Source organism: Dermacentor albipictus, chromosome 10, assembly GCF_038994185.2.
Source record: "Dermacentor albipictus isolate Rhodes 1998 colony chromosome 10, USDA_Dalb.pri_finalv2, whole genome shotgun sequence".
NCBI lineage: Eukaryota > Metazoa > Arthropoda > Arachnida > Ixodida > Ixodidae > Dermacentor > Dermacentor albipictus.
The window spans coordinates 52,162,237-52,234,325 of NC_091830.1; the positions used below are offsets into that span (position 1 = coordinate 52,162,237).

The following is a 72,089-nucleotide window of genomic DNA, read 5'->3' on the forward strand; positions in this document are numbered from 1 at the left end:
CTCAAGGCGTGCACACGCATATACACATCCCTCTAATTCCCTGCGGCCTCATAAAAACATGCGGGCCCAAACAGACTGTACATTCGTTCTGCAATCACCATTCAAACTCCAGCTGCAGCATATGGCTTTACGGTTTACATTTGGCGCGTCTTCAAGTCAATGTGCCCTCTCTCATAGGGTACAAAACCATTTGCTGCTCTCGTGTGACATAACCGCCCATCCCCGACCGAAACACTGCTTTAACGCACCACCAATGTTCTAAGTGTCATTACTGCATGTGTCGTTACAAATGACAACTTATTGGCGGAGGCAGCTGAAGCTTGTTGATACTCGGCTATTATATAGAAATAAAATTATTTAAAATTTTTTCGATTCAGTTACGCATGTGCATTGCCGTGAAGTTCCACAGGATGGTGAAGGTGCAATGTCCAGTATTCCTGAGTATGGCCATGCTACAAGGCACGATAGTATTTTCTTAACGTAACACAAGGACATGCGCATGCTTGTTATTATGTTGTCCAAGGAATAAACTGAGATAATAAAAGCGATGACTTAACAAATAATGAACCCATTAGTACGTTTTCGGAAGCAAAAATAGACAATATAATATTTGAAAAGCACTCCCGAAGAAACCAATACTGACACCAAATCTTGAGTTTTGTGTTAGGGCTACCTTGTGGAAGACTGCTGAACTTAGTCCTACGTGTCGTTAAATAAAGGAGGTATCGCGCAGCACGGCATCGAACCACTGCCATCATGACGCGGAACGATAAGTGCGAGCGATTAAACTATAGCTGTGCACGGGCCGCTATTCTGAGCCCGCGCCCGGCCCGGGCCCTACACTACCACAGGTGGCCCGGTCCGGCCCGACGCTAAAGAAGCCTGAGTTCGCCCCGCCCGGCTCGGCCTTAGGCCGGGTTAAGGCCCGGCCCGGGCCCGGCCCGACCTGCAATAAAACGACGCCGACACAAAAAGAAATAATATCAGGAAAATCAGTTTATTTAAATGACCTTTTAATGTTGAACTCTTGCATTCCATATGACAAAATCGTGAATATATACAGATGCAGCGCGCGCACAGAGTTGTTATTCTAAGCTATTGTGCAAAAACAACAAGTTGTCCATTGATGAAGGGTTAAGGCTAGTGCGGCGCTCCTGCATTATGAATCCGGCAGCGCTGAAGTTTCCTTCACTGCTTGAACTGGTGGCCGGGATGGCTGATAGCCTCTTAGCAAGAAGAGCAAGTTTTGGGTACGTGGCTTCCTTGCTTTTCCAAAACTGCACTAGTTCAGATTCCGAGCACGGTGTCGATTCTGCGGCCAAGTAATCGGTCAGCTCGTCTGCCTCAACAGTCTGGTCGCTGGCTGCGTCGCTCCACTCGTACACCGACTTCGCTTCCCAAACGCTTCCCTTCTCAGCCTTTTTACTGTGAGGTGCCTGCAAGCGGCGGCTTTTCCATAGCGTCGGTACTTGGTAGAACCGAAAACGCATTCCGAACCTCCGCTAGCTTTCGTTTGCCTTTTGTTAGCGTTAGTACTTTTCTCCCGTCCCTGTAGATTCCATTTTTGATGAATAAATTCATTGCACTTCCTGCTGTACCTACATGCGAGACGACAAGCATACTTTCGCATAAGGTACGCATTCGAGATCGGGGAGCCCGACCGGTCCGTCCGAGACATAGAAAGCCTGGGCCGGCTCAAGCCCGAGTAAGAGAATCTCCAAATGGCCCAAGCCCGGCCCGCGGGCCGGGCGGGGTTCGGGATTTCGGGCCGGCCCGAGCCCGTGCACAGCTCTAGATTAAACGACTCGGCCACGGCTTCCAACGTTTCCGCGCGTGATATGCTTGGATATTTATAGATACCACGTGAATTTGCACGACTGTGTTTCAAAAATTGCTTTTGGGAACATTGTTACGCCATGTGTAGAGAGTCGAGGTAGACATCGATAGAAAGCTGAGGCTCCCGACTGTATACGCTGCAATGACTTTTACAATAGACGCCATAATTTTATCACAGGTGCCGTTGTTGTCTCGAAAGCTGAGCACACATTTTCGCCGTTTCCATAGGTTTCCCAATGCAGAATCATTAACCGCTATGGGAACAAAATTCTTGCTCGCCACAGTGTGATCACTGCATTTGGCTCGTGTGGATTGACTTCCAAAATATGTCTCTCACCTGCCTTTTTCAGTAATCGACCTGCAGCTTTTGTTATTCACGAAAAACCCGCTCGTTCCATTGAAAACACGCTAGCTTCATCCCGGGGCCGCTTGGGGCGCTAGTTGGTCCGCGTCCAGAAAAGCTGAATATGACCCCCCAAAAATCACTCGCTGCGTTGCTCTCAAGAACGTATAACACAGACATAGACCATTTCGAGGTAGACCTATTTGTATATTGGGGGTGGAGAGGAAGAATTCCTCAAGTGGTCGTGCCCTTTCATTGAACTCGCACATGGCACATGGCACTGAACTCGCACATTATATGCACTCCGATTGAAGGGCTGTGCATAACCTGACGTACACGTTGTTTGTGCTTAGAGATAATGGGGCCCCGGAACCTGCCACAGATCTCGAACGTGTGACTCCCATGTGAATTTGTTTGCTGCAATCAGGCGTACAGTATAGATAGAGCGCGCAAGAGCGAGTGGGTTCACCTTCGTGCTGCCGGTCGCTTCCACGCGAACGAAGCGGCGAGAACAGAGCGCTCAGAGATCTCTCTCTCTCTCAGCACACGCCGCACCTTGCCCATTTCGCCTATCGCTTTCAAGGTATGGGCCCGCGCGTCTCTCTGAAACGCGAAGTGGCGAGAACACAGCGCGCGAAGCTATCAGCAGTCGGCACTTTCCGTCTGCGTCGCATATCGCGTTCAAGATAAGGTCCGCGTGGCGCATAATGGTTGGACGCGGATGGATAAGGCACTAAAGAGCGATACGAGCTTATAATGATCGGAAGCTGATCAGCGCACCTGGTGCTACCGCCTGGAGTAGTTTACTTGCCTCATCAGTTCACCCTGCGCCGCCGTCCGCAGCAGTTCATGCTGCCGCAGCGCTGTCATTTATACCTGTCGCATCAAGTGTCATAACATTGACAATGACAACGGGCTGCGTGGAGGTGAGCAAGGGGTACAATGCTTACGCATACTAAGAGAACTCCCGGGGGAGATTGTGCGTGGATTTTTGCATACCTTGCTATTTTCGACAATGTTTTGTTAAAAATTTGATGTCTTAGATCAAAGTTATCTTTCCGATGGAGTTGCTAGAATTAAACTTTGCTTTTAAAATGCAACAAATTTCACTCGATTTGTCTCATAGAAGCGTATCTGCGTTTCACACGTATTAGAATAGGGAAATTTGGTGTTGGACTCGAGCTTGAGCTTCCTCTTAAGACGACCGTGACTTCGGGCAGTTACTTCCTGGGCACGTCCCGGTGTCTATGTCGCAGAGAGCTTTGCTGCGGTCGTTCAACCATTGGTGTAAGCTGCAATAAAGTTGATCGTGCCACTAGCGGATTCTGACCTGAGAAACACGCTGGCCTCAGACGTATGCGAAACAGTGGTAGTCAGCCACTAAAACGCCGTCTAATGCGGCGAATTTTCTGGCATGTTAATTTTACTAAGAGAACTTCGAGCAGATAAATTTTTTTAATCGAACCGAAAGCGAATACACGCAAGAAACGACCGCCGAATACGGGATCGAATATTTCTCTGATTTCTAATCAAAGTGAAAGGTAATTACATAGTAAAAAAAACAGTAAGAGACGCTTTTTCTACACTTTTTGATACGTGCACGTAATGTCGTCTACAACTGCATGTACTTCCGGATAACTGAGTACTTGGCGAATAAGAAACAACTGATTCTGTATTTAATGCACCAAGACAACGACAGTAATGAAACAATAAAACAGCAGGACGCCAGACTCACGTAGAGTGTTGTGTTCATCAAAAGAGCCAAGTTTAATACTACAGGATCGCACAGTGTATTCAAAGGATAGAAACGTGACGAGGCTGATCAAATAATAAATTACTCAGGCTAAATAGACACAGTAAATCTGCATATGAACTGACTACAAGTGAATTGTTTTCATGGAATGACTGAGAATTATTGAACGAAAGTTACGGGCTGCGCGCGTTTGCTCAGGTAACGACGCATCTACGCAACCATCGATGATTATCATGCAGCAGAATTATTCGAAACAATCCTTACTTGCATCGAGTGGTCTTTCTTCCTCAAGGCTCCAAAAGATGTCATCTCTCATACTCGAGCAAAGCGAATATTCTCCAAAGACGAATACATAATTTTTGTATCGGTAACGAATCGAATAGCAAATATTATTGGATTTGGATTTGAAATTTTGAATACTTGCGTCACCTTAGTGCTTACCTTGTAGCATTGCGGCATATTAGGGGCATACCACATTTGATAAGTACGAATAATTTGCACAGAATTGGCTCTCGCAATAGGGGACATGGTATAGCAATTCCACCCGTTCAATTTCAGGCTCAGTTTGCTGGTACGGTGCAATGTCCCCGTAATTTTTGATCGAAGCTCGTAAATCCTCAGTCGGAATCCTGACAGAGTCCATGTAGGCGAAGGTGCACAAGACCACAAGCGGTCGCCATGGCATACACCGAGACACTTCGCCCTGTTTACAGCACTTACACTTACTGTACAGAACTTTTATCACACTTCACACCGTTTGCGTGGCTATCTCGAAATCGACAGAATCAACATGCTTCAATATTGTGTGCATCAACAAGTAGCTCCACCCTCAAGTCCCGTAAGTTGGCATTTGTTTATCCCATTGAAGCTGAACGATTCGATATACCGAGAACAAATGCGCCGACAAAGCAACTCCGCCGTGGTCTGAAAAAAAAAAGTCAAAGAAAGAAATGTAATCAGAGCCACTCCAATCTGATATTGCTAGAGCGTCTAAATCATCTTCAATGAAATCTTCGGAGTATTTGTGTTTTTGTCCCGGCGTTCTAATAATATGCGCACGCATTCTTAGAATTTTGTAGACATGCATGCCTTGAGAGAAGCTTCAGGAGTACGTCGTATATCTTGCTATGATGGGCATTCCTCTACGCGGAAGTCGTCCCTGTGACTTACGGGCCCACTTCAATAAGAAAGGTGCTGCATTGATTTGTGCGATCGATTTCTAGCAGTTAGCTTTGGAATCGTTTTTTTTTATTGCTTTGGAATTAGCAAGAAATCTCACTCACAGATAGTACATTTCAAGATGATGTCTTTTGCACAAAACTTCGCATATATGATGGGGCATATTGTCAAAGTTCCATTGTCAACGCGCACAATAGGATCGATTGAGAGACGCGCACAGAAAGGCCACACGTTTCATGCACGCCATGCGGCATTCTCCGCCCACGCTCGGGACCCGATGCTCAGAACAAGTACCGTGTGTCACGCGAGAAACGTCCGCCGGCTAATAGCACGTTCGTTCTGCAGCACGACAAACTGAGAATATCGTTAGCGAGCAGTTCCACTTAAGCGTGAAGTGCAACTGCAGCTGCCTGACACACAGGATCCAGAAGGGCAGGTAAAGTTTATCTTTTTTTTTTGCTTAAGACTCATGTCCGTGTAACTGAATGGAAAGCTATAGAAATAAAGGCGGGAAATCGAGGAAGATTCATGGCGGCAAGTTCATTGTGCGAAACTTTCTAGCTTCATACATTTATCAGGCATTGGCAGTGTGCTTTCTACGTCTGCATTTTAGGTTCGCCTTACTAGTGTGTAGGCTGTAGTGACGACCCATAAGAAGCATTGAAAACTGCATGCTCGGCCGATGTGTCGTCCTGTTGGGACACATCCCGATTTCGTGATCTCTACAAGAGGGAAACGTCGAAGGCATGGCTTCCTTACGTAGCGACTACGTACCATGGTATACGCAACTGCATCTCACAAAGGTCGCTCTCGTGATTTTTGTCACGGCGCTCCCTGTAACTGCTAACGGCACGGCGCTCCCTGTAACTGCTAACGTCACGGCGCTCCCTGTAACTGCTAACGCCACGGCGCTCCCTGTAACTGCTAACGTAAGTTGTTTTACTCGTACATACTTGACTACAATAATGTATGCTTAACGTAGATTGCACGCACCATGATGACCAATCGGTGATGGTGCCGGGTACTCAATGACTGAACTGTTTTGTAGTTTCCGGAACTATGCGTTGATTGAAAGAAACGTTGTCATTTAGTTGATCTTGTGTTTGATAACCGGTATGATAATCACAATCATATGTCGGTGCGTTGTTTTTCCTACGCAGGGATGTTTAGTGCTTGAGAAGACATGACAGCTAGTGTTATCAATCATGCAGCTATTGAATCGTTTGTTTTATTTAAAATAGAAGAGAACTTAGTCCAGCTTATAAATTGAAACCTGCGCGCTTCCACATTTACGGTTGTCTTTAGCTTTGTCCGTGAAAGCTTATAGCCGAGATTAGAGCACTATATATTGTGAATACCTTTATATTGCAATTCAAATGACGAACTTCCTACCGGAAAGAATAACGCAACCGTAATGGTTATATTTAAAGGGGATGATAAAAATGATAAAGTGAACGATTAACCCATTCATGTTCTTCCTGCAATATTGAATAGATTCAAAATCACTACTATAGAGAATTGAAGGCTTACGAAAATATAATTTGTGGACGCAATCTGCCTAAACTTCCCAGAATATTTGCAGCATTACCCCAACAGGTAGAAAAATAGCCAGTCCTAAAATACTTTAAACACCAGAAATATCAATCGGATATTACTCGATATTACAGTCGGATATTAGTCGGAAAGATATCGTAATTATACTTTTTTCTAATCGACATTATAACATTTTATTTCGCGTTCACGGAGTTCACGGATGCTGAGAAGCACTGGATTAAGCTTAATAATTAACCACCAGACAAGAATTATGCAGATACAACGCACCCACTAGAAGTTATTTGAAGCAAAGCTTTAGCAAAGCGGTTAATTGCGCATATACGTGGTGAGCAGACAAGGACTGTTTAGGCCAGTTCGCTGGTACTTTTGTTCGGCACACATATAACCTTTGCGTGTATGTATGTCCACAAATACATCTACCGAGATAGTCACCGATGCAACACCCAGCAGCCAAGCAGTCGTGCCCAACCAACACCACCTAGGTAGCACAAGGCCTCTTCACTCGGATCCGTGACGCCATGTTACTTGGCCCGACTGCCATAGAATCTAATGGGGATGCTCCGGAGTAGGCAATTGATTTTGACGTCACCGCTTTCATCATGCCAGCCTTCTCAATGGAAATTTCGGGCCAGGTAGCGTGACGTCATGGATCGGAGTAAACAGGCCATGTGCTTGCTATCTGGGTGGTGTTGGCCCTACCCGGTAAACTAGGTAAAGAAAGCTTCGCTTTATTGAGAAGTCATTGAATACAATCACTCGTTCTTGTAAGAGGTCTGATGGTTAAGGCGTTCCTGTGAGCCAAAATTATACGCCCAGGTTTAACGTCGGGGTTCGTTTCTTTTAATTACTAGAACATAGGTTCCACATTGAAGCTAATTATGTAGAATGCTGCTATTCAATGGAACCGTTTTTTCTCTCTCCGCAGAAAATGGACACTAAATTGAACCAAGCCGGTGAGTGAGACCTTTATTGTTCAATAGTGATTTCACAACGCGATCGAAATAGGCGGTTTTGTTCAGCGACAAATACGATCAAGCAGAGAATGAATAATATTTCTGCGTCCGCTGCAGCGAGACGATAAAAATAATTATGATGATTTGAAATTTCTTTGAATGAAAGTAACGCATAGTAAATTTTCTGCAACTCCAGCGCCAGGAGAACCAGGCTTACGAGTTCGGGAGGGTGACGTAAGCCTTGCAAATACCACCGGCATAGCCTTCTCGTTTCAGGTGTTCTTTGTGTCATGCTCAGTGCAGAATTCCTACATTATGGGAACTCACATAAACATCATATAGATAAAAATAAAAGCGGGCTAGCAATTGTTTCTTGTAAAGATCACAATTCCCACCCACTTAAAAAGGAGGTAAAGAAAATCCCGGCAGGATCAAACTTGGTTGATGTCTTTGCAAGCAATATATGACGTATTGCGCATTACGATAAGAGATGCAATGCAGTCATTCATGACCGCAACCCTCGGCCACCTTGGTGGGCCTTGTCGAGATGGCGGTACCTTTAATCAGCGTTAAAACATTTTTAATGGCAAGACATGGCGTGCCTGACGTGGAACAAAAGAAGTGTCACATCCACAGCAGTAAGATGAGAGACGTGCCGCGAATTTCTCATCGTTGCCAACGAGGAAGCATCGTTCGAAATGAACCATCGGAAAATTTTGTTTATTTATTGAAGTCATTTTTAATGACAACTAGCGACATATAGTTTCCCAAGTTGGCTATAAATGGCCAGCGAGTGACAAACCATAAAGGGGGCAGAGGCAAAAGCCAAAGAAAGTTATCGCTCGAGAAAAACAGAATGTTACATCACAACAGGTCACATGCACAGCACCAGCACTATAGACCAGAGTGCAGTTCCGCGGTTGAGATAAATTCTAGTACAACTTTGTGAGCCCGACAACGAGTTAAAGCAGGACCTTACGCAAACAATAAACCATTGAGTGCAGTTCGAGCAATATTAAGCTGGTGGAAGATGCTCCGCCGCACTCGCCAACAACTGTTGAACGCTGAGCATTTCAACAGCAGGTGCTCAAGCGTTTCACTGCAGTGTCCACAAGTCGGGCACGAATGACTCGGGACACGTTCTTGACGGTGAAGGCCGTGTGCTACATCAACGCACCCAATGCGTAACATTCGGAGTACGGACCTGTTGCGGTGGGTTGAAAGCACGGAAACCGATTGGTGTAGAGTAGGATTCCTTGGCTACACGTTCATCAGGGTGCAAGCGTTGTAAGTTGTGACATATAAGGCAGTACAGTGTAGTCAAACTTGCATGAGATGTTATGGGTCAAGCCTCCAGAGCACCAGCTGCCTCGTTTCTTGAAATACCGATGTGCGACAGTGCTCATTGAAACATCAATGTTGTTCCCTCAGATGAGATTCGATGGGCGACCTTGAAAACTTAACGTAAAAAAAGGGAGTTGATCGCTGGACAAGCGGCTCAGAGCCCCGCAGGAATCACTTAGGATCCCAGCCTTTGGCAATTTAGGATTTGAGACAATACACTTCAGTGACATACTGAAGTGTATAAGTGCGCAAGACGTCTTGGGCATGCAGAGCGTATGATTGTTCGGAACGCGGGAGCATTGTTTGAACAGCCACTTGATGATCTTTCTGCAGATGAGACACCACTCGATATGGAACATTGATCAAACACAAATTAATTGAATGCAGGAATTGCCGTTGTCAGTGCTATCACATTAGTATCTAGAAGTTAGAATCTAGACACAGAAGTCGGCGGCTTTGTCTGTTTCATAAGTTCGACAACCGGTAGCTTGGCAACTCTATCATCGGTAGAGCTTACCGCGCGTAATATCACGCAAGTAATTTGAAAGCCATTACTTACCCGCTTCACGACCGCACTTCAGTCAACCTTAGTTAATTTTTTTTTTCGTATCTCGATGGGCTGGAATGACCTCCAACCCGTTGGCGTGTACACGGACTAATACCGCTCACTTCAGGCGCACAATTGAAGATCGTGTTTGGCTCAAACCTACGCTTGACGTAATACCTCTTCGATGCGGTATTTCAGGCGTTCAAACATACATAAATAAATAAATAAATATTTGTTGTTATGTTTTAAGCGCAGTTTTTTTGCCTCTTCCCACCCCTTTGCGGGTGCTGGCTGCTATAGCTGCTACCTACTTAGTGCGGGCTGCTGTATTTCGCGACTGGCCGGTCCTTGATAAGGTGCAGACCGGCACAGGATTCATTCATTCGTAGGGTTTAACATTCCAAAACAGCTCTGTCTGGAGCAGTGAGACGTCGTTTTGTAGTGCTCCGAAATAATTTTCAACCTGGGATTGTTTGGCGTATACCGAAATCCAAGTAAACAAAACGAATTACACGTGCGTTTCGGCATTTCACCTTACCTAATAGTGAAAAGTTAATTAGGCAATTTTCACTAACTAGTGCGTCAATTAGCATGTCTAGTGCGGCCTCTAGCGTTCGCCACCACTAACATACCGGTTCATGAGAAGCGATACTTCTATCCCCAAAGAGCTACTTTACATAGTCTTCGCATACGTTCTATGACTATTGCAGGTTGTGGCAAATTGGGGTCAAAGGGAAGGATATACAACGGCAAGCCTACCTTCATGGAGAACATGCCGTGGATAGTAAGTGAAACTTCTGTGCTTTATTATTGTTCCTATTCGGGAGATTTATTCCCAGCGCACGCACTTGCACTGAAGGTTAGGGCAGGTGAAGATGCTTTGAGGCAAAAAAAAAAAAGAGCAAAATAAGCTGGGAACGATGGTGCTCGTCGTGTTTGCTTTTGATGCAAATGACAAACACGGAAGAAAACAGTATACTAAGGAAAGGTGGTAATGTAGCTGGCAAATTAGTTATGCGTAATCCCGCAAGGTGGATGAAAGTTCATGAAAGGAAAAAAAAATGTTCTCCGTTCCACTGCGAGCCAGACCACGACTAAGGTCTGGCTCGCCTCACAGCTTCGAAAGGTAGCGCTGGAAACCGAGCATTTCAAGGTCTGCCCTTGTCTCACAGGTGTAACAAAAGTGCCAACCCCAATTCAAATTTATTCGAGTGTAGATGCGCATGCAGCACGGCCAGCCGCACCCGCTATATCGACATCGACATCACTCGCACTGCACGTGAGTGCCCCATCCGCACTAGGCAACAGCCGCGAAGTCATGTTTGAGCAGGGTGCGGGTGTGGTACGGAAAAGAAAGATTGAACGAGCGCTGAAAACGAATAACTGATTAAGTACCACTCGCGCAATGGGCGTTGATATCGCCTGCTTCTCACGACGCCGCCGGAGCCGTAGGTTCTGGCCTTTTGTGACCTTCATCCCAAAGCGGCAGGGAAAAGCGAAAGCTACGTTCTAATATGCATAATGGTTCTAATGGTTCATGGTTCTAATGGTTCATGGTTCTAATGGTTCATAATGGCATCGAATGCTTCACCCTCTCCTGCGAAGCTTCCCACATTTCCCTTCCAAACTGCTTGTATCGTGCAGCAGAGGCGCGAAGAGCGGACACAGCTTTAGGACGGAAATGGGAAGCACGGGACATAGAGGAGGTGCAAGTATGGCGCCGTACATGTAGACTGAACGGCGGTGGTGCTTGATTTGCCCGCGGTGCGACGGCTTCGGACTGGTACCATGCAGGGGCGTATGTGCCGAATGCGCGTGCGCGCGTGAGCGAAAGAGGAGGTGCGATTACCCTGAGGATGCAATGTAGATCCAAGTCTAGTGCTGTCAACAACGTAGCGCCCACGTGATTCCATGCGCACCGCTCTGCGAAAAATTTGAGGTAGCCATAGTCTCCACAATTCTGGCAATGCTTTTATTCTTTAGAAATTGATGTTACGTGGGAAAAATAATCAGAACTCACTCAGACTCACTCAAAACTTTAATTGTTGCTTAGTGCTCGTGTTCAGCCGGGTTCACTAGGGGTCACACTCACCAGAATTCTTCTCAGCGGGACTCACTAAGCACAGAACTCACGGGTTAGTTTGAGTCTGAGTGAGTCAACTCATGAGTGAGTTTTGTCGACCGACGCGCTAAACTAATAGACGATGCCTAAAAAGTCATGCCATGTGTCAGTATTTCTCAAACTAAGCCACATGTGCTTCTACAATTCTGAAAGTAGTTAGTCGCAGAAATGAGAGAATAACAAACACCGAACACCAAGAAGAAAAGGCAAGCAGGCGGTTAGCCGTGGTTGTGCTCGGTTGGCTACCTTGCTCGTGAGGAGATAACAAGATCAGGATAGTCGCTGTGCACATGCCCACACCGGAATGTTCACCCACGTACAGTCACACGCGGTCAACAACCCATTCGTATTCAGGACGCGCATTACTGCCGTGTTGGCCTCTTGAATGCGCACCGGATGGATTCGGCCAAGGTCACACGATACTTTGCTTCCGAGAAGGGTCAGTAGTCTGAATGGTTACACGTACGCAGAGCACGGCGTTTAGAGTGGAAGCGTGGTCCGTGGACACAGAATTTGCAGTATATTTGCGTCACGCCCGCAAGAATGGCATGCGGCGCTATTAGTCGCTAGCACATGGGCCCGAAACTGTATACTTAAGATTAGGAGAGAACAGTGATGGTGGGCAGGTCGTGTAAATGATCCTTGCTCAGTCACAAACAATTTCACTAACAAGCACATGTTCTAGATCATTAGAAGATATCATATAGCTACCCCATCATAATATTTCTAAGGAAACACGATTTCTTCTTTAGCAATAAGCATGGTTTTCTTCTTGATAGTTCCTGGGAAACTCATCTGTTCGAACCGGTAACTGATCTCCACGAGGCCGTTAATGACGCAGTAAATTAAAATAATGCTATGTTTTTTCATTTTCGAAAAGATTTGGGATTCCGCACATTCGAATAATAATGCAGGTGAGAAAACAGTACAATTAAAAACAGTACAAATATAAATGGATAGTTTATTTTTTAAACAACCGAGGCCAATCAGTCTATGTGAAATGGTACTCGTCTTACCTTTCGCATGTAAAATAGTAGCTTAGGGCTGGGGCTTGGGCCCAACCTTATTTTTAATCTATAATAACGACACAGGAAAGACTATCTTCTACTATCACGTTATTCGCAGGCCAGCGCATTATATGCAGGTGAATTATTAACACCGAAGATAATTCATTACATTTAGACCTCGATAAGCTAGCATTTTGGTGTCGCCAGTGGCCAATGGAAATTAACATTTCTTAAACTAAGGCCATGACGTTCACGAGAGCCCATTATCCAGGACAGAGCTACCAATTGAAGGAATCCATGTTTAAATGGACTACACACTTAAGTATCTCGGAGTTCATTTATCTTTTGAGTTTTCTTGGAACAAAGAAACTAATACCAAAACCAGTAAGGCATCTGACACATTCGGCGTCATGAAACGCAACTTGGCCAGCTCTACTACTTAACTATCAGCATAAACTACGCTTCTTCGATTTAAGCTAGAATACGCCTCCATCATTTCGAATCGGCATCAAACGTATCTGGTCGATAAACCAAAACTAATACACAATAAAGCAGCAACATTTATCCCGAAAAAATACTCCCGCCACTACAGCGTTACAGACATCGAGTCTCTTTCATTGGCCTACCTTGATAATCGCACATAGCAATGACGCTTTTGTACCATTTTCACGCGCTTTATTAAAGTGAATCCCTGTTCCCCGAATCTCACATCGATGCAGTTCATTGTATTTTTCAGCGTTTTGATCACGCGTTTAAAGCAAAACCAGTTTTTTTTTTCGCGCACTAATCTGTATCGTCTTTCCCAACTTCTTTTGGCAACTCAGCATTTCAATAAATTATCAAGGGGCATTGTATCTGTCACTAATCCCGATGCTTTGGTTAACGAGTCAAAGCTTTGCCTAAATCCTAAATGTGTGATTATGTTAGTGTTCATGCTTATTTGCATACTGTCTTATTTCCTGGGTACAATTATGCCACTTTACTTAACTAATGTTCGTTTTTTGCACGTTAGTTATTGTAACTGACTCGCCCCTCCAACATAATTCCCGAATAGGCCTTCAGGCTATATTAATAAATAAATGTGAATAAATAGAGATCATGATCGGTAGCTTATCAGGGTGACAAAACGGAGGTCGAGAGAATGAATGCGCTGCGTAAGGCAGTCGAGAATGAAGCGGCATGTTGAGAAGGCGAATTTTGCTGCAGCACGATGCCCTCCGCTGACCCAAGACCAGAGTAACCGGAAGTCGCTTGGGCAGGCCTTGGTAATGCCGTGGGGGCCCAAACAGTCTGAGCGTGAGGACGTCTGTAGAGCACAACGCACGCAGCACCGCTGACCGCGCTGACCGCGCAGACTTCCAGATTTTCTTCGATTCGGACGGAGCCCGTTACACGGAACCTCTAGTCGTCAGGCGCGCAAGATACCGCAGAACATGCCACAGATGTTCGGTGGCCAGTTTCATGTTCAATCGCTGTTTTACGGTCGCGCGCCCTACCTTAAAGCTAAAGCATGCTCGAAAAATGATTGGCCTTTATGTGGTATTACGCGAAAAAAATAATGCATGCCGCCTTTTTTCTTCCGTAGGTTCAAATTACGAGCATATTTTATGTTGCGCCGGGTGGTCAATTCTCATGTGGTGGGAGCATCATTACAAGGAACCTTATTCTGACTGCGGCGCACTGCTTGTTTCATAAGTGAGTCCTCTAATATGCTTCTGCACTTGATAGAAACAGCAACCGGGCCGAGTTAGTAGGTTAACGTCTTCGAAAACGAAGTACAAACAGACTATGTGAACAAAGAATATGAGAACACGAGCGCTGATTCATGAATAAATATTCAAATGAGGAGGCGCGATAATACGGAACACAAATAAATCACGTAGCACATGCCAGATTTGCAAGGTGCATCAGCAAATTATGCCACCTATAAATTTTACTTCTTTGTTATGCAAGCTGATAAATGTCTCGACTGTATCGCGGTTTATTTATTTCTTCTTCTTTCTTTAAATTTCGGAACAAAATTTTAGTTTGATCAAACACGGTCCGGTTCCGAAATAAAAAGGCAAATAGACTGTCAGGTAGCTGAGGCATACAATATGTACAAACATTCTACCTCACGTGTAAGTTAGGCTTCTAAACTACGCGCTTGTGCTTTATTTTCTCGCACTGAAAATATTTTTTTTCACGGGAATCCTTGGCCGTCTTTGGTTAGTTTTGCGATATGGACAGCCCACTGAGCCTCTTGACTGGTCACTTTCTTCGCCTAGCAATCAAGAAAATCCTAGAAAAGCGACCCTATGAAAGAAAGCAAGTACAGAGAACAGTCATAGGAAAGCACGCATAGAAGCGTTTGCTTGCTCTCCTGATCTCGTATACCTTGTGGCAATGACAATGTTATCGAGATCAGCTTTCTTTGCCTTCTTGAGGCGTTTTGAGCGTGCGTCCATCCGACTGCAGATTTTGAATAAACGTGACCTCAGCAACACAGCGAGCGGCTCCATTGCTTCAATGCTAATCGCATTACCGTCGACAGTTATCGTGCGGTGGTTCTGCCGTGTCTTTTTTAGGTATAGTTTATCATTGCGCAATCCCGTTGAAAACAAGGCCAGCAGCCAGGGCATGGCATATTTAAGGACAGCAAAGATGGTAGAGCTGTTCTGCATGTCACCTATTTGGCAAGACCAACGCCATGGTCAAGAAAGACCGAGAGAGTTCGCAAAAAACAAAAGAGCGTTGTTTCAAAACCGCGGTGTCCGTCTAACACACTGGTGGACACCTTAACCGCGGTTTTGGGGCAAATTAAAGAAAAGAAAATAGACGCAACTGCGGCACGTGGCCAGTTCAACAAGAGGTAATGTAACGGGTGGAAAGCGTTATACATTTTTCCCAGCAGCGAGATTTACGGTGTGTCTGCCGGTCATGTGGACGTCGACGCGGGCGGTAAGGTCGATGCCCCGCAAGAAGTCTAGTAGACCTTGGGTGGGGCTGCTACGTCTTGAGCGCGTGGCACCGGAGGTAACAAGAGGTCCTGAAGGTTCGCCGTACGGAAATACAAGTGTCGGTATGCAGACACCATGCGGCTACTTTCGGGGTTGTGAGCTGAACATTACACAAAAAATCTGAGCCAGGGTCTCATTATCCTGAAAAACGAAGGAATTAGAGGGAGGCCGTTCGACCCTGCTGGGAGAGTCTTTCTGCGGTATGTACACATCCGATCCCCAGCACGAGTATGAAGGAGGGGTCTTTGCGCAAAAGTAATGTCTGACACTGGTCGCTCTTCCCCTCCAGCGCACGCTCGGTCATGTGACCTACAACACTGGGGACGCGAGAGGGCCATGAAGCCACAAGTCCTTTCGGCGCACCCTCTCAATCTTTCTGTTCACCCTTAGCCTAGGGCGTTGAGGAGTATCGTAATCGTCGGCGAAAATTTCTTTGTGCGTTTGTGAGAGACTTCAACGTCAGCGTAATTTTAAAAGGCCTTTGGTAACGCGCGCGTGTATCACTTAACCTTTTTTATAGGTTTGAATTTTTCACTTTTAAGGTTAAGACCGATGGTTTTCAGTGAGCGCATATTATGCAGTGAGACGCGTTGGTAGTGTTCCGTTAGCGCACGTCCTGTGTAGACGGGAGGAATGTTAGCGATTGGATCGCACGTGTGTTCTGAAGCTGGCAGCGTTCTGAGGTTTCTCTGAAGCATGCGTGGAACTAGTTCACACTTGACCCGTTTTTTGAAAAGTCCTTCTGAGTGCGCAAGTTATGCAAGTTTAGTTTAGCGCTTCCCTTAAAGCCTGTTCTGCCTGGAGGAAACGTCTGCGTGAGATGCAATCATGCGTTGTGAAATGTGACCGTAATATTGACGGTACTTTGACCATGCAGCCGCAGAGTCGACAAGGCTGTTCAGTGGCACCAGTACGTGAGATAAGTAGTCCAATGTTATAGAGTACAAAGAGGCTCTTCATAAAGTTACGCCGTCTAAGTGTTTTGAAGCGTTAGTTACTTAGAGCCTTTGGTTTAATTCATATACAATTGCTGTAATGTAGCGCGACAGTCGGGCTTCGTCGGGGTCAGAGCAACGTGACCGCTCTCCCTAGTGGCAGAAAATTTTGAGGTCGAAAGTTTCAGTTCCTACCTGAGCAGCTCATATTAAAATTGTAGTGTGATGCCCAGTGGTTCAACAGTTGATTCCGGTCGTCTGAGCGCTGTGTGGTACTGCGTTGCCGGAATCGACTCTTCCGTGCCGGTTATTGCGAGATGGTTGGAAGCATTCTGAGTTTGCAGTTGTTGCAGGAGACCGAGCGTTCTTCTTGGTCACGAGCGATTCTCATCCTGCCCGCGCTGGCCAGTCGACATTTTCCGGGCTGCGGAGGATATATTAAGTTTGGCGTACTCGTTGAAGAGCGGAGGCTGGGATCAGTGTGTTACCGACGTCAAACATCATATCACGGAGTCGACGTGGACACTGAGGTGCTGAAAGATTTGGCTTTCTTACCAGAAGGTGCGTCTTTCAGTGACGGCAAATCGGAAGACTTCGGCCTCGGAACGAGACGTCGGAGACGGTAGGACTTGGGGTGACTTTGCCTTCTCGCGATCTTAGGCCATGGACCTCTCCCCGGTCGTCATTGAAACACTGGGTCTGGTATGCTGACTTCCCCCCTTCCAGGATCAGCTTGGAGCCGGCGCATGTGCTTTGTGTCATCCTTCTCCTCTTCGGAGGCGGTGTCCTGTGTCATTACGAGCCACCGGACTTGTTGAGTGAGACACGATCAGGTTAGCCAGCGAGTGATCAAGTGGAGCGTGCTTTCCCAGAACGACGTAGTAGCTATGACGCGTAGCTTCTGCGTGCTACGATGTACGGCGCTCCGTGCTCCTCTGAGTGCGACTATGACTTTTCTCTGTAAATAAATTTGCCTCACCTGTGTAAACAACCCGCCCTCTCCCTGTGCCGTTTCTCCATCCTCTCGCCCTCGTACTCAACACTAAAAAGCAACCATCGTTAGGAAGGCTCGGACGACGGCTTGGGCCTGCTAAGCCTAACTGTGGATCCCGGTAGCGTAGGCCATGGCAAGCCGCTTAGATCGATGCACGGACGGCGCAGGCCAGAGAGCGACCCCCTGCGTAACGCCAGACATGGAAGTCTGCGACCCCAAATCCTACAGACCACAACCCAGTCACGCCATCTATGTTTACATTAGCAGGAAAACCAGATGTGGACAACAGAAAGCCACAAAACGAGAAGCAGGAGGAAACGGTAATCTTTCAGCCGCAAGTTCATTACTGCAAAAAAAGAGGTAAATATTTAGGAAGAAAAGAAGGAATAAATTGTATGTTTCGTTTTACACTGCGTAGTCTACAGATGTTCACACTGGTCGACTACATCTTGGCGCACAGGAAAAGAAGTGCGCTTCAGTTCCGTAGCTCTAGCTGCGCTGCCACAGGAAGCTGTAGCCGGCTGTAGGTAGCGTCCTGTTCCGCCACGCTTTTAATAAAAAAGATGAAGATGCCTGACCGACGATGGAATCGAGCCTCTGCCGTCGAGCACAGCAGCCAAACCCCCTAACCACAACATGGCTCGCTTTTTCTTGCTAGTACGTCACTGATATTTGTAAGCTGTCCCGAAACCAGTAAGAGGTCCCGATCGGGCGCATACCTGTGGAATTACAAAGCCAGCCAGCTTTTTGAAAGGCTCGGTCAGCGATTTTCGCGTCTTTTTCGTTTGACTGCTGGCGCTCTGAGATTTCGCTCTCTCCGGGACCGATACACTTTTCTCGGTATTTTCCGCGTGGTGCCCTAAAAATAATTGTGCGACATTGCACTGGCTTCACGAACGCCCATCTTGTTCCTGCTCTAACATTTCTTAGCCGTAGCACAAATGGCGTCGTTTATTTAATTTACACCACATCACACAGTCGTAGGTACGTACGAGCGGTACGATTGCATAGCAGATTGCCGCCGATGACGTCACAATCCGCGTTTCTCTCTGAGTACGCTCGTCCGCTACCGACATAGAGAGCAACAATTAGCATGTCGTGGGTCCACGTCGAACGGCTGGCGTAGATATGGTACCATCGCCGTCATACAAACACCTTCAACCTGGTCGTCATCCTGCTTATGACGTCACAGACACGTACGGCCACGCCCCCTCTCCCTCCAACTCTACACAGCTACTCAATTTTCGCAAACACGTTGGCCCATTTCGTATCGCATTGCGGAACCCCGAACTATCCCAGCTAACCAGGTGCCTGCAAAATGGTTCGCATCACATCTATTCCTGCAGTGCGTATGACCTGCATAACTAGTTCGTATTCTTTCCTAAAAACCTCTACACGTATATATTAAGTTAGTATTACCTGTAACCATGTTGGCTGCAGTTGTGTTCTACTTGTTTTACCCCACAATACTCTAAACACATTTTGCTTATCTTGAGTGCTAACCACGGTATAGAGAATAAACATCTACCGGCGGAAAAAACACTTATTGTATATACGCTGTTCTTATTACAGTTGTTAACACACGTTTCTTTATTTCAGAGGCGTCTTTGCGCAAATGGTCATGGTGTTCTACAGCTCCGACCTGTTTATGACCGGTAAAACACTTCTAGCTGAAAAGATGATACTGCACCCAAAATTTGTAAACAAGTTTGTGCTCCAGCATGACGTCGCACTTCTTAAAGTAAGTTTGAAAATTCTGAAGCAGGCTTCAGCGATCACAAAAGCGTTTTGGCCTTATGCAATTCACAAAAAGTGCACGCAAAAAAAAGAGTTACAGCACTTTCGTATTGCTATTTTAGGCAAGATTTTAATACATACTCTCAATGAAGATAACGAAGATATACAGGAATTCATGTCCTAGAGGGGCACACACACGAATGAGGGACGCCACATTGGAAAGCACCACTTTATCATGCACCAAGCCGCCATTTCGTAGCATGTGCCTACCTCGGTAGTGTTTTGCATACCGTCCTCAACAGAATTTAGTAGCAGCAGAAGCAAAAAAAGAAGAGAAATTACATTCCTGAAAAAGAGAATTTGACTCTTCCGATGCCAGTCATTTCATATAAAATGACATGACATAACTGCCAACAAAAATGTCTCAATTCAGCTTTTTCGGAACTAAACTTTTGCAAAGAGGAATATGAGTTTTCGATTTCGATATGCTGACAACGTTGCTTACAGCAGTCAGGTAGGCGACGTCATATGTGTAACGCCACAGAAGCTTCGCCTTCGGGGGACTGCGCGAATGCAAGTGTCACCTCGTGCTGTTTAGAAATGCAATTTACGCAAACACACAAAGAAAAAAACATTTTTCTTGCCCGTATATAGGCACTGTAGGTTCGGAGGGACCGTAAACATTTTTTCGATTGATCAGAAGTTCGCTTTCGCTGAAGTGATCCACAGAACCTATTAAATGCTATGGCCACGACACAAAATAATAATTGAACGAGCGCCTAACCTAAAGGAAGAATAATTATTGGACTTGCATATTAGAAAGTTTTATTTTATGTACCATTTTAATATTTAAGCTATTGAGCAATTATTGATTACCGGCGCTGCGCAAGTGTTTGCGCTGTCACAAAAGGCGATAGTTTACCTTGATTGGTGGAGAGTTATTGGGTGCATTGACATCGCATAAGTGTAAATGGTGTGAAACACACAGCACGTCGAATACCGAAGAAAGGAAGAGAAAAAAAAACTTTAAAACACCCAAGGCGTCGTCAGCTGCGCCTTGTATGAAACTGATAGATGTAGCTCCTGGGAAGTGGACTCACCCAGTTGCCAGCCTCCGGGACCGGAAGTACACCGAAGGCCCCCTAAATCGCTCTTTCCGTATTGCCAACCCTGCAGCTTTCCACGTCGTCATCGGCGCTGGCCTATCAGATGATATTAACGCAGATACAGGGCCGCTGCAATTTTCAGTGTTCTGACAGCCAGAAGGCAGTGAGATAGTTCCTGCAGCGCACACAGATGACGTCATGGCCACGTCGGTAGGGACTGACGTCATAGTTGTGACTAATGCTACATTTGACGTTATGTGAAAAGACCGGTTTGAATTAATTATTAGGCACACGTTGTTATGACGACACGCAGCAGGGAGTGATACACAGGTTTTCATAGGCCTATATTTACAAAGTAATACTGTATAGTACTAAAACAACGCGTTAAAGTTGATGTGAGATTACCTCCAAAATTTCTGATTGTTTAAATCAGTCTGATGGATCATGCGGGTGTCATCTATTGAAACATTTTCTCTTTATCTGGAAATGACCAGTTACATAACGTTTCATTGAACAGCTGGCAGTGGACCTGCAATTCAGCAGACAGGCTAAACCAGTGTGCCTACCTACAGCAAAAATGGACCTTGCAGGCAAGACTCTTGTAGTTGCCGGCTGGGGAGCAACAGAATGTAAGTAGCAAGGTTTTCATTGTGCACAGTTGAAACTATATTTGTTATAAATGAGGAAAGCCATAAGCGCTGAGGCAAGATGGCAAGGTGACGGCGTTTGGCATCTGCAGAAGCAAGCACATTTAGGGGGCGACAGACATGCACCATTACTGTTTCACGTACTGTCGTCATAATAGCGGATAACTGCATGTTGACCCATTGCTAATTGTTTGCTGACGGTACAAATGCATTCCCAACAGATATTGCTTGCCTAGCTCCGCGCCATGAAAAACCAGAATGCAGACGTTGTCGTCTCTGTAACCATTTTTCGGATTAAAGTGAAGTTTTATGGTCACCAGCTTCGGAATACACCATTTTAGGAACATTCTTAGCTCACACCTTTTTTTTTTCTAAATCTCAGTTGCGACAGGGTAGAAAGTGCCGCGCACAATGCGAAGCCCGTAGTGCTTCCCGCATACGTTTCCTGGTAAAGATTACTGCTGCTTAAGCTGCCGCACCGACGCCAGCTTGCGACGTAGGGAGTTACGTCACTAACCTTTCGTATATGCAAGAAGCAGCCTAGCAACTTATTTCAATGTTGCTGCAGCAGCGCTATGGGCGATGGCGTGCTGTCAAATTTATCATCACTGCCATTGCTACCATTACTCTAAATTACTATTATTACCATTAGCTTAAAGCAATAAAGCATTTCGTATCACCCTCAGTAGTTGTAGCGGTGGTTTTCAACAGCTTCGTTGGACCACTTTCACGGAGCCTGGATGGCGGGTCAATTTATATATGCACACATGAGCTTGGTAACGAAAGTAAAATGCGCGCGCGTACACACACGCACACACGCACACACACACGCACACGCACACGCACACACACGCACACGCACGCACATGCACGCAGACGCACGCACAGGTACACGCACGCATGCACGCGCACACACTCACACCACACACAGCAAGCTTCGCCTTTGAACAAGAAAACTTTGGCTAAAAATGGATTTTCGGACCAATCTTAGCGCGTGTTTTTACCGCCAGTATTTTTCAAGATTTGTTTATTCGTTAGAAAAACGGAAGATACAGGTAGCATATTATACAGGGGAGGGTCCCAAAATCAAAGATTGCAACGGCACCCTCAGGACGCTTGCATAAGGAGAATGATGCGCTCTGCGTCCTCTTGGCTGTTTAATTTTTTTTTTCACATCCATGGTCGCCCTTAGGCCAGACTTCGACTGTCTCCCACCGAATAAACACATGTAATTCCAACCCATCAATCATCGGCCTTACGATGTGTCCACGTCAGAGCGTGAAAAGAAAATGAAGATGCTCGCTAAGGACATAACCGAATCATCATATATTCCTTGACCATCCCTCACCATATCACCGAAAATAGATGACAATACTAGGCGATTCTGTATCGATTACTGCCACTAGCAAAATTTTCGAGAAGAACGCGTAACCTTTTTTTCCCTATTCACGACGCCCAGTGATAATAATTGATGATGAATTTGATTGGAATCCCTTTCGAAACAGGGCGGTGACAAATAGTCATATGCACTGCTTGATCCCTACTCGGGCATTGCGTGCATCTATTGCAGTTTACCCTTTTTCCTATCGCTCTTCGGTCTTTCCTATTTTCATCGAAACTACTAAATTTATGCTGTACAGTTAACTATGCCTGCAATGACTCCGGCCCTATCCTTCTGTTCCCTGCTTCTTTTCTCGCCAACACTCTGATGTCCTCTTGCTTACTCTATCCAATTCAATTCGCCTTATTTAACATCAAAACGTTGAGGAAGGCGAAAGTGGTCCACTGGCCTTTCTAACACGCAGTGGCAGAGCGTAAGGTGAGGAGTTACATATTCAGTAGAATCATCGTAGTCCCAGTAAGATGACGATTGACTAACATAATGCACATAAAGAACACACATATGCAATGCTACAATTGAAAGTGAAAAAAATGCAAACGCGAATAGCGAGTGCACATTATACATAAATGTAATCAAAATACACACTGCAATGCACAATTTGTTAAATACTCAATAAGAAAAATGCAATTTATCCATTTTTGCGCAAACACAGAAAAAAAGCACAATAGCGAGCGTTAAACAATGCAGATATCGTTTCGACAAAAAGGTAAACTAAATCACTAAATTTGGTAAATGTACTTAGCCTAGCGCGTGGCGCACCCCTGTATATACAACAGCATGTATTTAGTGTCCTGTCTCTGCGTTTTAACTTCGACAAGGTGTTTAGAGTGTTCTTATTTCTGTTAATGCACATCTTATAGCGTTGAGTTAGTGTTTACTCATCAATACCAGGCATTGGAAAGAGGAAGAGTAATAAGCGCCCCCGCTTGCAGGAATAGTGAAGTCTTTATTTTCACCCTTTCCACCCAACGTGGGAGCTGTCGAAAGCGGTAGTCGTATGCTGCTACTCACTTAAGTACATCTTTACTATCTCCAAAAAGATAAGCATCGGCAACAGTTAACTACGTATACTATAGACGATCGTCGACGGGCCACAACTTGCATCTCAAGCACAAATATATCTACAAATGACTATGCGTATCCTGTGTGCAATCGTGGTGTATTGGTTTAGTGTCTGGAGTGCTTGATTCTTACGGGCCGTACCCGGGTTCGATTTCTAGTGTATGATGCGGTTCAATGCTGCTTGTAATAAACTGCGTGCAAAATGAAACTACGTGCAAAATGAGGCAGACGGCACTCGCAGAACTCGCAGCTGACCCCCGCAGCGCGCCCCCTTGGTGTCCATTGTCTTGCGTTTGAACGACGCGTGGGTAGTGGTCTCCCTAGACGTTCCCGCGGCAGCTCCCCCGCTCATAGCAGATCAGGTCCGCGGTGGCGTGTGCAGGCACAAAGCTTGCTTCGTCGAACTCGGCTCCAGCTACGGAGAGTTTAGGACGCGCGTATTGTTCCCCACACACAGTCTACTTAGTCACGCCGTGGCTAGAGGTTTGCGGCGACGCTCCAGGAAAAGCTGACGCCCGCTGTCGCAACTGGTTGGGAAAACGTGCACATCAGCGGGCCGTTCTTAACAGCGCCTCCATGGTCCAGAAAATCTCGACTGTCCAGCGCTGAAAACCGCTGGGCAGGAAGAGAACATCTGGTGGCCAGGGGGTGATGCCCTGGCTCGCAGCGACCACTTGTGTAATGATGTCACCGCCCCAAACATCCAACAAGGACAGGCAACTGCGAAACGAACCCTACAACACGGCTCTACGCCGAGATGACGTACCTTGGCTCTCACTTTAGACCCGCTAGGCTTCAAAGAAAACATCAGTGTAGAAACAAAAAATGGTGCATTTCGGTATGCCAATTCTTGAAGCAATTTCATCCTGACGAATTCCGCAATCATGGAGGGAATCCTGCTAAGTGAGAAGGGATCTTCTTGGCCTAACAAAATTAACACTAGTACCCCTAAAATTTAGGCGGGACCCTTAAACGCAGAATTCAAATTAGCCTGCTCAAACGATCCGCATTGGTATGCAACTTTCCCTTCTTATATCTAATGGAGAAGCTGTACTCTTGGAGAGTGAGACTCCATCGGAGCAAGCTGCCATTTTTGTGTGACATTTGATTGAGCCACGTGAGAGGAGAGCGGTCGCTCTCGAAGATGAACTTCGCTCCGTACAAGTAACACGACAACTTCTGGGCGGCGCAAACTAAACAAGCGCATTCTTTCTCTGAAGCGCTGTAGGCTTCCTCTATTATATGTAGTTTACGGCTGGCATAGAGGATAGGATGCTCCTCGTTATCGTCACTGAACTGACTAAGTACCACGTCCATACCCCTGTCGCTTGCGTCGCATTGAACTATGAACTCCTCTGTGTAGTCTGGCGCGCGAAGCACAGGACAAGAAACCAATAGCGTTTTCAAACTTTGGAAAGCGTTCTCTTTGTCCTTATCCTAGTGTACGGTACTTGGTGCTCCCTTTCGGAGGGCGTCGGTTAATGGACTTGCCATTTGCTAGTAATTCGCAATGTACCGTTGATTGTACCCCACAAGTCCCAAAAATGAACGAAGGTCTGTTTTCGTGTGCGGCTGAGAAAATGCTCCCATTGCAGCTATTTTCAGCTCGGCCGGCCGTCTCGTGCCCTGGCCAACAACATGGCCCAGATAAGTAACCTGCGAACAGCCAAATCTACACTTTTCCGCTTTCATCGTTATTCCGGCTTCCCTGCACCGTGAGAACACCTGTTTGAGGTGCGATACGTGTTGCTCCCAGCTGTCCGAAAAAAATTGCTACAGTATCAAGATATGGCAAGGCGAACTCCTGCAAGTCTTTTAGGACAATATCCATTACCTTGGAGAAGCTTAACGGCGCGTTCTTCCGCCCGAAGCTGAGTGCGAGAGGGCGAAAAGTGCCTACAGGTGAGATGAATACGGCATAGCGGCTGGCACTTTGTGAAAGGAGAACTTGCCAGTACCCCCGCACGAGATCTATAGTTGAAAAGTATTTAGCAGTGCTAACTCTTTCAATTCGTCCCTCAATGTTCGGTATTGGGTACAGCTGATCTCTAGTGATGGCATATAACTTCTTGTAGTCAACACACGGACGAGGGTCCTTGTTAGGGGTTTTTACCAGTGTTAGCGATGACGTGTAGTCACTCTCAGGGGGCTCAATTATTCCCAACTCTAGCATGTGCTGTATCTCCGCCTCCATAATTTCTCTCTGTCTTGGAGACACCCTGTAAGGCTTTGATCTTACGGGTTCGGTTGATGTCAGCTCTATTTCATGCGTTATTAGTTCGGTTCTACCTGGCCGATCGCTGAATCTGTCGAGATATTCCCCTAACGCCCCTTTTAGGTCATCTAGCTGCTCGGGTCTAAGAGCGTGCCAGCTTACCGAATGTTTTACTACTTCTTCTAGGCCGATTTCAGAGTTGGAGGCCGCCCTATACTCCTTAAACTTGGTACTAGTGCCATCCTGCTCCTCGATGGTATAGTTAACGACTCCGCTCCGCTCTATATAGGGTTTCATCAAATGCAGTAATATATCCTCACCTCCTTCCTGCGACCGGGCATTTTCAGAGCGTAGTTAGTATCTGAAAGTTGGTGCAACACTTTAACGGGCCCGTCCCAATGAACTTCAAGCTTGTTCTTTCTTGAAGGTTTGAGGATCATTACCTGTTCTCCGGCGTTAAATGTACGAAGCCTCGCACTCTTGTCGTAATAGATTTTGGCGTTCTTTTGCGCCACTCTCATGTTCGACTAGTTCTTGGGTTGCGCTTAGCCGTTCCAGCAGATCTAGCACGTATTCGATCACCGTTGAACTCTCTCCTCTTTCCTCCCACATCTCTCCTAACATTCTTAGTGGAGAACGGAGTGTCCTCCCATACACTAGTTCTGCTGGCGAGAACCGTGTAACTTCACGTGGAACCGTTCGCAAAGCAAAGTTGCCGGCAGATAGTTCTCCCAGTGCTCCTTGTGCTCGTAACAGAACGCACGGAAAACTCGCTTAAGCACTGAATGCCACCTCTCTGCACTGTTTGACTGAGGGTGATAGACGGAACTGTGTATTAACTTTACCCCGCACTTTTGGAAGAATGTGGAAGTCACTGCGCTCGTGAATACTCACCTGAATTCCGGCTGGAAACCCAACTCGTGCAAACACTGTCAAAAGCGGTGGAGCTTAGCTCTTTCAGAGGGATTGCTTCTGGAAACTTTGTAGCCGGACAGAGCATGGTACACAAGTACCTGTAACCCGATTTTGTTTTTGGTAGAAGCCCTACCGTGCCTATCACAAGTCGTCTGAAAGGTTCTGTTTAGTGGAGCTTTCCATGTCTCTCCTGGTTTACCCGAGCGCTGGCAGGCGTCGCATGAGCTTACAAAGTTTTCTACGTCTTTGAAACAGCCAGAACAGTAGTATTCCATAAGCATTCTTTCCTTTGATTTATTTATGCCTAGGTAGCCGGACCACCCATTTCCATGACATAGACTCAAAAGGGCCTCCCTCTGCTTAGTAGGTACGACTAACTTGTCTAAAATCCTACCTTTTCGATCTCTGTAGTGCCGATACAACAATCCTCCTCTCTCATGTATCGTCACGTTGTGCCTAGCAATGCCTTCTTTAGCTGTGTGATGTAATTTAGCTAAGCTCTCATCATTCTTTTGCTCGTCTGCCAGTGACTCTCTATCTACACGTAAGAGCTGATCAAAGTTCTTTGAGGCTGGTGATAATAACGACCCTGTCTGGCTTGCGATTACGTCAGCTTACTCTTCCTGAGGCTTGAACTTTGACACTCTAGTGATACGCTCTCATTGTACTGGTCAGCTTGCAGGCTCTCAACTGTTTTTTTTTTGTCCCTCGGGGGTAGCTCGGATGCGGGTATTGAAGTTATTCCTTTTCCTGCTTCCGCTGTAGCAGCTTGTGCATTTTCAGCCGATAGAAACGCGATTTTACGAGCTTGGCCTCGGGTCAATGCCTGTACTATGCTCTCTCCCAGTTTGAGCCCTTTGTCACGCAGTAACTGATTCGAACGATTCGAAAAGATGTAAGGGTACTGCAGTGAAAAAAAATTGGAAACTGCAGCCTCGGTCACTGCCTCCCCGAATGGTCCACTGATTTTGACTTTGACCCTGGGCATCTGTGTTCTTCTACAACTTGTTTGAGCCATGCTACTTCTCCGGTGAAGTCATCTACCGTCACGTAAGACGGATGGACAATGTCCATCGTGGCGGCACTGTCTCTTAGCACCCGGCAAGGCTTGCCATTAACTTGCAGGTCGTGAAGATATGGGCTTAAAAGTTCCATATTCTCGTCCTTTTCCTCCACGTAGGAGAAAACTACGCTATGCTTCCCGCAGTTTACAGCTATATGTCCCAGTTTGTGGCATCTATAACAGCGGATTGGTCTGAATGATTCGAATTTTCTTTTCTGCTCTTTTGGTAGTGCTTCTCCGTTTGATTTCTTCTCGCTCTTTTCTGCAGGCTTTTCCTCCCCGTCTACAGGCTCCGATCGCTTAGTCTGCGAACCCATTTTGAACGGAAATTGTTTCCGCGGTCCATTTCGACTGTGCCATTTACCGTCCTCGGCGTTCAGCTTTCTACGCGTGGCCTACTCTTCGGCTAATTCCGCCGGCCTTTTCACAGTGTTTACCTCTCCTCTGTCTTGCACCCATAGCTTCACAGATGGTGGGATGCTTTTGTAAAACTTCTCTAGACACATGCATTCAACGATCCTGTCTCTGCTCTCGTACGCTTCCGCGCTTTTCAGCCACTCGACTAGGTTTGCCTTTAAGCTATATGCAAACTCCGGATACCCCTCGCTATCTTTCTTGCCTGTGCTCCTAAACCTTTTAAGAAAAGCTTCGGTGGAAAGGCGGTATTCTTTCAGAAGACTAGCCTTAACTTTCGCATAATCATATGCATCTTCAGCACTGAGTCTGTCGATCACTTACGCCGCCTCACACGGCAACATAGACAGCAACCACTGTGGCCATGTACTCGGACAGAAGTTCATCTTCTCGCATGTCCTTTCAAGACTGCTTAGGAACAAGCCTATGTTGGTCCCGACCTCAAATTATTTTAATAGCCTGTCCAAGCGGTATGATTCTGCCTCACTTGATCGTCCCAAAGTCCCTTCACTTCCTTGAGAAAACTCCAAACGCTTTCTTTCAAGTTGCAGTTGCATTTTTCTTAACTCGCCATCTTTATCGCTTTCCTCTCTCTCTCTCTGTCCCGTTCTTCTCTGTCGCGTTCTTCTCTCCCTCTGTCCTTTTTCTCTCTTTTTTTCAGAAGTTCCAACCCCATTTCAATTTCTTCCTCACTGTCCTGTTCGGAAATTAGCTGCAATAATATCAATTTCGGCATTTCCTTCCGTACATCTAGGCCCAGCTTTTCACCAACAATCAACAATTCCTCTCTCAGCAGTCTCATTAACTCCATGATTGCTGCTTTACTTCCTTGGTCCTGCTCGCTAAAATTAGCTAGGAAAACACAACCTAGCGAACAATCAACAATCTAGCTTCCCTACAGTTCTAAACAGAACAACCACAATATGAAGCCTAGAGAGTCAAAGCAAGAACCAAGCACTCACTGCTAACACAGCACCACGTCGCAAAGTCCATCTCAGCGCTGTCAGCCAGTTGTAAGGATTGGGGACTCAATCGCATCGCTCGTAATCAGTTGTCAAGATTGGAGTTGAGCATGAATTAGATAGTAGCTGGCCCACGCCATCGTCCAACTTATCCACGCTAAGGACGTTGTTGAAGGAAAGGACAGCTTCTCATCTAGAACGAGGAATATGGGTTTCTTTACAGTATCGACGTGAGGATGTTGCAGTTCATCAGTCTAGCATGACTTCGAGAGAAAGTACGTCAGTCTAACATGACTGCGAGAGAAAAAGTACTGAGCAGCCGCACAACAGCGGTTTATAAACACTCGGTCCTCCCTCGATCCATGGTGAGGGAAAACGTTCGACCCGGAGACGAGCCGCCTGTTCACGAGGAATCACGCACACGCACACACACAAACACACACACACACACACACACACGCACACACGCACACACACACGCACACACACACACACGCACGCACGCACACATACGCACGCACACCCACACGCACACACACACAAACACACACACACACGCACGCACGCACGCACACGCACACACACAGGTTCACGGTCTCCCCCCCCCCCCCCGAGGCAGAGGGCATTCGCAGAACTCGCAGCTGACCCCCGCAGCGCGCCCCCGTGGTGTCCATTGGCTTGAGTTTGAACGGCGCGTGGGATGTGGTCTCCCTAGACGTTCCTGCGGCAACTCCCCCGCTCATAGCAGATCAGGTCTGCGGTGGCGAGTGCAGGCACAAAGCCTGCTTCGTGGAACTCGGCTCCAGCGACGGAGAGTTGAGGACGCGCGTATTGTTCCCCACTTAGTCACGCCGTGGCCAGAGGTTTGCGGCGACGCTCCAGGAAAAGTGGGCGCCCGCTGTCGCAACAGGCTGGCAAAACGTGCACGTCAGCGGGCCGTTCTTAAGAGCCCAAGCATAAGCGAAGGTGTAGTGCGCGCCGTCCAGTCTTCACCAAAGACAGGCACGCACATCCGGTTTGGCCGCTCGGCGGTCGTTTTCGAGTCAAACAAACGGCCAAACGCACTCAGCCCACCAATAGACAGTTTTAGTATAGCGTACGCTATTCCATTGCGGACGCTAAAAAATAGCGGGTCGTCACTGCGCATGCGCCGTACGCTATACGAAATAGCGGGCATAGCGGGCGTACGCAACGCAAACGAGATAGCGTTTCGCCCGCTTCGAATCGAATTTGGCGTTGCTTTTGTAAAATGCACTTCGTTCGTAGCAAATGACTGTGTAAGCGGCTTTCGCTTAGTCTCAGGCCGCTTCGACACCAGAGTATTATGGATAACTTCGTGGTGTTTTCGAGATCGCTTCTCATTTCCAACGAGCCGAAGCCTAACGAAAGAAACGTTTGAGATGGTAGCGCCACCTATCGCTACAGGCGCGAAATAGCCGCAACGACGGAATATAGCCTCAGAGATCCGAAGATATGGTCGGCCAACTAAAATTGTGGAAAACGTGCGCCGCTTAGCGTACGCTATTTTATAGCGTATAGCGTACGCTATAGTTGCGTACGCTAAACTAAAACTGTCTAATGCCGGATACCGTCGCGGCCGACCTTACTAGACTCCCGTGACTGCGTGGACCCATCACCGATACTCGCAACTCGTGGCGCTGCTGTCGCCCTTTGCTCGGTCAGCATGGTGCGGACGGCGCGACGAAGCACCGTCCATTGTTTATCTGTTTTGGCGCGTTGTATACATGAGTGTTTTGCAGCAGCCTCGGTGCACTTTTGCCACAATCTTGTGAGTTTTAAATGCCGTGTGCCTTTTGAAGAGTTTAGGGCCATATCATCCAATTTTATTTGGTAACGCGAATTCATACTTATGCTCCGCTCCTGCAGCGATAACCTGCTTTGAATGTGCAAGTCTCCTCTCAAGGGAGCGAAGCTCATGAAGGTTTCAACATTGCAATTGTGAATGCGGTTCTCTGATGATGGAAATGGTGCTAGCTTCATTTTTTTTTTTCATACCGGAATGAAGTGCTGATGGTGTGTATATACCGTGTGTCCCAGCTAGCTTCAGCCAGAGCTTTAAAATATGCGAATGCCACGTATCTGGACACAACTAAGGTGAATTACTTAATTCAAAAATAAATTACTAATTATTTCACCTAGTTAGGTAATTCATTGCCACCACCAAAGGTCGAGGATTCAACTCTCACCAACGACCGTGGCTCCGAGTACCTTAATTAACTATATATAAATTATCTTCTCCTTAATTACCACCAAAGGTCGACGATTCAACTCTCACCAACGACCGTGGGTTCAAGTACCTTAATTAACTATATATTAATTAACTTCTCCTTAATTACAACGAAAGTAAGTGGGTTCGACTCCTACTAATGCTCGTTGGTTCGAGCGCCTTAACTATATTTTACGAGCTGCGCCTTAATTAGCATCGCCTTAATTGACACCAACAGACGCGGGTTCGAAATATTCCCCCTATGGTCGTGGGTTCGAGTACCTTAACTCTATTTTAATTAAGTATGCCCTAATTAACTTCGCCTTATTCACTCTGCCTTAATCCACGCTGCTTTAACTGGCGGCGTGAACTGCCTCGATTGGTTCGCTTGGGCTCCCGTGAATTTTTTGGACCATCGTGTGGTCGCGCTAACATCGCCTCATCAGTCGTACCATGCGTTCGGATTAATAATTAATTAACAAATAGACGGCAAATTCAGGTGTCAGTCAGTGCTCCTGTAGTGTCTTTCTTGCATATTTATGTTGCTACTTGCTTCTATTGTTCGCGATTGGCTTTTAATTTACGTAGCGAAGATATTATAGGAAAATGTTTATTGTCCTGATTCTATTTTCTTCTTTCTATATAGCTGCAAACAATAGCAAGATTCTTCTGCGCGCAGAAGTTGTTGCTCTCACAGATGATGAGTGCCAAGCATCATTACGAAGATTGATAAATCCCCTCACGCGACGCCCCATGCGTCCTGGTCCCGCAGTTTGTGCTTCTGGCTTAAACCAGCGCGCCTGTAAGGTAAGCACAGTTTGCCGTTGCTTTAGGAAATCAAGGTCATGTACAGAGCGTTTATGCAATGGATTACCCTTTTAGTTAGCTGCCTTGAGCGTAGGCCACTTTATCACTGATAGTTGATTTCTTCTGTGGTTGGGCGCTTGACGCTTATTTTGCCCACGAGAAAATGCATATATCCTCACGGGAGAGCTGTCTATCCTGAAGCCGCTTCGCACACACTTCGACGGACCGCAAAAGCGGGCGATGAGCATGCGGATGTAGAGGCTTTAATCTAACCGAGTGGCGGACGAGCGTTCGTCGTCCAACGCCAGTCATTGGCCCCGAGGACACATCTTGGCCCCGTCTGCCACCGGCCAGCCGAGTTAAGTACGAAACTGGGCCAGGTACCGAGCTGCCTGCTACTAACCAAGTGGTGGCGCGCGTTAGTTGTCCAACTCCAATCATTGGCCGCGAAGGCACATCCTGGCGCCCTCTGCCGCCAGCCACCCGAGTTACGTGCCAAACTGGGCCACGTACCAAGCTGCCTGCTACTAGCCGAGTAGCGGCGGCTCAGTCGTTGTCCAGCAGCAATCATCGGCTCCGAGGACACATCTTGGCGCCGTCTGCAGCCAGCCACCCGAGTTACGTGCGAAAGAGAGAGAGAGAGAAAGGCAAAGGAAAGACAGGGAGGTTAACCAGAGATTATCTCTGGTTGGCTACCCTGTACTGGGGGAGGGGCAAGGGGATGCGATAGGTGTGAGAGAGAAGGATTTAAAAAAAGAACTACAAACACACGCACGTACAGACAAACTGTTTCTGTGGGCACTGTCACGCAGCCCGCAAAGGCGTTCCTAGTTTTATGTAGTGACACCGTACAATCTTGCGTTACACAGTGAAGTCACAATCTGTCAGAAAGTCCAGTGTCTTTTAAATACCGCAGCAGCGCCTTCATAGCCGATCGCGCTGATGTTCGCGTAGGCCAGTATCCAAGGATCTTGTTTTCTGTCAGTGGGCGCTTGTCCAGTTTGTCAAGGGTGGCTAAGAGGACTGCTTTTTGCGGGTTGAAGCGAGAGCACTCACAAAGAAGGTGCGCGATTGTTTCATTGCACCCGCAGAAGTCGCAAAGTGGGCTGTTGGACATTCCCATAAGAAAGGAGTACGCATTTGAAAATGCTACTCCAAGCCACAGACGAACTAGAAGGGTGCAGTCGCGTCGTGGAAGCTCCGGCCACGTACCAAGGTGCCTGCTAAGGAGAGGTCGGGCGCTACGTTTTCCGTAATAATAGACACGCAATTTCGGCTGTTCGTCGAGAATAGTCTTACGCCATGTGGTATTTTGTTTCGATACAACTATTTTGAACGCTATGGGGGAAAGACGCTGTGACTTCCGGCCCATTTATGAAACTTTGCTTTGTATGCTGCCTGCACGGCAAATCTATCACGAGGAACTGGACAGACAGTTTTTTCCGGCACCTCACCTCTCGCTAAAATCCAGCAGATCTCCTTTAAAGCAAGAAAGTACCTGGACAATGTCACTGGTCTTGGGCCTCAATAATGGTGTATTTAGGAAGCACGAACCTGGTCGCCGAATAAAGGCTCCTGGTGACTAACGACGTGAAAGCTTAATTGAAGTTACAGAAAAAATGTGGTTTCCTTGGTCACACTGTTACTCCTAAACGTCAGTGAACCTTTAATCGAGTCAGCAGCGATAAGCTTTGCGTTCTTTTTAACAGGCTTCCTGACTTGGCGAGTTTTTGATAATCGGTTCACTATTACTGATGACTTAATTTGTGTTAATTGTCCACGGTGTTTCATGAGCGAGTTTATCGTAGTAGAGAACGAGTAGAAGTAGCGCTTGTTGTTGTGTGCAGTCGGGTCGCTATCGGGTCGCTGTCGACTCCTGGTGGCACAACGAATTAAAGCACTCTACGGACGATTTATTTTTCTGGCTGGGGCCTATCCGAGCTTGCAAATGACATGCGCAGGCCCACCCAAACCCTGCGCGGTGGTTTCAAACCTAGCTCGTACGCGACCTGGCCTGGCATGATTCGGCCTGTTAGCCCTTGAGAAGAAACGAATCATTGTTCCCTTTTTGGGTTATGGTGAAGGTACCAGCTGCAGACAGAGCATTTTTCTCGAGAGTCTTGACTGTGTCAGGACTTCCAGTGGCGCTGTTGTGGACAAATGAAGAGGTCAAACAAAAAGACAAGTTGTATCTTCGGTTCGTCTTGATCGTGAATTAAAACGTGCCACGAACATACATACTATATTTGCGAAGTAGTAGCACAGTAACATATAGCGAAAGGATAAGTGACCACTCATACACACCGCTATAACCACTTAATCTCAATACTCCCCTTCAAAGAATCATAGCAACATACAAAGCCAGGACTCGAGCCAGTTATCTTGGCGGGAAATTTATAGCTTTGTAAAACATAAATTGGTAACGCTTGTGTGCAGCCGCATGCATTTCACGTGCAACAAGCCTTTCCTATTGCTTCATTCGGCTCCATTCTAATGGCGTCTGCATTTCAGTCAGCAAATTAGGTGCTGTGTTTTGTAATATGAGTGAACTTCGACTGTAGATGATTTTGTTGCAACATGTAGGGTGTTAAGCACAATGCAGTTACAGCACAGTCTCTCCGAAAAGGCAGCGTGGAGCCGGACGTCGTGATGCCGCCAACACGAATGGCGGCAACACAATCACGTGCTCGGTCACTTCTTTATTATTATTTTTACCGCGTGAAAAAATTCAATTATGGGGTTTTTCGTGCCAAAACCACTTTCAGATTATGAGGCACGCCGTTGTGGAGGACTACGGAAATTTCGACCACCTGGGGTTCTTTAAGGTGCACCTAAATCTAAGCACACAGGTGTTTTCGCATTTCGCCCCCATCGAAATGCGGCCGCCGTGGCCGGGATTCGATTCCGCGACCTCGTGCTCAGCAGCCCTATACCATAGCCAATGAGCAACCGCGGCGGGTTTTGAAAATTATGAAAATTATGAAACCTGAAAATGATGTGATCTTTCTTCTTTGGCGGGGCCGTGCATAACCTCGGGCATAGGCCCACGCAAGAGGCCGCGTTTCTGCCTGAAAACTTGCCTTCGTGCATGGCGGTCGCCGTCACCGTTTCCTAGTAAACAATACGGTTACATAAGCTGCAGTTGCCAGGAAGCGGGATAAGAAGTCAGGGATCTTTGGAAAATATTGCGTTCTAATTTTAAAGACGAATAAGGAATTTTATCCATGACACCGGTACACCAGATAGGTTCAAGACAGGTTACAGCAAATTCACATGGTAGGCTTAAGTGTCCTCAAATTTTTTTATCGTGGTTCCGGTTCGGTTCGGGCTGAGGCGCGTTTAGAAATGTCAGTTTGAGTTCAGTTCCAGCCAAAGTTCCGTTTCAATTATGGTTTTCGGTTCGAGTTCAGTTTGACATACCAGTAATTATGCTCTGAACTACGGCAGATTATTCTAATAGCTTGAACTAAAAATGAAGAAATCAAACGGCAACCAGTAGCAAGTTGCATTATGACCTAGCACGTGTACCTGTATTAGTGCATGATTATTAAAAAGAATATCTGCGGCAAAAAAGGACGTGTACCCACTCCCACGTATTGATGACGCAATAGACTGCCTTCATTCCGACTCTTACTTTTCCTCAGTAGATTTACGATCCGGCTATTGGCAAATTCCGATGCATCCTGACGACAAGGAGAAGACTGCCTTTGTAACCCCTGACGGGCTCTTCGAATTTGATGTGATGCCATTTGGATTGTGCAACGCTCCGGCATCTTTTGAGAGATTTATGGACACTGTAATGCGCTGCTTGAAGTGGAACATCTGCATGTGCTACCTCGACGACGTCGTCATCTTTGGCCGCAGCTTCAGCGAACACAACTCGCGTCTGGATAATGTCCTGAACTGCATCAGGAACGCTGGTCTAGTTTTAAACTCTAAGAAATGCCACTTCGGAGATCGCCAAACCCTTGTGCTTGGGCACCTCATCGACAAGCATTGCATCCGCCCTGATCCCCAGAAAACAGCAGCCGTTAAAGCGTTGAGTGCACCGCGCTCTGTCTAGGAGCACCGTAGTTTTCTGGGGCTTTGTTCCTCTTTCCGCCGATTTATTCCTAAATTCGCCGACGTCGCCTATCCACTGACATGCCTGCTACGAAAGGGCACCCCCTTTGAGTGGACTCCGGAGTGCGACTCTTCTTTTCGTCAGTTGAAGTTTCTGCTGACGTCCCGACCGGTTCTTCAGCACTTCAGTCCGTCAGCTCCGACGGAACTCCATACGGATGCCAGTGGCATAGGTATTGGTGCCGTCCTAGTTCAACGCTACGGTGACCGCGAACACGTGATCGCATATGCAAGCCGCTCATTAAGTAGGCCCGATCAGAATTACACTGTCACGGAACAAGAATGCCTCGCGGTAATATTTGCGGTTCAGCGGTTTCGTTCTTACCTGTATGGACGCCCATTTACAGTGGTCACCGACCACCACTCATTGTGTTGGCTTGTCAATCTTCGTGACCCTTGTGGCCGCTTGGCGCGCTGGGTGCTCCTACTGCAAGAATACAGCTTCACCGTCTCTTATAAGAGCGGTCGACGACACGCTGAGATGTGTGGACTGCCTCTTGCGTATGCCCCTTAGCACTACGGAGTGTGACGCCGACGACTTCGATCACCTCTTGGCTTCTGTGTCGCCGCGTTCTCCAGACTTCGTCTGCTTCAAAACCGAACAGCGAAAAGACGATAAATTAACACCACTCTTCACCGCTACGACCGCCTAGACGACAGCAAACCATTTGTGTGTACGTGATGGACTCCTGTATAAGAAGAACTTTTCCAGCACTGGCGCACGTTTTCTCCTAGTGGTACCGGAGAGCCTTCGCACAGCGATTCTGAGTGCTATGCACGACGACCTTGCGTCTGGCCATCTAAGTTCAGCGAGGACGCTCTACCGGATTCAGCAACGCTTTTATTGGCCTGGAATGCGACAGTCTGTTGAGACGTATGTGGTCAGCTGCATGCAGTGTCAGCGCCACAAACGGCCATCTACTGCTCCAGCAGGTCTTCTGCAGCCGATCCCGCCTCCAAGCGCGCCTTTCCAACAAGTGGGCATTGACTGCGTAGGCCCATTTCCGAAATCAGCCAAGGGAGACCGTTGGATAGTTTGCGTCGACTACCTCACACACTCCTGCGAGACGGCGGCCATGCCCTCTGCAACTGCCACTGACGTTTCAATATTCCTGCTGCAATATGTTATCCTGCGACATGATCCGCCCCGCGTGATCATCAGCGACCGTGGACGACAATTCACAGCGGACATCGTAGAGGAGCTGCTTCGTTTGTGTGATTTCCACTTGCGTCACTCGACACCATACCATCCACAAACGAATGGGCTTACGGAGCGTACCAACCGAACAATTGTAAACATGCTATCTATGTATGTTTCATCCGACCACAAGAACTGGGATAACGTACTGCCTTTTATCACGTACGCGTTCAACACCGCCAAGCACGAGACTACCGGCTATAGCCCTTTCTTCCTGCTGTGCGCACGGCCACCCCGGTACGCAATCGACACTGTTTTCCCTTTCTGCAGTCATGAAAATCCCACTGTCGCCGAGACTCTCTGCCTTGCTGAAGAAGCTCGTCGTATTGCTCGTTTGCGCACTTTGGCATCGCAGGATAGATCAAAAGCACGCTACGACGTTCGGCACCGTCCGGTAACCTATCGCCCTGGTGACTTAGTCTGGCTGTGGACTCCAGTACGGAAACGCGGATTATGCCAAAAGCTTTTGGCCACCTACGAGGGACCGTATGTTATTATTAACAGACTCACGGAAGTCACGTATAACATAGCTCGCCTTACCGCGAGTGGTAGAAGAGCTGCCAAGACACAAGTGGTCCATTTCGCCCGCTTGAAATTGTTCACATCACGACAAATGGATTGACTCGCCAGGTGGCCTTCGTCTGCGACGAGGGGAATGTTACGCATGAAGAACACGAAGACCGTTGAACGTGCCTGTGGACCCGAGTGGGGGAAGGAAGAAGAGAACGACGCTGAGTTGATCAACCAGCTGACCGCTCTAGCGCCCACCTTCGCGACTTAAAGTAAACGGTCCCCTTCATCCGTAAGGGTCATTAATGGTCTCCTTCGTCCTTCGCGCGTAACAATATATATATATATATATATATATATATATATACATATATATATATATATATATATATATATATATATATATATATATATATATATATATATATATATATATATATATATATATATATATATATATATATATATATATATATAAATACAGTCTTCTAAACTCTCGCATCCTCTCTCTACCTCTACTATGCGACTGCCCTTCGCACACTTCACACACGCACACTCTTTTTTCCACTTTCACACTCCTAATGCCAAGGCATTAAAAAAAAAGGAGTCATAGGACCATAAGTGATTTCACGCATTTCGAATGTGCTTGTCAGGCTGCTGACCTTCTACATTTTTTCTTCTTTGCTCCGATAGGGGGATTCAGGCGGACCGTTAACGCTCACGAACGACGATGGAAGAACACTACAAGTCGGAATTGTTTCGGCTGGTGTGCCGTGCCCATCCAAGATAGCGTCAGTGTACGCGAGTGTTGCCAGCCACATCAGATGGATTCGAAGAGCCCTCAACCGCCCGAGAAAGTGGATAAAGCTCCGGCATACCCGGAAGGTAGTGAACATGGGCTAGGCAAACTGAGGTCCTCCGATTGTAACAGTGTTGAAAAGTCTACTCGGAATCGTCGGCTAATTGGTCCGTTATGTTGAAAAAAAAAGCGCTAGGACGCCGATAATACAACCCTTCTCGCCCTCCCTACTCCTTGAAAAAAGAAAAAGAGAGGCAATGCTGAAACCCAGTATATCAATAAAGTTGCTTATTCCATGCAATACAAGAGCTCGCAGTGCCAAGCGGTGTAGTTTTTTACTGTTCTAATTTTGGAAACGGTCGACGACCCTCTAGGACGATACATTGGAGAGCTATGGGGCATCTCGGAGTGGATGGAGTTCAACGCCGATAATTTTAATATTAAGCTTCACAAAGTGGTTCCTTGGGTGAGTTGTAATATTTCAGCCACGATGGCGATCTTCGCGCTACGTAAAACAAGCGACAAGAAACCAAGGAGGTAACCTGGATGCAGCGCTGTCTTCCAACAAAATTTTTTTTCGGACGACCATAGGCTTATATGCGGGAAAACCAGAACAGGAAACAAACGACAAAAAACCGACAAAGCTCTTAAAATGTGACACAGGCGCTAAGAAACGCGCGGGGGATGGAATCCGCGAATGGTGACGGCACCCGGGCACGCCGTGAACGGTCGCCCGTCTACAGCGTGCCAGATACGAAAGTTGCCGCGTTCAAACGTTTCCGTGCAAGGTGCGCTGCATCGTTCACGTGGTATGTCGTCGCTTTCGCGGCATCTGTCGCTGCCACCTCCCCGGCGTCCATGCGAGTGTTCTGGCACTTATTCGAGTGCTGATCTTAGGCACTACGCTGAAGCGTGCATGCAGCTACTAATAGAATATCTGGAGTGCAGTTGACCTTGAAAAGCTAGAAACTCCCTGTGGGCAATATATACACACACACATATATATATATATATATATATATATATATATGAAGAAAGGAAACACGCCGTACTAGTTGGGCTCAGACCATTGTATGCACGGTGGTGTATGCGCGCAGCTACACTGCACGAACCTTGTAGCGTTTTCGGTCACAGCGCCCACACCAGCAGCGAAATGCCGAACGCTGTCGTGGCTCGATCCGCCGCAGAGCAAATTGTGCAGGTAGGTGCACGGTGCATCAACTTTGTTGCTTCATTTTTGCAGCCAGATGCACTGAGCATCTGTGCGTTTCTTTAGAGACCTATAATCAGGCACGCACAGCTTAAACGAATTGTACCCTGACACCGCAGCGGTTAGAACGGCGGCCGTATATAATTGCTATTGAAGTAACATAAAGTGAAAGAAGAAAGTTCGCGGACAGCGCCACTAAGCGCGGCCAAAGCTAGGCTGGAATAGAAGAGCAGCCGCCGCCCTCTCTCGCTCCACAAATCATCTGCCGAGGCCTGTGTAGCTTCACTGGCCGAGCTGAACAGCTATGTGATGGTGATGGGCCACACAGATACCTTAACCAACGACTTTTTATTAAGCATTATCGTACAATTAGATTGAATTTGAGGTGTTCTGTCCCTGGGAATTCCGTTTCCTAAATTATATTACCGCAAAGCTGTGAAGGGGAAGTTTACTCAGTATCGTGTCCACATGTAAAAAAAAACTATCGTCATCAGCGATGGCTCCAGCATCATCGTCATCCATAGCAGACTTGTTGGCGCCCCTGGGCGCTACCGCGTGAACGCACTCGTGCCACTGCTCCCGTGTACGTTGACATCATTAATTACTTGATGAATTAGTTAAGAGACACAAGGACAACCAATAATTCAGAAAGGTTTTAATGAACTGTCAGGATTTACGCAGGAATAAACTCCGGGGCCGCACGTTACAGATTCGTTGGTTAACTATCTGTATGGAGTGCTTGGGCTGATAGTTTTCTCTAAGCAGTACACTGCCAGCATTGTTTGCTTCTGAAGCTGTTGATTATTCTTGATATTTGACAACTTGAAGTGCCATGCCCGAGTAATGCTTGTCTGGGTTTCAATACACACCCATGGCCATGCCTAAAATATTTCGTCAACGTGAAACATCCGGAGATTGGTGATACCATTATTAGAGTTCCCGGACGATCCCACCGCTGTTACCAGTTGTAGGAGTTGTCGGACGATCTCGCCGCTGCCACCATTTGTAAGATTTGGAGGTCGTAGAGAGGAACTTGGGAGGAACTCGGTGAACAGGGTTTATTTACCATATTTACATTTGGACATGGGATACATTTTCACAGTCTAGCGTGACTCCCAAATGGAGCCGGCAAGACGAAGCATACTGCAAACGAGCACACAGCTCACGAGTACATTGACGAGCGCAGAGCACGGTGACGAGCACACTCTAGCCGCCGACAAGAGCTCGTTATATCCACTTCGTGTTCCCTAGATCCCTAGGTGAGGCAAAACGTTCGGCGACATCGTAAACCAGCCGCCTTCTCGCGGGACGTTTTCGCGGGATGCGGGACACGCACAAACAGGTTTCAGTACCCCCTCCGCGGGCAGACGACCTTTTCAGTGCAGTCGTCGCGGTGTCCATTGTCCTGCGTCCCCGTAGCCAGGTGGTCACGCCCGAACCCAGCCTCTAAATTCCAGAGCTGCCGTAGTCCACAGTTCTCCGAAGGAAGTTCACGGTTGGTTAGCGCTGTCGTCGCTGGTTATCTGAAGGGCGCCCCCACCGCGGGTGGATGGAAACACGTGCAGAGGGCTGAAATAACTTGCACGTTGACGCCTCGGCAGGCAATTCCTAACACCATCTGCTCAAAAGTTTGTCAAGCTAAAATTTTATGGGAAGCTTGTTTTTATGTGGCAGATGGCATGACAAAGCTCATCGACTGTCAGTGTCCCATGAGTCTCTCGTTTTCCGGCGGGACAAATCAGCGTAAGAAGCCTGCGCATTTTTTTAACCTTTACGTTCTCTTGTTCAGAGTACTTTGATGTCGGTCTTGAAAGGACAGTGACGATCATGCCTGAGAAACAATTGTAATTGTAATTAAAATTGTAAATAACAACATTTCCCAATATTTTTCTTGAAGTTTCAGTTTTTGAAATTGGTAAAATGTTCGGCTTCGTGTCACCACTAAATGGGGCCTGGATTTAATGCTTACTAATGTTCTGCTTAGATTGTTCTTTAACTTATTTCACATAAGAAAAACACCTGGCACCCATGAACGCACATCTTACCGCAGGTGGTGGTGCTCACCGACACTCCCTTCGAGGAGCAGTCCATCTCTGCCTTCAGGCACGCCAGCAACATCGCACTCACTTACAGTGCAATAGGCCAAAGGTATCTGGCTGCAAAAGGCAGCCACAGTCAATTGCATAGAGTTTCTCACTACATTACCTAGAGGGAAATCTGGCGCTGCTGCGCTGTGGTATGCATGGGAATGCCGGTATATTGTGACTTCGGATTGGCATCGTTCTCGTAGAGACAGGACACCTTGAAGACGCGCTTGGCACGTACCGTTCTGTCTGTCACAATGATTCATTTTCTACTAAAACAGCACGTCAAAAGCTGTTATAGCTTTATTATTACGCGAAAACATGTTTTATTTAACTACGAGAACTAGTTACTGTGCGTACGACTACACGTTACGTAAAAGGTATCAGCGGGCCGCTAAAGTTGGAGGACAGACGACAAGGTTCGCGCTCGCTTTGAAACAGTTGGTCGTCTGTTCTTGCTTTTCTTCGCTTGGTTATGCATTGTGGGTGAGTAAAGAGGAAATATGCGTGAATGGAAATATTTTATGAAGATTCTACTTTGAGAACGCGTTATTTGTGTAGCCATATCCACGTTTTAGACGAAGCCTCTTACAACACCAGCCAACACAAGCCTCGTAGACACATACACCGTCATTCCCATGAAGGCACGGTGCCCCCTTAAGAAACTCGTATAGACGGTGGCGCCAGCTTACCCTCTAGGTGTTGTAGTGAGAAACTCTATGGTCAATTGCACGAGCTTCCTCCAGCATTGCACATAATATGGCATAAGTGAGAGGGCACCCAAACCTGCGAAGCCAGGTCAGTCAAGGTGCAGTCTCCCCGGTTGTAGATGGTGACCGATTTGACTCCGCTGAGTATGATATTCTTGGCAATCTCAATGCCAAGGCCTCGCATCCCACAGATCAGCACATCAGATCAGGTCATCCACTGGATGGCCTCATGTCCCAACACATAGCTGCGAGGAAAGGTTGTTGAGACGTTTTCCAGTTACAGCAACCATCGGGAAACCATTAAGGCTTCCACGCGATGTTGCGTTAAGCTCACCATCCGTGCATACCATCTGCACCTCAAAGTACACAATATACCATAAGCAATACCGCTTTGTACATGCTCTGTCCACTCCCTTGATTTGTGGAAATACGTAAGGAACACTGCCACTATCATTGTTGATATGACAATTGCACGAACATTGTAACCATTTGCACGAGCAAAATTAGAAATTTAGATTTCATGTGCAATTCTTCAATGAAGATTTTTTGTGGTGCAAATGTCGAAATAACTTTAATAGTGTAATTGGAAACGCACGGTAGTGATCATTTTCCGATCCTGGTGAAACATCGCCTCATACGGAGTGAGGGGATCCGGCATTACTCGAAATATACTATTTGTCATAGTTTTCGGCACAATTTAAGTAAACTCATTGGGCGAAAATCCGAACTTTCAAAGTTTTGCAAATATATTGTGTGAGTGTTACAAGATCTGCACAAAGCAAGTCATTGCTCCAAATGAATACGCTGCAATCGACGGGGAATATGAATGTCTAAGAGCAATTAGAAGACGCGCAGAATGTGCTTCCCGCCGCAGTGGAAAGCTGGATGACTACAAAATGGCACAGAAAGTTCGGTCAACTTCGCGCAGACGCTTACAAAAATTACGTACGAGAAGTTGGTGAGAACACTGCGCGTCGTTGTCTCCGTTTACTCGAGCTCCCAGAATACGGTCAGTTGTGCGAACTTTTAGTGGTCCTGTTACCCAGAGCCATCCCATCCAAGCCCTTGCCGTAGCTCGAAGCACTCTGGGAACATCTGTTGCTGATGAATTCTGTCAACTTATATCCAGACCAGGAATTTCGTTTACTTGCCTACAATTCACAAGTTAAAAACACTATGAGAACAGAAGGTTCGTGCGTGCTTTATGTCAAACATCCTCAACTTGACTGAGAGTATAGTTTAAATGAATTGAAATGTGCTCTTTCGTCATGCCGTACAACGACAACCGCAGGCCCAGATGGTGTTACGTATGTGATGCTAAAAAACCTAGGTCCAGTAGGAAGAATGACTCTTTTGGAGATATTTAATGATATCTGGATAAGAGAGAATCTTCCAGATTCATGGAAATTAGCTCGGGTAATTCCAGTACTAAAACCAGGAAAGACTCCCCTTTATCTTGACTCCTACCGAACCGTCAGTCTCACAAGCTGGTTTTCCAAACTAATGGCGAAGATAACAGACCGTCCACTGCAATGGTGCTGTGAACACACAAATGTGTTTTCCAACTACATGACCGGTTTTCGACAAAATCAGTGTACAATGGATTCAGTATTAGACATTGCCACATGCATCGAACATGAACGAAATTCCGGAAATGTGACAGTAGCAGTATTCTTAGACATTCAAAGAGCATTCGACACTGTAAGTCACATACACATCCTTGCTGGTATGTTTGAGCTTGGCCTACACGGTCAAACGATTGGTATCAAATTTATCGAAAGATAGAAAAACATTTATGGAAACAATTGAGGGAGAAAGTAATTATCCCAGCATGACGCAGGGCGTTCCGCAGGGCAATGTTCTCAGTCCGTTTTTATTCAACTGTGTCATGGCAGCCTTACCACAAATACTCTCGTCTGGTTTACGGTATTCTCTGTACGCAGCTGACATCTGCATATGGGCCTCTGGATCTCATATACAAGACCTTCAAACAACGATGAAGAGGGTCTTGATAGTATCGACACTTTTTAAAGAAATAGGCACGAGTCTTTTATACGCAAAAACAGCCGCACTTCCTTTCACTAGACGACAGCTGAATAATTTCCAACTTACGCTTAATGGGCAAACTTTGATGTTTGTGAAAGAGCATAAATTTCTTGGAGGTATTCTTGACCACCAGCTAACATGGGCATCACACATCCGTGCAATTGAAAAGCAGATCAATGCAGTAATAAACGTGCTTCGGCGACTCGCTGGCACAACGTGGGGGGGAGGGATCAGTCTTGTACTACTACAAGTTCATAATGCACGCATTAATTAATTAATTAATTAATTAATTAATTTATACACATACCTCACAGGCTCGAACTGGAGTATTGCGTGAGGGGGGTAAGAGAAACAACATATAGCGAAAACAGGAGAAAAAACATAGCTAACAACAAATCAAACAATTAAAAAAATAGAAAAATTGAATCGAAAGACGCCGAACAACATCAAGCAAACGAAGAACAACAACACTCTGGAGGATCAGAAACCCGCATGGCTCATCGAACTGCTGCAGAGAACTGCAAACGCATGTATATTTATAAAATGCTTGCAAGGAGAGATCATGAGAAGCCAACAAACACTGACTCCAAGGACAACATAGGGGAAATTACTTGTGCTTAATAAATGAAATAATGTAACGATAAATCAATGGAAATTAAAGTGGATAAAAAACAACTTGCCGCAGGTGGGAACCGAACCCACAACCTTCGCATGGTTGTGAGGGTTGTGGGTACGGTTGTGGGTTTGGTTCCCACCTGCGGCAAGTTGTTTTTTCATCCACTTTAATTTCCATTTATTTATTGTTACATTATTTCATTTATTAAGCACAAGGAATTTCCTCTATGTTGTCCCTGGTGTCAGTGTTTGTTGGCTTCTCATGATATGACTTATAAAAATTGGGCCCGTCGGTTAATCCCCTTTCTACTCATTTATTGAAAGGATAGAGAATGACAGTCAAGTCACATGGTACAAATGAAACTTGTGCGCATAACTACGGAATCAATTTTTTAATGTTTCTCTAAACGTGTCCAGATGATTAATTTCAACAATGTGGCTTGGAAGATTGTTCCAAGCTGCTGTTGCCAGAGGCAAAGCTGATTTGCTCAATGCAAAAAAAAAGATTGCTTACTCGGCACCTATTCTCCATGGTTTATCGCAAACTTCTGCGGAACGTCTTCAACGTTTACTGGCAAGAGGGGCGCGAGTGTGTCTTGGGGTTCCTCAGGCTACCACGAGTTCTGTAGTAATTGCTGAAGCTCGTCACCCACAATTTCCAGTCATACAAGCGGTTGAAACATGGCGACATATTTATCGTATCTTAACCCAACACAAGAAGCATCCATGAAATCTTGCGCTTACCGAAAGAAACAAAAGCAAAATTCACGATGTTGTTCGAGAACATAAAGCATTATTACCAAGATTTGAATTACTCAAAGTGGATGTTTGTTACCCTCTCTGGATGTTAACGTGTCCTCAAATAGGATTATCGGTTGAAGGGATTATATCTAAGAGAGACATGTTCATAGTAGCCGCACAGCAACTGGCACTCTTCCAAATTTACTCCTTATATTGACAGTACATACACCTTTATACAGATGGTTCGTCTCATAAAAATTCATCGACTTCAGCATTCGTCATTCCACATTTAGCGCTAGAGCAATCATTTAAATTCTCCCGAGAGACATCTTCCACCGTGGCAGAACTGTTTGCAATCCTGTGTGCTTTGCGTTTCATAACACCAGAAAAACATTCGCAAAAATGGCTTATCTTTAGCGATTCGCAAGCCGCTCTCACAAAACTAGAGAGCAATAAGAAAAATTTTTTGAACACTTTGCTATTGTATGAGACACTCAAAGAACTTACAAAAGCAAGCACAATGAACCACGTAATTGCATTTCAGTGGATACCTGAGCGCTGCAATATTCCTTGTAATACTGCAGTGGACGCAGCTGCGAATCGGGCGCACAATAACACAGAGACAACCAATCTTCCCCCATTGCGTAGTGAAATCCGTCTGCTACTGAGACAGATTTCTTGTCGCCTCAGCAAAACTACCTGGTTTGATCAGCAAATTAAAAAATGGCTGTGGCTTAGCTAAGGTTAAGCCCAGGATGCGAAGCATACTAGCCTTTACTTTAGTTGTTAAACCACTGTTTAGCCTGGTGAACTGCTGTTGCTTGGCTATATTTGGTTCGGCTAGACGAAGAAACAACTCATGCGTTACTCTGCTTCGCCTTCAAGAGTGGAACACGACAGCGTTCCCGTCGACCCGCCAAGGGGTGTAAGTCAATGGGCTACGGCGCAGCGACTACGCGCCCCGCATTGGACGCGGTGAGCGTCGAGAGACGCAGCGTTCGGCGCGGCAACGAAATGTGCGCCTGAGCAAGCGACGCACGCCTTAGCCTTAGAAACAGCTCGTTTCTAAGGCAACACCACATTCACTAGAGGCGCTTTTGTACCGCTTTGATGCATCGTACTCGTGGCTCAGTGCTAGCGTCTCCGTCTCACCCTCCGGAGACCCTGGTTCGATTCCCACCCAGCCCATCTTGCAAGAGTTGAGCCAAAGCCACCTAGAAAATCAGTCTTTGTAGCACGTCGCAACCTTCGCTTCTCATTCCAACGAGCAGCTTGGTCTCCAGGAGGCATCTCACCTCGTGAGTGTCTAGCAGAGGCAAGCGCAGCTGCTTATATACCGCCGCGACGCCGCGAGCGACGGCGCGAGTTGGAGCCCCGTTTCTCCTCTGTCGTGACGTCACGGTGTCACGTGGTATTGAAGGCGACACCGCCGCGCCTGAGGAGCTGGATTGAGCTCTCGTAATATGCTTCGCATAAAACTCGGAGTTATACTTTATAGACCCATGTATAAACTTATCGATGCCGGAAAATCTGAGAGAACAGAAACTTTGAAACATTGGTACACCGCCTGCGTCTTGGTACTGCATTTACAAAACGCATCTTGCACAGGATAAAACATGTATCTATTCCGCAGTGTTCTTGTGGCCATCCAGACGAAGATGTGCATCATATTCTTCTCGAGTGCACGAAATACGATACACAAAGAAGGGTACTGCAAGCAAATGTATGGATATTAGACAGAATACCGTTCACTCGATCTAAAAAAGATACTTGGCCTACGGACAATGCTGGCCTTCAAAAAAGAGCGCTTCTTGCTCTGAAAAAGTTTTTAGAGGACACCAGCATTTTGGGAAAATACTAGGTATCATGATCCGAATACGCTAAATGAGTAACACAAGCGTTGTCTGTGGTTCATAATTGGTATATGTGCTGATCGCAACTATTACGCAATATGTATAATTCTGTTCTGTACTTGCAGTGCATTACATGTGTTGTGTGTTTTGGCTGTACAAAATATCTGACTTTATATATGCGTACGTGGACTGAACTAATGCACAGAACTTTGCGACTGATGTACAGTTAGACTGCATATTTTTTATTCATACAGTGTTCTACTGAGTGCCATATTTCGTGTCGCTATTCTCGCTTTTTACGCAAATTTGTTTCCTTTGCCAAGTGACAAGGAGTAGCCGGTGCCACCATAAAGGCGCCAACCTCTCCTAATATTCGCTGCAATAAATAAAAGGGTAATGGGTTAGTCTAGCCTGACTTGACTCTTCCTTCTTGTGTCTTCAAATGAGCTGCCACATTCTTTCATTTTACATTCGCAGTTCATGCATATGCAATGGCTCAGGACGTGCTTGAAGACCACAAACATGTGCATGGGGGCGAGGACAACAGCTTTCAATGCCTTCTGAAGGGGCTGCGAATTTGCCTCATAGCATCATACCTTCCTACGAGTTGTTGATTGTAATGAAAGGATAGTCATTTGGAATAAGTAAAACAGGAGGCCAACAATTGAATACGACGGGGTATGCGGTGAAACGAAATGCCTGAGTAATCAACCATATCCAGTTAGGCTTTTGCCGTTGTATATATTGGTCGGAAATGTCAACTTGGGAATTTTGTTATGCCCACCTTCATCGGTCTTCGCAATGAGTCAGCGTAGTTCCATTGTGTGGTCACTGCGTCGCCATCACGCGTTTGTCACGCTGTTGATGTCAGCATGTGGTGGCTCTGTGGTATTCCTTACGTCGTGAGGATGACGCTGGTAATCTAATGTATTCAGTTCCCACTACACTAGAACTCCTACTCAAGTCTATAAGCGAAACAAACAAGACGCAATTCCCCTGGGGTTCTGTTAATCCTTGGCTGGTTGCCGGGAGAAATCCAAGATGTAGTATCCAAGATGCAGATCCAAGATGTACCCTTCTGTAACAAGTATTCGTGTGCCTTCAGATGTTGCTTTGTATTCCCTGTGCCTTCAATATTGTGCAACAAGGTAATCTTTTTATAGCACTGTTCCTGTTGGAAATTTGTATTTTTTATACCTTCACTGTTTAATATGCCCCCGTTACTTTAAGCCCTGTCATAGGGCCTGTAAGGTTCTTTGAATAAATAAATAAATAGTGTGGTGCTTCCGCTGGTCTTTCTTGCCCACAAGGAACCGAATGTGCAAATGGCGTTATGTACAAAGTGAAAAATGTGTTAACTGTTCAGCACATGAACATAACAAAGAAGAATTATTGTCCTGTCGGGTAGCCAAAACATTTTAGACGCTGATGGACAATGCTAGCCATTCATGAATGATTCAAAGTTTTATTAATAAAGGATGGTGCGCACTTAAGGTCACTTCCAGGCTTTTAATTGCGGCTGGGTTCCTTGTCTTATGGGAAAGCAGGGGATTGGCTCTTAATCAGGGCAAACCCCCAAAAGAACCATTGCCTGTTGCTCTCAAGAATGCATACTAAAGACCTAGACCATTTGGAGTTAGACCTATTTGTTTTTTGGGGGCGGGGAAGAAGAATTTCTTAAGTGATCGTGCCCTTGCATTGAACTCGAACATGGCACATGACATTGAACTCGCACATTATATGCACCCCGATCAAAGGGCTGTGCAAAACTTGACGTACACGTTGTTTCTGCTTAGAGATAATAGGGCAACGGAACCTGCCACAGATCTCGAACATGCAATTCTCATGTGAATTTCTTTTCTGCAATCACGCGTACAATATAGACAGAGCCCGCAGCGAGCGGCTTCACCTTCGTGCTGCCTGTCGTTTCTACGCGAAAGATGCGACGAGAACACAGCGCTCACAAATCTCTCCCTCAGCACACGCCGCACCTTGCCCAGTTCGCATATCGCTTTCAAGGTGTGGGCCCGCACGTCTCTCTTCAAGGCGCAGCGGCAAGAACACAGCGCACGAAGCTATCAGCAGTCGGCACTTTCCGTCTGCTTCGCATATCGCGTTCAAGATAGGGCTCGCGTGGCGCATAATGGTTGGACGCGGATGGATAAGGCACTAAAGAGCGATCCGAGCTTATAATGATCGGAAGCTGATCAGCGCACCTGGTGCTACTGCCTGGAGTAGTTTACTTGCCTCATCAGTTCACCTCGCACCGCCGTCTGCAGCAATTCGTGTTGCAGCAGCGTTGTCGTTTATACCGGTCGTACAAGTTTCATAACACTGACAACGACACCGGGCTGCGTGCAGATGAGCAAATGGTACAATGTTTACGCATGCTTAGGCAACTCCTGGAGGAGTTCGTGCGTGAATTTTCGTGTACTTTCCGATTTTCGACAACACATTGTTAAAGGTTTGATGTCTCAAACCAAATTATCTTTCCTATAGATTTCCTAGAATTAAACTTTCCCTTCGAAATGCAACACTGCGAGCCACCCTGGAGCATATCCTATGGGAATGTACGGCTATAATACACAATAACGGTGATGTAGCCTCAAACAGGCTACGCTGGGAGTCTGCGTTGCTCAGCTCAGACCTGCAGCCCCAACTCTGGGCCATCAAGCGAGCCGAGGAAACCACCAAGCGCCAACAACCCTTGGCCGAAACCTAGTCGGGGTCCAGGCCCACCTCACCAAATCGCAGGAGACTCAATAAAGTTATTTAAATGAAATAATCAAAGGGAACAAATTTCATTCGAATTGCCTCAGAAGTATTTCTGCGACTTACAGGTATTAGAAAGGGGGAATTCGGTGTTGGACTCAAGCTAGAGCTTCCTCTTAAGACCACCGCGACTGTACGGGCAGAAGCCTGTCTCTTTACTTGCTGGGCACGTCTCGGCGTCTATGTCGGAGAGAACTTTGCGCCGGTCGTTCAACCATTGGTGTAAGCAGCAATATCGTTGATCGCGCCAACGGCAGATTCTGACCTGAGAAACACGCCGGCCTCAAACGTATACGAAACAGTGGTAGTCAGCCACTAAAACGCTGTGGAATGCGGCGAATTTTCTGGCATGGTAATTTTATGGGGTAAGTCCGAACAGCAAATACTTTTAATCGAACCGAATGCGAATACACCCAAGAAACGACAGCCGAATACCGGATCCAACATTTTTCTGATTTCTAATCAAAGTGATAGGTTGCGTGGACTCCACCTGGTAGAAAAAAAAATAAGGACGCTTTTTCTACACTTTTTGATAAGTGCATGTAATATCTTCAACACCTGCATGTACTTCCGGCCAATTGAGTACTTTGTGAATAAGAAACAATTGATTCCCTTATCTGATGCACCAAGACAACGACAGTAATGAAACAAAAAAAAAACAGCGCGCCGCCAGACTCCCGTAGAGTGTTGGGTTCATCGAAGGAGCCAAGTTTTATACTACAGGATCGCACAGTGTACATCAAGGATACAAACGTGACGAGACTGACCAAATAATAATAATTATACCTGCGTATGAACGGACTAAAAGCGAAATATTCCTAATGGAATTACTGGGACTTATTGAACGGAAGTTAGGGGCTGCGTGCGTTTGCTCAGGTAACGACGCATCTACGAAACCATCAATGGTTATCATGCCGGAGAATTATTCGAATGAATCGTGACCTGCTTCGAGCGGTCTTTCTCCCTCAAGGCTCCAGAAGGTGTCATCTCTAATGATCGAACAAAGGGAGTATTCGCGAAAGACGAATACTTAATTTTTGTATCGGTAACGAATCGAATAGCAAATATTATTGGATTTGTATTTGAAATTTCAAATACTTGCGCCATCTTAGTGCTTACCTTTTAGCACTGCAGCATATTAGGAACATACCACATTTCATAACTACGAATAATTTGCGCATATTTGGCTCTCGCAATAGCAGACATGGTATTACTATTTCACCCGTTCAATCTCAAGCTCAGTTTGCCGGTACGGTGCAATGTCCCCGTAATTTTTGATCAAAGCTCCTAAAGGCTTAGTCGGAGTCGTGACAGAGTCCATGTAGGTGAAGGGGCACACGGCCACAAGTGGTCGCCATTGCATACACCGAAACACTTTGCCCTGTTTACAGCACTTACACTTACTGCACAGAACCTTTATCACACTTCACAGCATTTGCGTGGCTCTCTCGTAATCGACAGAATTAACATGCTTCAATATTGTGTGCATCAACTAGTAGCTCCACCCTCAAGGCCCGCATGTTGGCGCTTCTTTATCCCATTCAAGCTGAACCATTCGATAAACCGAGAACAAATGCGCCGATAAAGCAACTCCGCAGTGGTCTGGAAAAAAAAGTCAAAGAAACAAATGTAATCAGAGCCCCTCCAATTTGATGTTGCTAGAGCGTCTAAATCACTTTCAATGAAATCTTCGGACTGTTTGGGTTGTTGTCCCGGCGTTCTAATAATATGCGCACGCATTCTTAGAATTTCGTAGACATGCGTGCCTTGAGAGAAGCTTCAGGAGTACGCCGTATATCTTGCTACGATGGGCGTTCCTCTACGCGGAAGTCGTCCCGGTGACTTACGGGGGCACATCAAAAAGAAAGGTGCTGCAGTGATTTGTGCGATCGATTTCTATCAGCTAGCCTGGGAGTCATTTTTTTATTGCTTTGGAATTAGCACGAAAACTCACTCACAGCTAGTACATTTCAAAATGATGTCTTTAGCACAAAACTTCGCGTATATGATGGGACACATTGCCGAAGTTACATTGTCAACGCTCACAAACGGATCGATTAAGAGACGCGCACACACAGGCCACACGTTTCAAATGCCAAGTGGCATTCTCCGCCAACGCCCGGGACTCAATGCTGAAGACGTGCACAATGTGTCACGCGAGGAACATCCAACGGCTAATAGCACGTTCTTTCTGCAGCACGACAAACTGAGAATATCGTTAGCGAGCAGTTCCACTTAAGCGTGAAGTGCAACTGCAGCTGCCTGACACGCAAGATCCAGAGGGGCAGGTAAACTTTTTCTTTTTTTTTTACTTAAGATGAGCGTCCGCGTAACTGAATGGAAAGCTTTAGAAATAAAGACGGGCAATCAAAGATTCATGGCAGCAAGTTCATTGTGCGAAACTTTCAAGCTTCATAAACTTATGAGACGTTGACAGTCTGCTTTTTACGTCTGCATTTTAGGTTCGCCTTACTGGTTTGTAGGCTGTAGTGACGACCCATAAGAAGCATTTAAAACTGCATGTCACTGCCGATGTGTCGTTCTCTTGGAACGCCTCCCGATTTCGTGATCTCTCCCAGAGGGAAACGTGGATGGCATGGCTTCCTTACCTTGCGGCTACGTACCATGGTATACGCAACTTTACCTCACAAAGGTTGCTCTCGTGATTTTTGTCATGGCGCTTCCGGTAACTGCTAACGTAAGTTGTTTTTACTGGTAAATACTTGACTACGCTAATGTATGCTTGACATGGATTGCACGCACCATGGTGACCAATGGAATATGGTGCTGGATACTCAATGACTGAACTGTTTTGTAATTTCCGAAAGTATGCGTTGGTTGAAAGAAACGTTGTCATTTAGGTGATCTTGTATTTGATAACCGGTATGATAACCGCCTTCATATGTCGGTGCATTGGTTTTCCTACGCAGGGATGTTTAGTTTTTGAGAAGACATGGCATCCAGCGTTATCAATCATGCAGTTGTTGAATCGTTTAATTTAAAATGGAAGTGCACTCAGTATAGCTTAGAAATTGAAATCTGCGCGCTTCAACATTAACGGTTTTCTTTAGCTTTTGCGCTGAAGCTTGTAGCCGAGATTATAGCACTATATGTTATGAATACCTTTATGTTGCAATTCAAATGACGTACTTCCTTCCGGAAAGATTGGCGCAACCTTAATGTTTACATTCAAAAGGATAATAAAATACTATAGCCAACAAGTATTCCTTCGTGTTTCATCTGCAATATCGTATAGATTCAATATCGCTACTATTGAAAATCAAAGGCTTAGAAAAATATAATTTGTGGATGTAATCTGCCTCAACTTACCAGAAGATTCGAAGCATTAGCTAAACTGTGCGAAAAATAGCCAATCCTAGAAAACCTTAAACACCAGGAATATCAGTCGGATGTTTAAAATATCGTAAATCAACTTTTTTCAAATTGACATTATAACATTTTATTTCGCGTTCACGGAATTCATACATCGTGTTTTAGCTTCATAAGTCGCCGACGACAAGCCAATTTTGTTGAGTTTACCCATCCGAAATGCGACTAATCCAAAGTGGTTTTCCACCAGGCCACTTATCAGGGCCATTTATGAAATGATAAGAACCCTATGCAGGTTATGAAATGCGGTACTCATTCTACATTACAGGGAGTATACATGTTGTACGCAAACCTTGCCGGTCTAAATATCAGTGCATGTTTAGCACATGAGCTCGTCGTCAGCAATCTTTGGATATACAACTTTATCCTTACGTTTGTACGTGAGGGAAACCGGCAATTTTGAAAAAAAGTTGAGTTTTGTGAACTCTTGGTGACTTTCAGAATCTGTCACTGCTGTCACAGGCGCGCAACGCTCCTTGTTGCGTGTACATAACGCAGTGAATATGAAGCAGTTGTCGACGAATTTTAAACTATAATAAACATTTCGAGGAGGGGAAAGCTGGCTTACGCGAAGTGACCTCAAAGAACAATTTTAATTTCCCCCTGCGTCAGAACGCGCACCATAAGAAACTCTTTGACGTTAAAGGGGGGAGGGGGTGCTTAAATCGAATGATTCGTTGCTTAACTGTAAGAACTAGCATCTAGGAATGCCACATTTACTTGCACACTGTTTTATCTGAGTGGATACTTAGTTGCTTTATCTGAAATGATACTGAGTGGTTCACGCTGCGAATGCGTGAATATAGTTTTTCTTCATTTGATAGGTGTTTGCATAGTTTGAAAGTTTTCATAGCAATTGGACAAAAGAACCTTTCACGACTCTAGCTGATGGGAACATGCCAGAGTCATAAACGGCAAAGCGCGTGGCTCGTAACCGGATAATCAGCCCTGTTAACAGTCGCTGGGAACAGGATGTTACAACGTCTCACCATACAGTGCGCTTTAAGAGGTGTGTATAGACTGAATTTTGTTACAACGTTGAAAGTAAATGTCTTAGCGAAAGACAGCGTGTGATCGATTTATTTGGAATAAATAGAAAATGCTGGCAACTATTGACGCACCGGCTTTTCCACAAAAATGCACCTATGGGTAAAGTGTCAAAACAGGAGATGGTATGAACGCGGTGCGGTAATCGAGCATCTTTTGCAAATGTGTATGCACAGCATATATATAAAGAACACAAGCAAAAAGGCAAGCTTTGCAGTTTCTGCTGTCAGAAAGAAGTCAATACGGTAATAAAAATGTGCCTTCTATTTTTTTTGAACCCTGGGAACGGGAGGCTTACGATGTGGTCGCGGGACGCTGATGCTTGACGTTGTTTGCTGCATAGTGCTGACGCACTCTTGCAGCTTCCACTTCTTCGCTTCATCTGAGAGTTGCGCAAAGCACATGTCAGGAATGCAGGCTAATTCACAGTCCCAGGCAAGTTCGCTCTTCTAAATGGATTCCTGAGGCCAGTAGCGTGAAAATTAGAATAGATACAAAAACAGGAGGAAGACGAACCTAGCGCTTCTCATCTCCCCCAAGAGTAGAATACCATCTCGCGCAGCTAACCATCGGGCTGAAAGGATGTTTACCAGGCTGAAACAAGGCGCATGGATCCTCTCGAAGCTCAGCTTCGCTGCTCCTAGTGAGAACAGCTTAGGAGAGCATGTCGCCCTCTTTTAAGCTAGTGGGCCCTGCACCAGGGATGCTCACTCTTCTGCTATATTCGAGGCCAGGTGACTTTTATTATACAACATAATTACAACGTCATGGCTGTTTTTTACCCAGTGCCGGAGCGATGCTTGGAAGCACTACTTGGAAGCTTGGACTATCTTTTTCCAGTACTCTGGCATTTTTGGGCCGTTTTCAATGGGAATAGCATTCTCGTAATTGTCATACCATTTTTATTTCCAGCTATCGAGATACCCCACCAAAAGCTGAGGTTCGATCTCTAAGGTAGTGCAGCATCGAAATATGGGCCGATCGCAGACTACCGCGTAAAACCTCGTCATCTAATGTCGCCCCACATATATCATTAAAGCGCACCGATCTGTCAAGAGATTGCTGAATATAACTTTACGGATTCTTCGATTTACTTCATTTTCTGTGATTGAGCCATTCGGTGTGCGCAACTGGGGGTTAGCCCTTCTTTGGCCAATCATTCAAGATGGCTGAGGGTTATGTTACGCTGTGACACAGGACGTGCGGAATTCCAAAATGTTGTTTGATGCTTGTCGCGCTTTCCTGTGCATACTCTAACCATTACACTGTGCCCTCAACAACCAGCATACATCGTTTTCGTTATTGTGACGTCGGTGCGTATGTATCCGTCTCAGACAGTCCATCCGCCTGACTTGGCGCTTGCATTTCGACACAGCTTGTGAACGCTGAAATTCATGAATACCGCAATATAGTTGTGACCTTCATGGTGAATAAACATAAGCATTCTATGATGTTAGGCGTTGGATATTCTGAAAGTAAACAAAATTGTACGCATCGTCATTAGTTGAGAAGCACCGGATGAAGCCCATTAATTCACCACCAGACAAGAATTATGCCAATACAACGCACCCACTAGATGCAATGTGAAGCAAAGCTTTAGCAAAGCGGTTAACTGCGCATATACTCGGTCAGCAGACAAGGACTATTTAGGCCAGTTCGCGGGTACTTTTGTTCGGCACACATATAACCTTTGCATGTATGTATGTCCACAAATATATCTACCGAGATAGTCACCGATGCAACACCCAGCAGCCAAGCAGATGTGCCCAACCAACACCACCTAGACAGCACAAGGCCTCTTCACTCCGATCTATGACGTCATGTTACCTGGCCCGACTGCCATAGAATCTAATGGGGATGATCCCGAGTGGGCAACTGATTTTGACGTCACCGCTTTCATCATGCCAGCCTTCTCAATGGAAATTTCGGGCCAGGTAGCATGACGTCATGGATCGGAATAAACAGGCCATGTGCTATCTAGGTGGTGTTGGCCCTACCCGGTAAACTAGGCAAAGAAAGCTTCGCTTTATTGAGAAGTCATTGAATACAATCACCCGTTCTTGTAAGAGGTCTGGTGGTTAAGGCATTCCTGTGAGCCAAAATTATTTGCCCAGGTTTAAGGTCGGGGTTCACTTTTTTTATTACTAGAACATAGGTTCCGTGTTGAAGCTAATTATGTAGAATGCTGCTATTCAATGGGACCGTTATTTCTCTCTCCGCAGAAAATGGACACTCATTTGAACCAAGCCGGTGAGTGAGACCTTTATCTTGAATACTGATTTCACAACGCAATCGAAATAGGCGGTTTTGTTTAACGACAAATATGGTCAAGCAGCGAATGAATAATATTTGTGCGTCCGCTGCAGCGAGACGATGAAAATAGTAATGATGATTTGGGATTTCTTTTAATGAAAATAACGCGTACTAAACTTTCTGCAACTCCAGCGCCAGTAAAACCAGGCTTAGGAGTTAGGGTGACGTAAGCCTTTCAAATACCACCTGCATAGCCTTCTCGTTTCAGGTGTTCTTTGTGTTATGCTCAGTCGAAAATTATTATATTATGGGAACTCACATAAACATTACATAGATAAAAAGTGAAGCGGGCTAGTAATTGTGTTTTGTAAAGGTGGCCATTCCCACCCACTTAAACATGAGGTAAAGAAATCCCGGCAGGATCAAACTTGGTTGACGTCTTTGCAAGCAATATATAACCTGTTGCGCATTACGATAAGAGACGCACTGCAGTCATTGATGACCGCAATCCTCGGTCACCATGTTCGACCTTGTAGAGACAGCGGTATCGTTAATCAGCGTTAAAACGTGTTCATTCGCAAGGCATATGGCGTCCCTGACCTGACACGAACGTGCCACAGCGCAGCAGTAGGAGGTGATACGTGCCGCACATTTCTTATCATTGCCAACGAGGAGGCATCGTGGGAAAATAACCATCGGAATTTTTTATTTATTTATTTAGGTCATTTCTAATGAAAACTAGTGCCATATAGTGCCCCTAGAGAGGGAAGAGCCAAAGAAAGTTATCGCTTGAGAAAAAGAGACTGTGACATCCCAACAGATCACACGCACAGCACCAGCACGACAGATCAGAGTGCAGTTCCGTGGTTGAGATATATTCTAGTACAACTCCTTGAGCCTCACAACTAGTTAAAGCACGACCTTACGCAAACAATAAATGATTGAGTGCAGTTCGAGCAATATTAGGTTGGGGGAATATCCTCCGCCGCACGCACCAACAACTGTTGAACGCTGGGCATTTCAGCAGCAGGTGCTCAAGCGTTTCACTGCAGTGTCCACAAGTCGGGCACGAAGGACTCGGGCACGTTCTTGGCTATGAAGGCCGTGTGCTACATCAACGCACCCAATGCAATTTTCGCACTAGGGACCTGTTGCGGTGGGTTGAAAGCGCGGACAGTGATTGGTGCAGAGTAGGATCCCTTGGCGACATGTTCATCCGGGTGCGAACGCTGTAAGTTGCGGCATATGAGGCAGTCGAGTGTCGTCTAACTTGTATGATATGTTAAGGCTCAAGCCTCCAGAGCACCAGCTGCCTCGTTTCCTGAAATACCGATGTGCCACAGTGCTCACTGAAACGTCAGTGTTCTTCCGTTAGATGAGATTCGATGGGTGACCTTGAAAACTTAAAGCAAAAGAAGGGAGTTGATCACTGGACAAGGGACTCAGAGCACCGCTGCAGTCACTTAGGATCCCAGCCTTTGGCAATTCAGGACGTTAGATAATATACTTCAGCGCCATACTGATGTTGAAAAGTACGCAAGACGTCTTGGGCAAGCAAAGCGTTTGATTGTTTGGAACGTGGGAGAATTGTTCGAAGAGTCACTTGATGATCTTTCTACAGATGAGGCACCACTCGATATGCAACATTGATCAAAGACAAATCAATTGAATGCAGCATATGCCGTTCTCAGTGCTCTCACTTTACTATCAGAAGTTAGAATCTAGACGCAGAACTCGGTGGCTTTGTCTGTTTCACAAGTTCTGTAACTCGCAGCTCGGCAACTCTATCATCCGTCCAGCTTACCGCGAGTAATACGGCGTAAGCAATTTGAAAGCCATTAGTTACCCGCTTCACGACCGCACTTCAGTCAAACTTAGTTATTTTTTTGTGCGTATCTAAATGGGCTGGAATGACCTTCTACCTGACGGCGTGTACACGCACTAATCCCGCTTACTTCAAGCGCATCATTGAAGATTGTGATTAGCTGAAATCTACTACCTCGTGAAATACCTCTTCGATGCTGTATTTGAGGCGCTCAATGAATGAATGAATGAATGAATGAATGAATGAATGAATGAATGAATGAATGAATGAATGAATGAATGAATATTTGTGGTTATGTCTTTAAGCGCAGTTTCTGCCTCTTCCCACCCCTTTGCGGGTGCTGGCTGCTGTATTTCGCGATTGGCCGGTACTGAATATAGTGCAGACCGGCACTGGATTCATTCATTCGTAGGGTTCAACATTCCAAAACAGCTCTGGAGCAAGGAGACGTCGTTTTGGAGGCCTTAGAAATAATTTTGGCTACCCGGGTTTGTTTAGCGTATGCCTACGTCTAAGTAAACAAAATGAACTACACGTGCGTTCTTGCATTTCACCTTATCTAATAGTCAAAAGTTAATTAGGCAATTTTCACTAACCAGTGCCTCATTTAGCATGTCTCGCGCGGCCTCTAACGTTCGCAAACACTAAGATAACGGTTCATGAGAAGCCGCACTTCTAACATCGAAAAGGCTACATTGAAATACTACTTAGTCTTCGAATACGTTATATGAGTATTGCAGGTTGTGGCGAATTGGGGTCAAACGGAAGGATATACAACGGCAAGCCAATCTCTATAGCGAACATACCGTGGATGGTAAGTGAAACTTCTGTGCTTTATTATCGTTTCTATTCGTGAGATTTATACCCAGCGCACGCACTTGTACGAAAGGTTAGGGCAGGTAAACATGCTTTGAGGAAAAAAAAAGCAATAGCAAAATAAGCTGCGAACGATAGTGCTCGTCGTGTTTGCTTTTAATGCAAATGACAAATACTGAAGAAAACAGTGCACTACGGAATAGTGGCAATGTAGGAGGAGGAGACAAAGGGGGAGGAAAGACAGGGAGGTTAGCCAGTGTAAGTACCGGCTGGCTACCCTGTGCTGGGGAAAGGGGTAAAGGGAATAAAAGGAGAAAGAAGAAGAGGAAAAAAAATGGAAACGAGAAAATCCCGTAAGGTGGATGAAAGTACAGGAAAGGAGAAAAGAACGTTGTTGTCCATCCGACGGTAGCGCGATGTTCTATACAAATGAAACCTGACGTAATAGTTCTGCGGAAACCCGCAAGGTGGGGAGAAGTAATTCATAAAGGGAAAATCAGACATCCACCTGTTCGCGGCAATTGCTACAAAGGAATACGGTTTCGTCGAAAGAAAAGCCTCACAGTTGAGGAAAAATACGTCCTGGTCCGGGACTCGAACGCGGGACCACCGCCTTTCCGTATGGATTTCCTTGAGGAACCCGTGTGGGTTTCCTTTGTAGCGATTGCTACGAACAGGTGGATGTCTGATTTTCTTCTTTACAAATGAAACCTATACAGATTTCCTAGAGACAAAGCTTTGCAGCTGAAGAAATATTCACCCTGGCCTGAGGTTCGTACCCGCGATCAAAGCCTTCCCGGGCGGTCGCTCTACCATCTGAACTAACGGTGAGGCTAGCAGACCGCATAGAGAGGGTAAATTAGTTGAAACCTCGAAGCACTAGGGCACTGACCATGACACATCAGTTCCCCGGAATCACACAATACAAAAGCTCATGAAAGTGGGCGAGAATTGTCATCCACCTCACTGTAGCACGTAGCTACAAAGGAAACCAGCACAGGTTGCTCAGTGACCTGCGAGCTTCGTCCTCCAGTAGGGCAGATGCCATTTTTTCCCCTTCGTAGCCACGTAGCGGTATTGAAGCTGTGAAATTCACAGAATCCTCTATATAACAAACTCATGTCGTTGTTTACATCTCGCTTAAATGAACACCTCACAAAAGCACGCGTAGCCACTTTACTAGGCGGGCACTGATTATGTTTTCATTCACACCTTTCACCTGACCTACCATGGCTTTCGACGTACTATGAACCAAAATACAGTGAAGAGAGAAAAAAATATTGAAAATTCCCGGTATTAAGAGTCGCATAACACCCTCCTTATACCCCCTGTGTATTAAATTGCGCTTTGCTTTCAATCCTTCTTCATAAATATTTCCGAAGCAACCAGGTTGAATATTCGCTCCGGGTATGAAGTCAGATGCATGCATTGGTGTGCGGAAGTGGCTCAGGGAAGTTCTTGCCAAAAGTTTTCAAGAAAATTGATGTGAATGTGATGTAGACTGTTTTGATCTGTTTTTTTGTGATCAAGACTGTTCGTGAATGTCATTTAGACTGTCTCTACGGAAGGCGTAACGCTCCCATCGAATGCGTTACGAATGCGGCGATACACAACATGAAAATCGAGGATGCAGGCTGAACATGCATGCTCATCACAACATGTGACGCTATAATCTCTGTTTAGGCAAAAAAAATGTTTTTTTTACAAAAAAAAGGTAAAGGAAAAACGCGGAGGCGGTTTCTTTTTCGACTTTCATGGCGATGTTAGCTTCAGCATCTAACCGCCATGTTTAGACAAAGCAGTGTTTGGACTGTAAACGTGCCACAAAACAACGCCTAAGACAGTCGCAAATTTACTTGGCCGTAAGTCCTCCCGAAAAGCCTCAACGAAGGAATAATCCAAGTAAATATTTAAGAAACGTATCCATTTGGTGCTAAAAATAACATGGATTTACTGGATTATAAGGCGCAATCTTCAAAAAAAATTCACGAAAATGTGACATGCACGTTAGAACAAAGCACCAAACCAAAATTGCACCAGTCAGATTCGAAATTCGACCCCCCCCCCGTTTTTCCGACCTCCTAATCTCAGATTGAAATGTCCAATCTCGAAGTTCGGGCTTCTCAGCAGTGGGGGTGCCATATGTTTATCATGGCCTTAAAAAATTGCGATGTTCCAATGCAATCCATCGTTTTACAAAGACGTTAATCGTATTTGTTTTTTACTTTTGTGCGTGATAAATCGGGTGAGCGTTAGAATAAAGTTACAACTGTATACACGAGTGATCCACAACGGTACAATAAAACTGGAGCCACGTTTTGACAGGGTGACTTTTCTTTGTCGGCGAAAGAACAGCCACTTAGACAGGAGGTATATGTCATGCTTATGATCGGTGGTCGGCAAAACATAAGGGGACTTGCGTTGTGCCACTAAATATGGCTCGCTGAAACGCATTAAACGCTTTATTCGTATTGCTCTCAAATTTGCGGTGTCAAGGGGAACTACCAATATTATTAGAAATGAAAGGTGTGTACTACAGTTATTATCGAACGGAAGAGGGTTCCACAGTCTTGAGCCATCATAGCACTCCTGCAGGGCATATACGTAGGTTTTTGTATTTGCGCATGGGTTCCATGAAAAATCAAATTGCCGCTTTTGTGACAGCTCTATGCGTTTCATTTGTGTTGCCCCTAACATCCTGTTTGTTCAGGTCGGTTGATTCAGAAGTAATTCTTATTGTCGTCTTACTTACAATGAACAAATAAATCACGAAATCTTCTGATCGTCGGAATCGCTAAAGCTTAGGTCGGCAGAACGAACGGAACTGACTGGCTTATTGAATAAAGGGAAAATCAGACATCCAACCATTCCTAGCAATTGCTGTGCAATTACTTCTACAATTCGCAATTACTTTTACTAGCAATTACTTGTACGTCAACTACTACGTGGAACTGACTTAAGCTCACTGATAAAAAATCATTTCTTTTGCTTAGGAATTACTCCGACTCAAAGTGCTACCCAACCGGCGCTGAGGGTCATCAGATGTTTACTAAACTGAGAGCACTCGGGCTGAGGCTCGCTAAATCTACACTAAGCCAGGTTCACTCTTACCAGAATCAGACACAAGTAGGCCCATTGAGACTCACGAGCTTTCACTAGGGCTTACTGAGATTCACAAAATTACGGATGAATTCATCCTAACGGATACATGGGATCAGACTCCTTTGAAATTTGTGGAGTTGTAGACTTACTCATATGATTAGAACTCACAGGCTTACAACTCGCGCAAATCGCCAGCCCACTAAAGTGATCGCTGAAGAAGAGTTCTCTTCAGGATCGCTTTCACACTTACGATTACAGGCATGCACTGCCGCGCATCGACTTTCCCAGCCTTCTACTCGCACTAACACGTACTCGTTCTTGCTCATAATAACGTCCATTCACCTTCACCAGCGCTCACTAATAATCAAACCAGGTTGTCAAAATTAAAATAAAAATATCCGAGGACACCTAAGCACTTATGAGTTGTGAATGCAAAAACATTATTGTCCAATTGAATGCCGCTGATGCCCCCTCCTCTCACACAACACCTGCGGCTCTATAGCAGCTTAGCAGATGTTCCCTTTCGACCGCTCTGCCAGGCTCTGCTCCGTCGAGGCGTGTTCAGAGACAGAGCGAGGATGACGTGACGTCACGGTGATCCCCTCTCCCCTCACACAATACCTGGCGGGCTAAAACGCCGTAGCAGATGTTCCCTTTCGACCGCTCTGCCAGGCTCTGCTCCGTCGAGGCGTGTTCAGAGACAGAGCGAGGATGACGTGACGTCACGGTGATCCCCTCTCCCCTCACACAATACCTGGCGGGCTAAAACGCCGTAGCAGATGTTCCCTTTCGACCGCTCTGCCAGGCTCTGCTCCGTCGAGGCGCGTTCAGAGACAGAGCGAGGATGACGTGACGTCACGGTGATCCCCTCTCCCCTCACACAATACCTGGCGGGCTAAAACGCCGTAGCAGATGTTCCCTTTCGACCGCTCTGCCAGGCTCTGCTCCGTCGAGGCGCGTTCAGAGACAGAGCGAGGATGACGTGACGTCACGATGATCCCCTCTCCCCTCGCACAATACCTGGCGGGCTAAAACGCCGTAGCAGATGTTCCCTTTCGCCCGCTCTGCCAGGCTCTGCTCCGTCGAGGCGTGTTCAGAGACAGAGCGAGGATGACGTGACGTCACGGTGATCCCCTCTCCCCTCACACAATACCTGGCGGGCTAAAACGCCGTAGCAGATGTTCCCTTTCGACCGCTCTGCCAGGCTCTGCTCCGTCGAGGCGTGTTCAGAGACAGAGCGAGGATGACGTGACGTCACGGTGATCCCCTCTCCCCTCACACAATACCTGGCGGGCTAAAACTCCGTAGCAGATGTTCCCTTTCGACCGCTCTGCCAGGCTCTGCTCCGTCGAGGCGTGTTCAGAGACAGAGCGAGGATGACGTGACGTCACGGTGATCCCGTCTCCCTTCACACAATACCTGGCGGGCTAAAACGCCGTAGCAGATGTTCCATTTCGACCGCTCTGCCAGGCTCTGCTCCGTCGAGGCGTGTTCAGAGACAGAGCGAGGATGACGTGACGTCACGGTGATCCCCTCACACAATACATGGCGGGCTAAAACGCCGTAGCAGATGTTCCCTTTCGACCGCTCTGTCAGGCTCTGCTCCGTCGAGGCGTGTTCAGAGACAGAGCGAGGATGACGTGACGTCATGGTGATCCCCTCTACCCTCACACAATACCTGGCGGGCTAAAACGCCGTAGCAGATGTTCCCTTTTGACCGCTCTGCCAGGCTCTCCTCCGTCGAGGAGTCTTGAGAGTCAGACCGAAGACGACGTGACGTCAAGGCGATCCTCTCTCACCTCAGACAATACCTGGTGAGCTATAGCGCCGTAGCAGGTGTTGCCTTTCGACCGCTCTGCCAGGCTCAGCTCCGTCGAGGAATGTTGAGAGACAGAGCGAGGATGACGTTGCGTCAAGGCGATCCCCTCTCCCCTCACACAACACCTGACGACCTATAGCGCCGTAGCAGGCGTTCCTTTGTCCTGTGTAGCAGGTGAATATGCGTCGTTAAAAAACTACACATATTCGGTGCTTTCATGGCACAGCTCGTTAAAGCGTTGGCGTTATAGATACTAAATCAAAAGGCGGCACGTGCCTAGTGCAATTGTGGCGCAGCCTGCTAAAGCTAAAGTTTTGATGTTGAAGGTGCCGAGTAGTACGGTGGTGCCCACAGCGGATATTTTCGGTGCGAAATTCATGGCATTCTCGATAATTTCTGCACCAACGGATGCATAAGGAATAAAGGAACCCACGGATACCAAGCCTTTTCAAAGGTGGATGGCATTTTCGTCGGTTTTTCGAGCTGCTTTTCTTCCGTGACGCAGTGCTCCCCTCAGTCTGATGGCAAGGCCAAACCAGCGTTCGCAGGGCCGGATTAGTCCCGCCTCGTTATGACAGAGGGAATGGTTGTTGTAATGAAAGGAGACGATCTTCCTCCGAAACAATTTGGTGCGAAGAACGCTGCAGCTCCGTTGCTGTCAAGAAAAACGCCCTGCGCGCCTCTCGTTGCGACAGCCCCTGCGAAGTAAGTAGCGAGGGGCACCGCGAGCGTCTCAATGGCAGCAGGAGGCCCATTAGCCTAAAGCACAAGATCATCAAGTCATCGCGAATGCCTCAGCTCTGGAAAGAACACTGGCAGATTATCACCCGCGCATGGGGTGATCTGGATGTTCAGAAGACGGGCTCCGCTCGGCTTGTTCGGGCCGTCGCCGCCGCGGCAGCACTCGCGTCCGAGCAAGCTAGCCACGACATCATCTGCGCCAACGCAACAGAAAATATTATCGCCCTCAGCACCGCGTCTCGCAATAACGCAGATGCTTATCTAAAAATGAATTGCATCATCCTGGGAATCAAACAGTACGAACTCAGCACTTACGAAGCCACGCTGCACGCCCCGTGAAAGGGTGTCATACGTCAGATTGATGTGTTTGAGGGCCATGCCGACCTGGACAGAAGCATTCTCAACGAGAGAAATCCCTTAGCACTTGTAGCCAAGCGAATAAACAATAGCGAAACGGTAGTCATCGTTTTCGACAGCTACAAGGTTCCTAAATTCGTTTTCTACGGCTCGGCGATAGTCAAGTGCTGCTTGTATCTCAGGGAACACGACTGCTGCTATGCCTGCATTAGACTAGGCCACAGAGCCGATGTCTGCCCGACGCCGGAGGACAAACTATGCAGGAAATTTGGCGACAAAACCCCGATGACAACCACACCTGCTCGCCTACTTGCAGCCTCTGCGGGGGCCCGCACGCCACAGCGGACAGCATTTGCAAGCAAAGATTCCAAATTCCGTACATCGTTAGACGGAGGAGAAGGGAAATAAATGTGGAATACAGGAATCAAGACCCGTCACCAGCACAGACAAGCGCCGGCAGCGAACCGGCTAGACCTTCGAGCAGGTGCTCCCGCTCGAGAAGCCGCTCGAGGTCCAGGAGCCGTTCCCGGTCCAAGTCCATGAGCCGTTCTAGGTCCTGGTCCCGGGGCGGCTCCATATCGAGAAGCCCCCCCCCCCCCCCCCCCGGGGCCCACGGAACAGGGTCCGGTTAGAGAAGCCAGCCGGTCGCGGGAAACAAGGCGCCACCTGGGCAGACAGGCTGCAAAGTGGAGGGAGAACTGCCGCAAGGGTAACGAGAAGTGTGGCGCCAGAGAATGGTTCGTGTGAAATAGCTCAGCTAAGGAAAGAAAATGCCGAGATGCGCAGTACAATCGAGTTAATGCGAGCCGAAATAGTGGAGCTCAGAAAGGCTAATCAACGTCACCACATTCCAGTCCCTAGTTCAACCCCCTAGGTGACCTCCTCTCCCGGACCCCCTTGGGGACGTCACCCCGTTCCAGTCCCTTGTTGAACCTCCTCGGGGATCCCTTCTCCCCAAGCCGCAGACGTTCCCAAGGTCGTGGATGCGAGCCACTCGGGCAACCCAGCCAAAAGAAAGGTCGTTCCCAACATGCCAGAAAAAGTACAGGCTAAAGCCAAGTCCGAGGTAAGAGAAATGTTGAATTCCAGCTGCTTGGAGATCAAGAAGTTAACGACCGACTATCTGCAGTGGATCAGCGACTCTTGGCCGTGGATCAGAAGTTAGACGCGCAAAACATCAAAATTCAATGCTTAGAAAAAATAATGCCAGAGATAGAGTCCAAGGTGCAGGAAATGTACATCGGGACGTCGACCCGCGTACGTCCCGTTTACTTCCAGGATGGCGAGTCGGTACCTACGCCGCCACCACTCGACATCCCCGGACCGAATAATAGAACCGTCTTCCTCGAGACCCTAGTAGCGATGCCTGAAGGCGCTCTGTACAGCAAGGTCGGGGCCACACACCCAATTTAGGATTTGGCAGTGGAACTGTAGGGCACTCCACCATAAAAGATGCGCCCTTCAGCAGTTTGTTCGCACTCACAAAGAAAAACCACATGTTATATTATTGCAAGAAACGATGACTGGTCAGGTTTCACTCTAGGGAGACAAAGCTCTTGGTCTCCGTGGGCTCAGCAGAGGAATCTACACATTAGTCAGCAGCAAGTTCACTTTCGTCGCACACGATCTAGGGGTCTGTCCTAGCAAGACGGAGATCTCTCTCGTAAAAGTCATCTCAAGTCAATCCAACATCTCCGGCATTTTTATACGTAACGAATATAGCAGCCCGAGGGCAATGAAACTCGCCGGAAACTCTTCACTGGTTGTGGCCGGCGATTTCAACTCCCCCTTTTACGCGTAGAGCTACACGCACGACACGGTCAAAGGCAGAAGCCTGTGGCAGGAGGCGGGAGATGCGGGACTCTCTCTATTGACACACCCAGCCTTTCCCACCAGACGCGGCACCTCCTCGACCATGGACTCTGTCCCAGATCTCGAGTTTGTTAAAAATGCTGACTCAGCAGTGTGGTCGAATCTGCTCATAGACCTCGGTATCGATAACTACATCGCGGCGACCAGCTCACTAATGGAGCAGAAATGAAAGAAGGCCTTCTCGGTCCCTCACAGGGACAAATACCGTGAGGTTCCCAAGGCCAGCGCCACCCGTGGAGAAAAGTCGGAGAGTCTGATCCAGTGGTGCGTACTAATTCTGCAAAATGTCTGCTCCACCACCGAAACAATAGAGACGGATGTACATACAGACAAAAAGAATAGCAGGCTAGCACACTTTCTCGAGGCCAAGCAATCACTTCTCGAGAGGTGGAAAAGCCAGCGCTTGAATCGCAAGCTCAGAAAAAAGATAGCCGAGATCAACAAGCAGATCGACGAGCACTGCCAAGACCTGTCTAGGCAGCAATGGGACGATATTAGCAATTCAATCGACGGGCCCATACGCACGGGAGGCAAGTGGAATATTCTCAAACACTTGCTCGACGACTCAGGCACCAAGTCAAACCAGAGAAGTGTCCTCGCTTAAGCGCTCCACGAAGCCAAGAAGTCCTCTTCGGAAAAGGGCGTACTGGAGATGCTAGCTTAGAAGTACCTGCCGCTCAAAACTGTGGCCGATGGGGCGGCATACCCAGTACACAAAGGGAAGCCTAACACCGCGCTGGACGAGCTTTTGAAAGTCAGTGGAATCCGCCGCCCCCTACACGACCTCAATGGTACGTCAGCACGCGGCTCGGATCACATTAACAACGAGGCTTTCAGAAACGTAGAGGACGCATCGATCGAGTCTCTCACAGATGAGATAAATCGGATTTGGGAGGATGGAATTCTACCCGAAAAATGGAAGTTGGGGAAGATCATGCTAATCTCAAAGCCCAGTAAACCGCCTAGCTTGCACAACCTCCACCCAGTCTCACTGATGTCATGTGTAGGGAAGGTGGCCGAGCACGCTGTCCATAAGAGAATTGCCGAGTATATTGAGACCAACGACCTTTTCCCTTACAACATGATAGGTGTCAGGCCAGGCCTCTCAACCCAGGACACCACGAAGCGTATTAAGATCCAAATCCTGGAACGCTGCACTCGAGACGCGAGAGCCACCCTTGGTTTGGTCCTGCAGAAGGCCTTTGATAAGATCTGTCACGAGTTCGTTCTCGACGCCATCTCAGAACTCGACCTAGGCTCGTTCTTGCATGCCTTCGTCAGTTCGTTCTTGAGCAAAGGATGTGCCATCCTCAAGGCTGGAGATTTAGCCGGAGAAAATGGAGCTAAGTAGAAGAGGCAGCCGCCCCCCCCCCCCCCCCGTGGAGGTCAGCCATCTCACCGTTCCTCTTCAACATATCAATGGTCGACCTCTCAAGATACCTAGGCAAGGTCGAGGGCATCGGTCCCACAATCTACGCGGACGACATCACTGTCTGGTGCACGGGTGGCAGTGACCGACAAGTCGAAGCCGCTCTCCAGGAAGCTGTCGACACTACAGAGTGCTTTCTAACTTACACGGGACTCCGGTGCTCCCCAAAGACTAGACTCCTCAAGACTCCCCAACTAGAAAGGGCCGCTAGCCACAGAACTGGAAACTCCCCACAGAAATCGACAATATTCTCTACACCAAGTGCAGAGATCCCATTCCCAAAGTCGCGTCCATTCGAATCATGGGAATGACACTCGAAGGGACAGGCACAAATAGCATCACCATTCCCAAAATAGCAAAGAAGATGGATAGCATCATCAGTCTAATCAAGCGTTTAGCTAACAGAAGGAGAGGCCTGAGCGAAGAGAATCTTATACGGCTAGTCCACGCTTTCTCGTTATGCCATTCCACGTGCGTAGCGGCCATGCACGTCTGGAAGAGGGCCGAGTGAGACAAGGTAAATGCCATGATAATGAGTGGGATCAAGAGCGCGCTCGGACTACCAAACTACACACGCACCGACCAACTCCTGCAGTTGGGTATTCATAATACCCTGCAAGAAATTGCAGAAGCACAAGAAGGGGCCCAGATTCTCAGGCTCTCTCGCACCAGGGCGGGCAGACGACTCCTAACAGAGATGGCCGTCCCCCAGGTCACTGTCGAAGACGCCTACCAGGGCCTTCCGAAAGAGCACAAACATAACATCATCATATCGCCCACCCCACGCAGTACGCATCCCCAGCGCGACGTAGAAAGAAGGAAGGCCAGGGCGATGGCTCTCCTACGCCACGTGACAGAACTCCCTGGCGGCTGCTGCTTCATTGACGCGGCCCAGTATGTCAACAGCAACAATATCATGGTGTGTCGATCAACCACAGGGGTTCGACCGTTAACGCCGCTTCGGTACGAAGCACGTCGTCGCGTGCGGCCGAGCAAGTGGCCATTGCCTTGGCCCTCCTGGACGATAAACATGCCAATAACTTTAGCGACTCCAGGGCAGCCATCCGAGCCTTCAGAGTTGGCGCCGTGTGTAAGGAAGACTGTCACATCCTCGACGGCAAAAGCATCGCCAAATCACTGAGGACAAGTGGCTCTCCGCTATCAAGAGCCCCAATGCCGGGGTGCAACTATGGGCTGTCCAGAAGGCCCATAATGCGGCGACCGGTAATTGTTGACTGTCCCAACGTGGGAGCGGCCCTCAGCGTGCTGAGTAGCCTACCTTAGGACATTCAATAATGTTTTGCCTCCATCCAACCATGCTAAAGCATCGGGTTGCTGTCCTTCAGGAACCATGGTGATGAGAGCTCGACACCGCCCAGCATCGGATAAAATTAAGGATCTGTCTGGTCGTTGTACGCAGAGCAGCACATTCCCATTAGCACAAGCCTATTAACGCAAGTTGGCATGAAATACGGCACACACCTACTGGTGATCCAAATTGACATAAAAGATATTCATTGAAGAGTACGCACAGATCGAGTGGCACATAATCAGTGCTCCAAGGTGGCGTCAATATGTCTTATTATACAGCGGCATCTATCCAGTAACGCGTCTACATTGACCCATGGAAGCATGAAAGTGGTTCGTTGAAGAGCGTCACATATGTGCCGCTCTTCATGTGTACTTAATGTGTACATATATATGTACACATTACCACATGCTCATTTACAAAAGTGGGTCCGATGGCTGGTTTTGAACCGTGTTCCCTCAGCACAGCAACACAATAAGATAACCATTTTGCCATGAACTACTCAGTAAACCAGATAAGTGGAAACGCGGTTAGAGACAAACACACATTGCCCCGTGAAGTACCTGAATCACGCTCAGAATGATAATGCAATAAAATCGAAAAAAATTATGTAACACCAATAAATCAGTGAATGTTCACTCGATTATGTAAGCTTCTGCTCAAACTCTGCGACATGCTCGCGAAGATTGCAGCGGGAGAGAAGTAGCACGTTCCGTGAATTCAGCGTGAAAATCCCAATGTAACAAGATGGCCAATGTTACTATAATACACTAGAGCAGTGGTGCAAATCCGAAAATACTGAATTACTCAGGCCCGGCTCGCCTCACAACCTCGAAAGAAAGCACTGGACACCGAGCATTTCAAGGTCCGCCCTTTTCTCACAGGTGGAACAAAAGTGCCAACCCCAATTCAAATTTACTCAAGTGTAGATGCGCATGCAGCACGGCCAGCGCGCACCCGCTATATCGACATCGACATCAGTCGCACTGCACCCGAGTGCCACATCCGCACTAGGCAACAGCCCCGAAGTCATGTTTAAGCAGGATGCGGGTATGGTACGGAAAAGAAAGATTGAGCGAGCGCCGAGAACAAATAACTGAATAGATACCGCTCTGCATTGGGCGTTGATATCGCCTGCTTCTCGTGACGCCGCCGGAGCCATAGGTGCTGGCCTTGTGTTACCTTCATCGCAAAGCGGTAGGGGAAAGCGAAAGCTACGCTCTACTGGCACCGAATGCGTCACCCTCTCTAGCGAAGCTTCCCACATTTCCCTTCCAAACTGCCTGTTTCGTGCAGCAGAGGCGCGAAGAGCGGACACGGCTTTAGGAGGGAAATGGGAAGCAAGG

At 46.8% G+C, this 72,089-nt stretch overlaps 2 protein-coding genes across 2 annotated transcripts in view; both read left to right on the forward strand.

The window, feature by feature from the left end:
- The first annotated feature begins 5,750 nt into the window (after positions 1 to 5,750).
- Positions 5,751 to 39,058, forward strand: LOC135907689 (chymotrypsinogen A-like). Its single transcript, XM_065439392.2, has 8 exons — positions 5,751 to 6,040; positions 7,591 to 7,618; positions 10,220 to 10,293; positions 14,224 to 14,333; positions 19,166 to 19,307; positions 20,927 to 21,038; positions 31,963 to 32,123; positions 38,647 to 39,058. Exons 1-8 carry the CDS (start codon positions 5,858 to 5,860, stop codon positions 38,854 to 38,856), a joined length of 1,020 nt encoding a protein of 339 aa, XP_065295464.1. The 5' UTR covers positions 5,751 to 5,857; the 3' UTR covers positions 38,857 to 39,058.
- A 14,220-nt stretch (positions 39,059 to 53,278) lies between these two features.
- Positions 53,279 to 72,089, forward strand: part of LOC135907650 (chymotrypsin-1-like) — a 111,219-nt gene continuing 92,408 nt past the window's right edge. The window contains exons 1-3 of the mRNA XM_065439346.1: positions 53,279 to 53,481; positions 57,443 to 57,470; positions 60,039 to 60,112. Coding sequence (XP_065295418.1) covers positions 53,380 to 53,481; positions 57,443 to 57,470; positions 60,039 to 60,112 — 204 coding nt within the window. The 5' untranslated portion in view covers positions 53,279 to 53,379. The remainder of the gene's footprint in view (positions 53,482 to 57,442; positions 57,471 to 60,038; positions 60,113 to 72,089) is intronic.

Bases quoted from the DNA above. Each gene is read 5' to 3' on its own strand.
- LOC135907689 (XM_065439392.2), top strand. From the start codon at position 5,858: ATGGCTTCCTTACGTAGCGACTACGTACCATGGTATACGCAACTGCAT. The intron at 6,041-7,590 runs GTAAGTTGTTTT...CTCTCTCCGCAG, and splicing joins CGCTCCCTGTAACTGCTAAC to AAAATGGACACTAAATTGAA. The intron at 14,334-19,165 runs GTGAGTCCTCTA...TCTTTATTTCAG, and splicing joins GCGCACTGCTTGTTTCATAA to AGGCGTCTTTGCGCAAATGG.